The sequence below is a fragment of the Euprymna scolopes genome, chromosome 10, assembly GCF_053919585.1.
Source record: "Euprymna scolopes isolate OS-2025 chromosome 10, ASM5391958v1, whole genome shotgun sequence".
Classification (NCBI taxonomy): Eukaryota; Metazoa; Mollusca; class Cephalopoda; order Sepiida; family Sepiolidae; genus Euprymna; species Euprymna scolopes.
The window spans coordinates 83,229,866-83,301,954 of record NC_136491.1 but is presented as its reverse complement, the minus strand read 5'-3'; positions in this window follow the sequence as shown (position 1 = coordinate 83,301,954).

Sequence of the window (72,089 nt, the reverse complement as noted above, 5' to 3'; positions counted from 1 at the left end):
AACTAGCTCTACCTACGTATTGAGCACTTTTGAAGTAAATACTTAAAGCTTACGCATAAATCTATACTTTCGTATATTAATTTTATGTGAGTAAATTAAGTAGTTATATATATATATATATATATATATATACATATATATATATATAAAGAGTGCTGATAGCGTAAGAATAATCGACAGATAGCTTTAACTGCTGCGGAATTTACCCACATTCATGAGCATAATCAAGACGAAGCGTATATGTGTGTGGTTAAAAATATAAAATATTGATTATAAAAAAAGATAATTGCTTTGTTCAAATCTTTAAAACTCCAGTCTTGGTAAATAATAAAAGCTCCTGAATTAAATCAATATTGTGTTGTTCGCTCCTTTGGCCAAGACGTATGCACACTCAATAGAATCTTACATCAGTATATTTTCCTTTAAGGTTATCTCAGTATTCTACGAAATATAAGTGGTAGTTGGATTTTAAATGAAAAAATGTTGTTTGGTATTTGAATTCTGGCACATGTGTCATAGAATTTTGTAGGACTAGTTTTAAAAATGATTACCCACATAAAAGCCTATGAGAAAATCGATTCGCCTATTTACACTTCATGTTTTCTTTTTTGTAAATTTACACAATAGTTCAAGATTTCTAGCTTAAGAAATTATAGAATAAACGAGAAATGATTATAGCTGTTGTCAAAAACAATGCGGCAAATATAGTATTAACAATAAAAAAACGCACTCGCATCTTTTTTTATAATTCTAATTTTAATGTATGTATAATTTAAACCGCCTCTATTAAGCCTTTTGAAGTTAAACATTATAGTTTTCATTGAACAATGTTGTTTAAGAAAATCACATTTTATGCTATTTTACTGTAACACTTTAATTACTACTGATATAGATAAAACTATTGAAAACCCCTATATATATATATATATATATATATATATATATATATATATATATATATATATATATATATATATATTTATAGCCTGAAGAGTCCTAGAGTGGATGAAACGCGGAATATTCAGTGTAGCTTAATCGCCATATATATTTTATAACTTACTAATATATATATATATATATATATATATATATATATATATATATATATATATATATATATATGCAGTAAAACTCCTTTAATTTGAACTTCCTCTAAAGTTGGACGTCCTCTCATTTGGACTTCCTCACATTTGGACTTCTTCTAAACTTGGACTTTATCGAAACTTGAACTGTCTCGTCATTGAAATTGTATTAGCATATTTGATGCGGAGTTGCAGTAAAACTGTTTACATGGTTTAGTCAAATATTCCGAAGAAATGTTAATATTGGCACTATGTAATTAATGTAGATTAGCTATTGATTATTAATTTACACTAACTGCAAATTTCTTTTTTCAGATTGCTATATTTAAAATAGTGTAAAACAACCCATCACAATTGCGTTCAACTCTAAAAGAAACCAAGTGACACTGACTTTACTCGAAAAACGTCAAACTATGGAAAAATAAGATGCTGGAGTTGAAAACAGCGTTATATTGAGAGATTATAAGATTGGAAGAAGTACACTGTTTTACATCAAAAAGAAAAAGGAGGAAATATTGGAGGCTGCTCCTTTGTCTCCAAATAAAAGACATGTCAAAAAACGGACACTTCGCAGACCAAAGCAAGTTGAATTCGATCGAATATTGCATGAGTGGTTTGTAGCAAAACGGAATGAAGGTGTAGCAATATCTGGGGCCATGTTAATAGCTAAAGCAAAATCTCTTAAGGAAGAGTTAATAGGGCAGAAGATATGAAATTCAGTAAAGGCTGGTTTAGGAACTTTAAGAGTAAACATTGTATAAGACAATCAAAAATGTCAGGCGAACAATGGTCTGCCGATACACACGCCACATCAAATTATTGTGACAAATTCAAGACGATAATTGCCGATTATGGTGTAACACCAGAGGATTTTACAACGCTGATGACAGTAGCGTAAATTGGAAGTGCTTACTTACAAAAACATTATACGGATCCGAGGAGCAGAAATAAATGGATTCAAATTAAATAAAGAAAGACTAACCGTGATGGTATGCGCTAATGTTTCTGGAACTCATAAACTAAAGCATCTTGTTATCGGAAAATCCTAGTGTCACCGGGCATTGAAAGGAGTTTCGACTTTGCCAGTATCCTATTATTCTTCACGAAATGGAATCAACAGTTTTTTAAAAAATGTTTTTTGCAAGAATTTGTGCCAGTTGTCCAGATGCGTTTTCTTGAATTAGGTAAATCTGATTCAAATTGCTTGCTTCCGTTGGACAATTGTAGAGCACATCCTCCTGAGTCAGAACTAGTGTCATCTTGCTGGAATATTTTTGTGTACTACTTACCACCTAATGTGACTTCTCTTATCCAACCTATGGATCAAGTGATGATTTTGGAACTTAAAATATTTCTACAGAAATAATTTCATGATGAATATAATAAATAGTAAAGTGAGTATAAGCGATTTTCAGTGACATTTTACTATCGAAGATGCTATATATTCTCTCGCAAGTGCATGGAATCAAGTTCGATCAAGCACATTAACAAAAGCATGGGGTAAATTATGCCCAGCGGCAAAGGCTCCTGAACTGAAAGAATCAGAGAATACATCTGGTCTAGAAAAAATTCTTGAAACCAAACGGTTACCGACTAACCACGCTGTTCTTAAATCACTCAATGCAAATCATGTTGAAATGTGGGTGCAACAAGATAGGGAAACTACTGATCATAATCCTGAAGGCAGTAATGGTGATGAAAATAGCGACAGCTCCCATTCTCTTGACCCTAACCAAAGGCACTCTGATGAAGTAATATCATGGGATGATGCAGAAAAGTCTATGGAGACGGTTATATAATTTCTAGAAAAAAGTCCTTACTTTAGTGACAACTATATTTTGCAATTAATGTAACTCCGTAGATATATAATCATAAAGAAGCTACAGAACCAAGAAATTGTAGATTTCCTGATCGCTTTCAGAATACAACAGCAGCGCCCGAGAGCTTAATCGATGAAAATAGAAACTGCAATGAGACTCATTCAATGAATAACTAGAAAAAAACGGTATTTTACATAAATGTATGATTTCTGTAGATGAATACTTAGATAATAAATATCTAACAAGTAAGAGTAGATTTAATTTATTTTCAATATTTTTGTTCCTGGTAATAATATTTAACAATTCTTACTTGCAATATATCGTAAACTCAACTTAATATATACTTAAAATATCATATCGCAATGAATTTCTTTTACTATTTCTTAATTCTTAGAAAAGTTAACTGCAGCATATTTTTTATCACAAAACCTGAACAACATCCACTAATTTGAACGAAGCGGATGTTCAAAATATAGGAGTTATACTGTATATATATATATATATATATATATATATATATATATATATATATATATATATATATATATATATATATATATATGGGGGGATACAAAAGGACATTAAAATTACGAATGAAGAACATCATACATTTATTTATCAACTGTAACAAATTAATTCGCTGGTGTATTTTATTTATTTATTACGTTATTTGCTAAGGTTCACTGGTGTTTCATTGTTTTATTTCAATATATATATATATATATATATATATATATATATATATATATATATTGAGACATATTTTATTTAGATCATTTTTTACTAAATATTAATTCAGAAATGCTTTTTACTTGCATCTCGGATAGAGTAAATTTAAATAGAATGTCAATGTTTAAGTGCAGATTACATAAACTAACCATGAATGAACCTACGCCGCATTGAGATAAATTTCAAATCACTCAAGTCTAGAGTAATTGATCATTCAATGATTGAGAATAAAACAGATACTACACTTTGATTTCATAAAAAGGGCCTAGAATTGCTGTTTGTATTTCAATAGTATTATGTTATTTTCGATTTCATATCAGTAAACGTATACGTTCACATATTTCTCATGTGACTCAACTATGTAACTACATATTCAATTATTCAATTACGCATGCAGTTACGGATTTAATAGATGTAATTATCTACTAAAAGTAAGTTGATACTTTCCCAAAAGATGGGACCATTAAATAACCAGCTATGCAATGTAAAATACATTACAAATTGTGATGTTTCTACTGTGTCGAACGTTCAGCTTCGTTTGTTATCCTGCAATCCAGAGAAGATAAAACTTACATCGTGGATTGTTCGTTGGGGACGGGCGTTTATAAAATGAAAATATATCACAAACTTCTACAAGGCTTACCAAAGATAGACCGATATAACTAGAATTATTTTTACAACTACGTCAACAAGAGAACTTGCATGAGGATATTTTCATCTCGAATATATGCCTTCAATAATGTAATTTGTTCCGAGTTCGGGGAGCACATCCATACAATAAACATATTTAAAAGACTGGCAGCTATATGCAACGGATGAAAAATACAGCAGTGGAATTGATGTAGGCTATAATATAAATGCGTGCGTTAGTGTTGATGATCAAAAGAAAAAAGTTCTATAAAAAACAAATATTACGATTTACGTTTTACGTATTCCTACCTTGATCTTATTTAATAACGTCTCACTTTTTATCTTTGTTATCCTTGTTTCCGATTTATATTTGCAATTTCTATTAACTTGTATTAGCAGCAATTTCGATTTTCTATTTTCCGTTTTTCGTCCTTTTAACATTAATTATTCCATCGCATTTACAAACTCACTATGTCTTCGCGCCATTTTTAGCGGTTGCGGGAAGTGATTTTATATAAACGGGCATCTCGACAAATCTACTTTTGTGCAATATTGGGCATGGGAAGTTTTCTGTTCATAACAGATTTTAAACCTGTTTTAATACTTATGCAGAATACGTGTTATATATTAGATAGAGTTTTCAAGTTAGATTCAATTATTTTTCAAATTAAATTTTTAATCGAAAATACAAAATAGTTACAAAACTCCATTCCTCACGAAAAGAATCGGTTTTAAATAATAGCGATGTTATTTCAGCACGGTATATATTTTGCATAAGGGTCAATGCTTTTTACCTGTAGTGAATTCGTTCATTGTGTCTTTTTCGAGAATAACGCATTTCATTTTGTAGAGATTTTAGAATGAAGTATTCGCCGAAAACAGGGACAGCAAATCATTTATTTTTAATATATCGTTTTGCGTTAACTTTTAAAAAATAATAAAAGGACGCTCTTGTGAACCATATAAAGCTTTGTGGGATAAAACAGTTCCCTTGGAGATAATATCATGATTTATAACTAATATTCCCTTCTAATAAAGATGATTGCGTTTTATAAATTACTGGTCGTGTACGTGTATTTCCTTTATCAATGCCCATTATTTAGTTTAGAGAAATCGATATTTCTATTGCGCAATCTATATATGTTGTTCGCAAAAATTTTCCGCGTAAAAAGATATTTAGAGTAATAAGTGTTTGCAAAAATCGGTTGATAATGCCACAAAAATGTAATCAGTTTTTACACAAAATCTGAGTTTTATCAAATCAAATTACCACAAAAACCTGAGGGAGAGTAACGTATAGCATTTTCTACTTTAGCATGCAAACATAACCTGAATTAGTTGTAGAAATTTAGGTAACCTTTAAAAAGGTGCAAAGGTTATGTTGCCCAGTGTAATTTCTACCATTAAAACCACCCGTACTACTGTTATCATCTAAAATGTAATTTTCAAAAAGTTTCCGTCCATGTAAACTTTGAGCTTTTTCAGGTATATCATTTTCAAACCCAGAAATCTGCACCAGGCGTTGAATAGTAGATACTTAGTAGAATTAAGTTGTAATTACTCTTGTTACACGATAAGGGGAGAGCCGTTCTCCTTTAAGAAGGCAGATTAGATAAATGAAAATGATATTAGGAAAAGGCTAGAATCGAACCCTGTGGACAAGTGGAGGATTTATGTAAAAAAAACCCGAATGTTCTTTACAAATAACTGGATATTAAATATGTGAGTTAAAATAATGGGCAACGCGAGTTTATAAATAAAAAATGGGTTAGATATTGAACAATTAAAATGGGAAATGCTTTGTTGTCAAAAGCATTTGGGCCGACATATGTAGAAAACGTGATATAGTCACGTTGGTTTACAGTAAGTCAGAAAGAAAGTAAATTCTCAATATATTGAATCGATGTTCGAGCTAGAGGATGAGAATAATCAGACAATCACAGTGACAATGATAGTCAGATGGAGAATGGGAGGATCATATTAAAGGCGAAAGTTAGAAGAGTAGATCATGTAGATATACAAGTTTGAATTCCTGACTTAATCAATAGGCCGTCAGATTGATAAAAAATTCAATTAATGTTTTGTAACTGTGTTTGTTCGTGTCGTCATAACAACCGAAAAGGTAAATGTGTTTTATCGCCCTCTTTAATGATCTTGGTATAACTTCACCCTCAGGTAATGTGTCCCCTCTTCTGTGTAAACAATAACTGTATAAATGTATCATATTCGAATTAATGTTATGAAGTCCCCAAGAATTGTCACAGTCGTTGTCGTGTGTGTAATAGATATAAATGTCATTATCATCCGTCTTTCTGAAGCCCCGAAATATATGTCCCCGCAACACAACACTTTCTTATGTAGGTCAACATTTATATCTTCAGTTCAGGTGATATGCTACAAGCAATTGCGAATTACTTACGCCCATTGATGCTCGATAAGAAATTAAATTATGTGCAGACTCCTGCATTCGACAAAAAGATTCCAGAGTTCGACAAGAAGCATCTAGAGAATTTCGCAGGTCACATCGACTGAAACGCTGTGAAAATAAAAATTAGCATGAGAACCTCAGTCCAAATAATGTACATAATACAGATGCAGATAATATCGTTTCACCGAAGCACTAATTTGGATTATACGATTATAATTCAAAAGCTATAACTTATTTGTTTTGCTGCCCTAATGGATTAGAGTGGATTGCAATTTTCATTGTTAAGATAATTGAACTCACGTATTAATAAGCTTTGATTTGATTTTCTCTGTTTCAGATATTGACAGTGTAAAATGCTATGAAAGCAACCTGTCATACACGGATGTAATTAAATTCGTGGCAAAAAATTCATTGAAAACTGTAGTGACTATGTACAAAAATGAATTTGGAGTCACAAAAAGATCGTTTGTTTTAATGATACCGTTCCGTTCTTCGTAGTTCTTCAACTTTTCAGTTAAAAATATAAGACGCTTTACTTTGAGAAAAAACAGCGTATGACGAACTGTGCTACGAAAAACTATGCACAGACATTGCCACCAAAAATGTATTGAAAATGGTGGAGATAATGTAGAAATTCTGGAGTCAAAAAAAAAGTAGCTCGTTGTAATGGTTTTACCCCCGTCTTCGTTGCTCATTTTGGAACGATCCTGGTACACCATTTTTTTTTCAAGAGAGATGCAGTATGTAGGTAGTCCGACTGATCTGACGGCCCGTTGTGACTGGGAGCAATAAAAATGCGTTGTTAATTTTTCTATCTACTCCATATAAGAAACACTGTTCAATTTCATATAGAGGGTATACACCGCACATTTCATACGCCATTTTCTGCACTTGTTATTTATGTTTTCTTCTCATCTCCGCAGTGTTTGGCTGTTTTTTGTTTACAGTTTGATTATATCTGCGGTGATTTAGTTTAATGTTTACCTGGAATTTAATTGATTCTACATAATGTTGTTTTCTGTCTTCGAATGCCGTGCAAGACCATTTCTGTTTCACATTTAATAAAATGTAGTTTAGAATCAAATGAACGAGAAAGTTAATGATGCCTAATGTCGTCTTTGCAATTGGTTTTACTGTTTCTGTTCCATCGATCGATGACATGAGAGAGAGAAGAGGGAAGGAGGGAGGCAGAATACAGAGAGAACTGATTGTTAAATACGATACGAGTATGTATTCACCGGAATTACTTCTTCTTCGAGGATATTTTTATCGGAATGCTTATCTGTTGAGGTCGAAACAATACAAATGAGATAAGCCTTGAAAACAGTAAAAAAAAAAAAAAACTTTGTTCATCAAAAATCACCTTAAACCTGTTTCTCTTGTGTTATTTCCCTTATCAGTTGGCTCTTTTTTTTAATCAATCTCAGTATTTGTTTTCTTACTTTCTTCTTTTTTTCGTCGAAACTTTCATTATTTTTACTTTTATTTGTTATTTCATTAAACTGTTTAGTATTTATCTTGTTTTTGCATTTTCTTCTAGTCTTTTGTACCTTTTTTAATAGTTAGCTTTTATTTCCATTCTTCATTTTCTCTTTTGCATTTTATTTACTTTTTTCGTTGTTTTCTTGGTAAACTCTTGTCGGCAACATAAAGGAATGATAGCGTCTAGCGACGGTTTGTTAATCCAAGGTAGTGGTGTGACTTGATTCAAAGTAACCATCATATACTCGCATATTCATTGAGACGATAGTGTCGATTTCAGCATTTGCCAGAAATTCACTTATAATAGATAAAGATTTGACCTGCTTTTTGTATTTTTTGAAAATAAATTATAAAATCTCCTTGGTTAGAATTTGCAAAAACTCTGTTCAGTCGCAAAGACCGCTCGGAAAATGGTGAGATCATTTGATGTATTATAACCTGGGGCCAATCCTCAACTTATAAAAGTGCCAAAGACGTCCTTATGGTGTGTGCCGTTGAAATACTTGGAATTCCATCCCTGCTTTTTTCAGAGTACAATATTGACTTGAAATTATGGGGAAATGTCCTCCTCTCTTGTCAACAGACACTTATTAACATAAGAAATACTGCAAAAATTTCACTGCGCTATTTATTTTTGTATTAATTGCTCAACATAGTCCCGAGGGATGGTGCCCTTCCTGTAATAAAATTCACCGAAGAAAACGCGTCAATTTAAAACACATGTTAATAATATCCTTACTTCTTATGTAACGTAATTGTTGCATGTCAACACTTGGAAGCAACACGTTGTATGCAGACTATTGTAAGAAACAAACAAAAGAAAAACAGGAAATAATTTTATTTGCTTATTTCAGTTGACGCAGCTGACATTTATTTACAGGTACTTCGAGAATAACGCATTGCCTCTTGTTCAAAAGTCATTCGTACTCCATTGTGCTTAACAAGATTCTGCCGTGTCGAACTCGTTGTGCTCTGCTTTTGTCAGCCATGTTAAGGACACGTCTCTGTCTGTCGCTCTCGAGCTACGTGTGTAACACGTCTATCTTTATCTTCCTCTGCCATCGTTTTCTTTTCTGTAATCTGTTTCATTTCTGTCTTCTCGCTGGTACATCACCTCGCAAACGGCTCTATCATTTACACACAGAAGCTGCTGCTGCTGTCATATGCGGCTCCTCGCTTAGTTACACAAATGGTTATTTTAAAATAAACGATTCCTTCATGACCAGAGTTTTTTTTCCTTAAATTTTCCGCAGCTGTTCTCAAGCTGATTGCATAATAGTCGTTTTCAAGTCTAATATAAAGGAATACATGTATGGCCGCCCTCTAAAATAGTAATCTCTATCTAATTTGAATCTTCGTTAAAAACAGCACAATGTTGTCTCACCGCCAACCAGAGAAAGTTATTAACTGTTATCCTCAAGTTGTCTTTCCGTCTTGATAAGTGATTTCTCAAGAGAAAAAATACTCCATCCTGTCCTCGTTCTCAGGCGTAGCTGCAGTAATCACATCAACGTTTGTATCAGCTACAATTTAGCGCAAATGTGTTAGCTCCTCTGTCACCTTGGTTATGTGTGATTGAAATCTCAGTTGCCCTTTATCATTTGTTTTTGCATATTTCCATGGTCTTATGTACGCACGCTGGTCAGAGCTTGACTTCATAGGAAAGTATCAAAGATATGGTAATAAAAACGTAATTGAAATAAGACTGTTACGTTGTATAAGAAACTTGCATTTCAGTACTGCAATTCGGGTGCTTGTCCCCAAAACAGAACCTTTATTTATTTATTTTGCAAGGTATGTTTTTAAAGGCGTCACTGTCTTCCTATATGCAGCACCTGCTAGGCCCAAATTGTTACACCTCTAGCAATGACCAGAGTAAGTATCGCTTAACTTAGTTTAAATAATAGTAACCGATCGTAAATGTTACTTAAGCCGTATAGTATTAACGTGTTACTAATATACATTTAATTAGGGAGATTTCCAAATCTATTATCGATTGTTTCGATTATAGAAATAAAAAAATTACGTAAGCATAATGCCTGCGTGAGATAAACCCAACAGGGAATGCATACAATAGACAATAATCATGTGAACATATGCTGATTCGAAATAAAATGCTAACAAGGAATAATACCCTAGTCTCATGCAAACGTGTTCACATCCTCCTCTTTATTGGAAACAAATATCTTCAAACAATGTGAAATTTTCAAAAGATGAGTAATATATTTAATTAACACACACACACACATATATATATATATATATATATATATATATATATATATATATAAATGGGTATTCCTGTATGTCTGTTTGTTGGTTCACAATTTGATTAATATATACAAAACGTTTATTAATTTAATATTTCGTTTATATATATATATATATATATATATATATATATATATATTATCATTCTTACAAAATATACAATTAAGGGATCAGCTCATTAGACTTTTACATTAAGAAAAATCGATTTTACTAAATAGCATTATCTTAGTCAATGTCTTTAGCGAGAGAATGGTTTGAAGTATTCTATTTAAAATAGTTATTTAATAAAATTTAAACTACAATTTTATTGATAATATATTTAATTTAATTTATTTGGAATTATTATTTCTGAGATCGACTTTTTAAAAACTTTTTTGAAGTCATTTGCCCCTAGACACTTCTACATTTCTTTAGAGAAAAGAACAAACCCTCACGAAATAAAATAATTTGGTAATCTCAATAAATTTCTAGTCGGAAAAATAATTCCGTGTCGATAAAAAATGTTTGGCTTTTATTGTTTTTTTTTTTTAAATATTCCAACATACAAAATCACTTACGAAAAAAAACTGAAGGTTTCATTTGTTTGTTTTTTATTATTCTTTAAACAACTATACAGAAATCGGTAAATTTTTACGATGTGACCCAGCGTCGTTTAACACCTAAAAAAAATAAAGATCTACTGCCCTCGTCTTAATTCCAAAATTTACATTTTTTTTTCTTTTTAAACGTTAATCTCATCGATTACAAACTTAACTTTCTAACTTAAAAAAAGATATTTTACGACGTGACCCAGCGTTGTGTAATCCCTAAAAATGATCTGTCAGGGGGGGGGGCTAATACGTTTAAACAGCCTTCATAAATAATATGAAAGAGGAAAGTTTGAAAAAAATAAGATTTTAGAGTGCGGGATCACTTTTAAATATAAATTTAACGTAAAATTACCACCTACTCTTTGGCCACTAAGCGTTCAACGAGATATGTCACCTCTAGCATTTTTTCCAGTTTAGTGATTGAGGGGAGCGGGGAATAAAACATTACAAATACAATGTGTGTATTTATTTTTTGTGTGGAGGGGAGGAATTACAATTGAAACATAAAATAAGGATAAATTTAATTAATTTCAGTAGACCATTCTGTACATTGGAAATATAAAATAACGATAAATTTCATAAACAAAACAAACCCCAAAATATAACTAATTCTATTTTATTGGGGGATGGAGTTATATTAGAAACATAAAATGACGAAAACTTTAATTTAATTGTTTTTGGAATTAATTTTTGGTAGATCTTCATTTTTCTTGGGGGTTAAACGATGCTGGGTCATGTTGTAAAACATTACTACAGAATCTTTGACTTCTTTGAATTCAGAATATTAAAAACAAATAGGCTCCCCTCTAAAAAAAAAACAAGTAAATCGAAAAAGCCCCGTTTATAAACATTTTTTCTTTTTAGGTTCACAAAATCGTGTGTTTTCTTCGGACAGTGACCATCCCAAGTTACCTTTTTACCTTCATTCGCGTTCCAGGTTCGAGCCTGCCCACTTAACTATGTTTTTTTTTACGATCACACGGGCATCCGCTGCTATTTTTTTTAGGGATGGGGAGTTCTCTTTCCAGTACACAATATCCGGAGAATAGTTTCGTCTCTATGTATGCCGTCCGCCGAAATATCTGGTGGAGAGGGTATCAGGTAATTCTTTTTGGGGGCGATTACATTTACATGCTTTTATCCGTTCTTTTAATTTGGAAATTGCAGTGGGGGTATCCACGTTGCCCATAAAGAAAATGATTAGTATAGCAGGTGTGTTCCAAACGGAACTTTTTTTCAACCCAGGCAACGCCAGTATCTCGTCTAGTATTTTTATACAGTTAGTAGTTTTCTAGATAGTACCAAATATTAATTATTTTTATAGAGAAAAACGAATAGCACGTAGCAAATAATAGTTTATAACAAGACTATTAAGATAGTGCCTATTGTATTCATGCAAATGAGATAAATAAATAAGTACTAATCAATAATCAGAAAGTAATATTGTGCTACATAGTTCAATACGAATAATAAAACCACTTTGTTAGAGACCGGCTTTAAGTAACGTCTGTAATCCAGCAATTCTTGGGAGACAATATTCTTTCTTTTTTTTTGTTTGTTTTCGTGTTTCTTTGTAATCATATTCTTTCCTTTATTTTATTTAACGTTTGATTTGCCCTTTTCTTCGATGTAGAACCTCTGCGCATCAAGACTTTTACGAATGTGTTTCTGACATCATTCTAAGATTAGCATTGGTTATTATTAGTAGTAGTATATTTTAAAACTAGATAACATCAAACGGTGGTTATTCTGATATTCTTGTCCAAGGTAAGAAGATTAGTCTTTTTAAAGCCAGATTTCCCGAATTTAGCTTGTTGTAAAAGAAGTTTGGTTTTCAATAATTGTATTTGACATTTTTTTTTCAAAACATAACGTGCCGACTAGCTAAAGAATAACACAGCGTAATATTATATAGTTTAAAATAAGGTTCATCCTGTAAAATTCTAAAACAATGTCAGTTTCAATGCACCGATATTTTATTAAGTTGTGTTAGTATTAATTAAAAAATTAAGAACATTAATAAATACGAGTAAATCGCTTACAAATGGGATCAGATTGATTTAATTCCCTAGTTATGCCTTTTAAATGTACCTCATGAAAACCGCTTTTATTCAATGTAATTTCGGAACAGTACCGATTGTTAACTTTCAATTGACCGTATCTAATGGGAGAAAAATCAAAACTACATTAGAACGATATTGTATCCTTACACGTATATACACACGTAGACCCAACACGTTGTAGCAGAATACGTCGAAAAAATATCTGACAATAATTCGACTCCTAATAAAGACATTCCCTTCCTAATTCTACGTCACACGTGACTTCTCCTCACAGCCTTGGCGGCACTCACACATGTAACGTGATCTCGAACGTATTCCCAAATATAACCGCAAACATATTCTCTAATTGGCTCTTCTGTCTGTTGTACGCATTCTTTTTATAATCTTTTTCTTTATCCATATAGTTACGTCAGTTCTCATTTCGTATGTTTTTGCACACGCGCGTCCTTACTCTGTTACAGCAATATATGTTTAATAGACTTTACAAAGCTGCACTTACTTAATATAAGCTCAGTTAAATTATTTGATTATAGTCAAGACATAGCTTATTCATGAAGAGTGGCAATCATGTATCTTCCTTTAAGAATATACTTGTGCTGAAATGTTTAATTTACTTCCGCTGACGTCCTCAGAAATCAAGTAGTCTATTTTTAGAGCGTACACTTTATTTCTATATATTATACATGTGTACTTGAATAATCTATAAAATGTCTTCTTACCTCTCAAAGTAACAACAGGAAATAAGTAAAGAACATTAATTTTCTTTTCTTAATTGACCAGTTAAATATACTATAATATATCACATTAGTTCTCTTTTGCTCTTCAGTATATATGATGGATATAATTTGTGTTTCGAATAATATTTTATTTTGAATATTTGGCAGGGAGTTAGTCCGGTTTTTACTAAAATAGGTGAACAATTTAGGAATTCCAGGAACTGTATGTAGGAGGACGTCGACAACTCCTTGCGAGAGTTGCAAAATCTAACGCCGTCGTCTCCCTTAACGGGCATATACATGCGACTGAAGGCCGCTTCTGAATTTCATATTCCCATGAAACTTTCTCCTTTGAAGAAAACCAGTTAAACACGAATAGATTTAGTGCCGACCGATACAAGGGTTTGCTTGTATATTAATTTCTCATGCTGGATTATCATGACAAAACTCTGTATAGAGATCCCCTACAAACTCGAGGATGTGGTCTAGTCGGCATTCAGGTTTCCTCTGTTTAACAATTGCTACGTTCTACTTCAAGTTTAGAAGAAAATGTTACTGAAATACCAGAAATGAATTAAAATGTCCAGTCTTAGGGTGTTTATTACTAGAAATAAATGCCGAAGGCATATTTGGCGGTTTATGCTATTTATTGAGATGTTCAATATGAGAGGGCGACGCTCTGTCGTAGCAGCAGTAAAACCTAAATCGCAAGTCTTCCTCGTAGAGTTTGGGAGAATATGGAAGTGTAAGAGCTATGGTATACGAAAAACTAACCTGATCCACGCAAATATTAATCGACCTCTGGTTAAATTTTCGAGCATAAAAAACAGTGTCAAGGGTGGAGATGGAAATCTATGTAGTGACGGTATCAATTTTTCTTCTGTGTAATTCTCCGACTGATTACACTGATGAGACTTCTTGCGATCACTAGCAAAGTCTTTCTGTTGAACAGGCAATTGCTGGGACACTATCTTCGTCATCGCAATGCAAGAGTAAGACAAGTGCAATAAACAAATACATCAGCGAAAGAATTGTTGGTTAATTATTTAAGTTAAAAATTATTCAGATAAAGTATCCCTTCTCTTGTTCAAACTGTAAACTTTATATTACGATTTCAAAAATTAGACAACTGTAAGCACGATTTTTTGGGTTTTAAACATGCAGATATCGAGAAACATCTACGTGATTAATTTATATTTTGACATACTGAATAAAAATGTATGTTATCGTATGAAACAATGAAAAAATATTCATTATATCATTGAGAAAATAAAGTAAAAGTAAAAAAAATACAATCAAAGATAAAAAGCTATCAATAGTATTTCATCTGATACGAGAAAAAAAAACAGTTAAATATTAATATTTTAAACAAGGACGGCCCATTCTCCGCTTATTGCCAGAGGTGTTGATCGGAATCCCTAAACTGTATTTCAAGATAAATACATAGTTTATCTAGCGCTCTCAGAAGGCAACTATCTACATAGCCCACATATTTAGAAATCAGTATATATTTTTGTTCATTTTTGCGACATGCTTATATAGAAAACTTGAACGCTGATAATTATATAGATATACATATCAACAGAGGGAACAAAGACTCATTATATTCAATGGAAAAGTCGTAAGCTTTCATAACAAAAACTTGTTTCAGCTCAAACTTCTTTGTTTGCTCTAATGGATACGAACAAAAATTGTCGATGAATATAATTAGTTTTGTTTTCTTAAACATATTTTTCTATCACATAAAAGAAAAACTGCTTTGCACTTTCTGATCTTTATTTTCAATTTTCTGTTTTGTGACATGAATAACTTTTCTTTTTAGGTTTCGTATATAATTTCATGTAATATGACTGGAAGGTTTCCGATAGTATTGCATGGCATGTTTTTTTTATTTAACTACTAATACGTATAAAAGCAATTACGAAGTCCTCGATAGGTTCACAGAACCAACTTTGAAAGTCTGCCTGCGTGTGCAATGTGCCTGGAGAGATATTCTAACTAAGCAATCTGTTTGCTGTTTAAACGGGTAGTTCTTTCTTTCGAAACAAACATGGTCGATAGAGGTTTATTGTCGGTCTGCAGCATAAAGAATCGTCCGATTAAGTATCAGTGGTACCTTGTAACTTTGAAGATAATAGCAAGCGCTTCTTTCTCTGTTTATGTATAATGTTTTTCCGCAGGGGGTGCAGATGTCTTGATGCGAATGCAATCTTTTTTCTACTTCCGTCCGGCATTTTATATAAGATACAGGCCCCAATTTCACACGTCTTCAGATCGTTAGCGACTATTTATCAAGTTTTGGATCGTAATGCATTAGGAATTGATCCGACGGCAATTTCTTTTTTTTTTTTTTTGCTGTTTTTTCATTTTATCAAGTGCCGCCTTAAAATCAGGCTCGTTCAGTGGTGCCCATATGTCGTACATATTGGGAATTAATATCTTGTAATATTTCGGAGAATGCCATATGACTTTGAATGTGTGAAAAAATAATTTACTTTTTTCCTGGTAGCGTATTTTTCTTAACGCTCTAAACAATCTACAGCTTGAAGTATAACGAAATAATTACATTTTTCTCTCAAAATAAACTTCACTTTATTCTCTTGCCCGAATAAAAAAATATTGTAACAACATATAGTTTTCAACTTTGATGAGAAAAACTCAAAAAGAAAGCAGGAAACTCGAAAGGTCATGTTTTAGTTTAAAGAAATGAACTTTCGGATACTCAATTATACATTTTTACTAGTTAAGCAATCTCATTTTTAGGTAATACAGTGAAATGAGAGAAGGTGGTTCCTAGAACCAATCCTTCAGAATCTTTTAGAATTCAATGCAAATTTCAGAGTTTCTTACTGGTCTTTAAAACGGGTATAGACGCAAGCCTTTACGCTACCGCCACGCTAAACCTTTCGTTGCTAGTGTTTTTAACACTTTATCCTACCAAGGTCAATGCTATTGAGGTGTGTAGTTTGCAATATCACCTTGTTTGTTTTAATAAATTCATTGCGGAAAACACTGTTTTTTTTGTTTTTTTTTACTTTTCACGTGCGTCCATGAATCTTTATCGCCGTATTTTTTAGAACACAGGAATTTAAAAGTTCAGTTTTTCACTCATGAGTTCAAGAGACTTCCTTGCCTGTTGTAGTCCTAAGAAATAACCATAAATGAAGACGCGATTGTACAAGAAAGTAAAGTACAATGAAACCTTTTGGTACTTACTAGCTGGTTAGTTGAATAGTTGTAGTCTCTTGGTAGATCGCGATATTTTCTGGATGGGAGTGTTAGCCTGGTAGTTTGTATAATGGTAAGCAGTCTATTATGCGTGCATAATTATATCCCCATAACAGTGTTTTTAGAAAGAATATTAATAGTAGATTAATAGATAAAATTTATACGAGCAATAAATTATAATAAACGATCATACCCTACACTTAAATGGTAAAAATATTCATATAAGTTATAGAAGCAGTAAACACTTCTCAGATGGAGCCCCCATTTCTATAAAGTCTAAAGGCATATCAAGAATCGATTAAGATTTAACATAGTTTGAGTCATTCATAAGATTTGGCACTAGGATTCGACAAGAATATATTAAAATACTAGCTGGCCGTTTCCCGGCCATAAAATGTATCTAACTATGATATTTTAATAATTATTATAGAGCCAATAGTCTATTGATCTTTATATTAGCCCAAAATATTATAGTGGCCGCCCCACTTGGTACGGCTGTGAAATACACTACGATATTCTATTATTACTCATGCAGATTTTGTAATTATTATAGAGTCAATACTTTGTTAAATATTATATTTTACTCAGTATCCAGTAGTAATTTCAATAGTAAAACTATTAATTGAGATCTATCGAAACCAAAACATGTAACTCTCCAACCTTATTCTTTATCGTCTAGCCTGTCAACTATTAGAACAATAAATATAAACTAACATTACGTATTAATGTATATTTGCACCTTGTTTACTAGCTCAAAGTCGAATCGAATTTTTTCCACAACTCCGAATTCCATTTATACAAAGTTTCAAGCATGTAGACCAAGTATTTAAAAGTTGGTAGCTGGGGGCGAATTAATTAACTGGGAGAGGTGTACCTCCAGCATTCGTTACGATGAGCATCTTAGAGTATGGAAACTCTGATGTAAAAAAACTGCGGTCTACTGAATACTCTGTTCTATGGCAGTCATTTGCACCGACAAAGATTAGCAGTAATACACACAAAGTGTAATTTGTTTTACACAAAGCCTTTACTACTGTAAACAAACCATCTGTGTGGATTTCCGAGCAACTTAGTTGTTATGACGGAACCTCATATAGCGAAATCGACGGGAGGGTCCATCATATACAGGGAGCGAGAGAGAGAGAGGAAGAGAGAGAGAGAGAAGGGGGAGAAATAAAACTAATGTAGCGGTAAGGTCACATCATGAGATTTACAATAAAGTAACCAGCCATCAAAGCGTTAAGGTATAGGATTTGATTGTGAATCTCCTGGGACGTCACTGAACATTTCCTCGGCCAAATAAAGCAAGATTGCTGGTATCCTATCCACAACTGGTATGAAGTGTGAAAAAACTTTCAAGTTCAAATAAAAACTTTTATCTCAAGTATATCTCAGTGGATTTAGTGATATTTCCGTGTGCATATTCGAATTGTAATGTAAAAGTTCTAGAAGATAAACGTATGCTTCGCAAATATTCTACAGAGAAAACGGTATTGAACCGAATGGTTTATTTTAGAAATAGCACGGCAAGAAAACACACACTGTTACATTTAAACACATTTATTTTTCATACAAATATAGAATTACATTCTGTTTTGCTTAGCTTTTTTGCTCAAAACAAAGTCTATTGTTGACGTTCACGACTCATTACCGTTATTCTGAGACAGTTTAAGACAACTTTTTTTTTTAAAGTACAAAACTAAATGAACGGAGCACAAGAAAAGGTCAAACCTATTGTACGGAATCTCATCATCTTGATTACAACGTATCCCATCCTGAAAACATCGTGTCTGTAACTCGGTTGACCTTTACATAATTTAAAATTAACTTTAGTGAAATTATCTTTTTTAAAAAAGAGTGAAATATAGAGACAGAGAGCACGTTTGATGTTTGGTAGATGGAAAGGGAGAAGAAAATGACGACCTGATGAGAGCGATTGGAAGAAAGCAGGAAAAAAAGAAGCGAAAAGATTAATTGGAGACGATCACATCTCGACTGTCAACGACGTTGATTTTGTGATCATTCAGTGTCTGGAAGAGAAATCAATAGAATTTTGTTCTTGCTTTTAAACGAAACTAAAATATTAAGGAAAATTTAAAAAAAAAAACAATACTTTAAGACTCAAACTATATTTCATTATTTTTTTAAAACTTTATTCTACTTTATTTGAAGATTTTCTAATCATTCATCAAGGCAGCGAAGATAAAGGAAAGAATGAAGTATTTAGAAAGAACTTAATGAAATTATCAGCAAATTAGATTAAATCATAAAACGCTTCATGAAATATTCGAAAATACAAAAAAAATAATAATATCTTGAAAGAAATAATAAAATTCGCATCCAAAGAAAGAAACAACAAAATTTAAACAATTTAATTAAGCTGATTCATATTACCAATTTAAACTCGTTTTAAAGTCGTTTTTAAAAAGTGATACTCGTTTAAACCACGGTTTTCGGAATTTAATTTCATTAAAGCGATTCATATTTTCCATTTAAAAGTATTTTTTCTGTTTTAGAAAATAATTATGTTTGTGTTGAAAGCATCATTTTCTTTAAGCAATTAAGTTAAATCAGGTCATATTTATTACAAAGCAAATGTTATAGCGGTGTAAAACGCATGAGAATTTGGAATTAAATTCTCATTCTCTGCGTTTCATATGCCTATGAAGAATACTCGAAAAAAGGTGTACTCCGGGAGTTTAACTGCATTTGATACATTGGTTGATAAATATCAGGAATAAACACTAGAAGATATTTTGTCCATGTTATTATCTTTAAAATATGAAACCAATCATGTGTGGATTACGATATTTATATTAGTATAATTATTCTTTGCTGGTATTGATCTTGCTGATAACCGATGTACCTACCGGGGAGAATTATGTGAGTGGTTGTCTGCATCACTAATAGAATGTGTGGCATTGAATCGGCATAATGAGGTAGATATAAAAATGTGGAACTATGAAATTCATTTTTCCCAATTATTCATTAACAAAAAGCTGTTGCTGTTTCAATTAGCATATGCTAAGCTTTCGCCCTATTCTCTCAATTTCATATATCCTAAGACGCTGTTGGCATCTAAAAGGTGTTTACCAATGTCAAGGAACACGCCACATACCAAATCTGCACAGTGAGTTTTCTTTTTTTAAAGTGTGACTATCCGCTGTCTTGGTATCACCACTCAGACAAAAGCCGTACAATTGTTTATGGAGAAAAAAATGGATCATTATTGTCACTTTTACAAATAAACAAAAATGATGATCCCTGTTTTCTTATTGTAAAAGTAATATGTTACCACATTGAGTACTAAATGCCAAGCTATATTAAGGGTTAATAAGATTGCTAATTGATAAGTATTTGGCGGCATTATATTTGGAGACAACTATCTACTAGTAAACATAAAACTGTTGTTAGGGTATCGTGTTACAAACACAAGAATTCCATTAAAGGAAATCCGTTCATGAACATTATGCTTGGATTTGAGTCCACAGAGTAAGCTAACGGTTCTAGCGGCCGTATCTATGAGCTTTTGCTGTGATTCCATTTAAAGAGATTAGATTTGAGTCGAGCTTCACCATAAGTATACGAGAACTAATATATTACTATATTATTGATTCTTATTAAATATTCTGAACCCTCAAAGATGTGCTATATATATTTTTACATATTGACTAAAACGTGGTGTGATTAATCGCTTTGAAGCGTATTCCTTATAAAAAATCGTTGCTTTAGGAATAATCTTATAATAATGTGTTGGTCTGAAATTTGGACTGGCAGTCAACATAAAAAGACTGAAATTTTGATTCAAGACACCCACGACGCAAAGATTAACCCCAGAGAAGTAATCCTGAATGGTACTCTACTGGAGGAAGTTGAACAGTTCTCCTACCTGGGTAGTACCATTACGAACACTGGGAAAATCGATGGAGAACTGTCAAAACGGATCCAAGCGACTGCACCAGCCTTCGGAAAATTGAGAGACCGTCTGCGGAATCAGAGAGGAATCAGATTAAAGACCAAGATGAAAGTGTGCAGAGCTATTGTCCTACCATCACTCATGTACAGCTCAAAAACCCGGACTCTCTACAGACGCCACTTCAGGAGATAAAACCTGATACAACAGAGGCGCCTCCGTCATCTAATGGGTGTCTCTTGAAAAGACCATGTGTCGAACTTTTAAATACTAGAAAAAGCTAAAATGCCCAGTGCTGAAGAAATAATCGTAACAAACTAACTGAGATGGACAGGACATGTCACGCGCATGCCAGACAGAAGACTACCAAAAGCAGTTTTCTTTGGTGAGCTCAAAGAAGGTACACGGCCCGTAGTCGCATCGAACCTGCCCTTTAAAGATGTATTCAAGAGACATTTCAAAAACACAAACCAACTCAACGACTGGAGAAGAAAAGCTGAAGATCGGATAGTTTGGAGAAGTGTGGTATCAGGCGCAGCCAATGCCATTAGAGATCAAAGCATTGCTGCTTGGGAAGCAAAAAAGAGCGCGACTACGGGCGCCACTAGGCGGATTTCCTGCCATCAGGTGTCACATCTGTGGCCAAGGTTTCAGAGCTCCGATCGGACTCATATCGCACTTTCCATACGAACACTAACCGATCTCCGCGTCATCGTCGAAGTCGACGGACTTCCTGAGAGTGAGTGAGAGAGAGAGAGAGAGAGAGAGAGAGAGAGAGAACTCTGCTCGGTATTAAAAATACTATGCATGTCAATACAAAAAAGAATTATATGCAGATGTTCTCCCAATGATGAAGTGGTTTCTTTCAACTGGGTCTGTAAACAATGTTGTTGAGGCGTAAAAGTTCCGAGGCACATAGCATGACACCCGACGTGCCCCAAAAATCTTTCTTTGACTCAACTCCCTTTCATATCTTAATACATAAACTTTGCAAATCATATCCTGGGATGGGATCATTCGATGGCCACGAAGGTTTTGTTTCATCGCACACCTGGTAATTATTAACCATTATCATTGAGTTGCCGCTGGGTCTTTATAAGTTCATCTTTATTAATATATATATATATATATATATATATATGCTGAAGACGCCCCTCCATGGGATTAATGGACTATCTCATGACGTCATTTCCTCTGGTGATGCCACTTTCGGTATCGAGTACCGGCGCCCGGCAGTATAGTTTGGCACGCGACCAAAGCAGTCGGGTTCAAACACCCAACCGTTGAGGAAGGGTATTGATCCACCTGTTTGTGCCTGTAAAATATGTGAATACATGCTCGTTCTTAAAAGTCCTGTGTTCCTTCTTTCTTATTACCATTTAACCCCATAACAATATATATATATATATATATATATATATATATATATATTAAGTTTGTCTTTGCATAAGTAATTTGTTGCTACACAGTCATGAGCATGTTTCGGTCTACTAGTATTTACTAACTGGAGACCTCTTCAGGAAACAATCCTTATTTTCGAAAAGGGAATTCTAAATGAAGAGCTAGATTTTACTTTCAGCAAAAGAACGCTTCTTTTTTTAAAAACGGGTCATGAGGGTGAAGATTCAGATATATAATCAACTAGCATGGAGACTGCCTTGCCCGGGATTGAATTTTACTTAACAAATACTTTTAATATAATCGCTATTTTTTTTAAAATAAAATCCCTTAATTGCCAGCTCGAGGTAGGGACTCCTCTTCTAGCATACCAGGTGGAAGTATCATGTCTTTCCTCATTGGCATAGTCCTCAATACATGGTATTTTGCATTGCACTGTTGATTTTAAATACTCATCTTTAAATACTGACATCACTTAAAGTTTAAAATGCTCAAGTAAAATATCATGGTTCAATTGAGCTTTGAACAGAGTAATTTCATTTCAAAGGCACCTTTGTCATAACAAAGAACAAACTGTTTGTTTCATAGTTTTTAAATATTTTCCCCTAAAGTCAAACGTACTAAAGTCCAGTATCATGGTTCAATCGTGTCTTATGATAATACATTCATTTCTCTCGCAAAAATATTTTCAATTGATTTTATAAGATGATGTTCAGGAGCCGTAAGTTAACCCGACAAACCTGACAATTGGCGAAATTCTATTATTCTAGTGCTATGCTCTCTAGATGTTGGATGGCTTTTAAAATCATGTAGCTTCTATTTCATCGAAATGCTAGTCTTCACCATTTTCTTCATACTCAACAGTACCAAGATGCAGAACATGAAATGTAATGTGAAGAAACATCTCGTTGCACAAATTTATGATGGTCTTATGGATGTCCCCTTACTCACAGTAGTTAATTACCTCTACGTTGCAATATATATTTATTTTGAGCGAATTGAGATTTTCTGTTCCTTTTTGTATCCATATCCAAGGTTTTCGTTAGTCTCATGTTTTGTTAACATCTTTTCCCTTGCCTTTTTTCTTTTCTGTCGGGTTGGTTTATTTAAGTGTCTTTTCTTACAAGAATTATTCTTTCGGTGTTCTGTATTATGTATTTTTCTTATTCTTTATTCGTGTCATTTCCAGTCTTTTATAGAAACCGGTCCTCTCCTTCCGTCTTTTCTTATTCACGCACAGTCAGTCAGCATCAGGTTTTGAGTGTAGTGCGTCTGTTCAGTCTGATGAGTTTCTTGGTTTTCTGGTCATGTTGTTTCAGTTCTTTTATGGCCCAGTCTAAAAACGGCCAGAAGTATTTTACTCGTGAAACTGCATATGTATTTACACATTTTATTAGGGTTCTAATTTAATTTGGAAGAAAGGTAATTCTGAGATATTCTTTTTCAATTTTCTCTTTCATATCTGTTGCTTTAACAATGTCTGTTTCAAGGACTCTCAGATATTCGTAGTTAGATGCTCCCCTATGTCTTTATATTCGTTTGGTTGCGTAGTTTCATGTCTTCTTTTGCCTCTTGTTTTTCTTTTTCATAATCAAAAGTGCACACTTTTCCATGGCGAATTCCATTTGGATGTTGTGTCTGAAGCTTCTGTTTGCAGTTATAAACGTCTCTAGTGCCTTTTTCGTTTTTGCAAAGTTTAAGGTCGTCCGTATATATTTTATGTGGTTCATTAGAGAAATTATATTCATCATAGTCTATGTTATTGAGGGGCATCATGGCTATGATGAATAGTAGTGGTGACAGGAAGTCCTCTTGGAAGATACTTCTTCTTATTGTAATCTCAGTTATGTTCCTATTTACAATGCCTTCCCACGGGACACAGTTAGACACCAGAGTCGTTTTTTTAATGTGGAGAAAAGGAACAAAAATTAAAAAATTGTCTCAGTTGTTAAGGATTTCTCCTCCACTAACAGAGAACAAGAAATTGAAGTGTAGCGAGCCGATTAGTTGTTAGTTCGAGCCTCCACATTCTTATTGCGTCCTCATACAAACTGATAATCCTGCTAAAGGATTCTATTATCCAAGTTGAAGGGATCCTGTCGTATGCTTTCTTGCAGTCAATCGATGTACTTTATGTTTCTGGAAGAGTTTTTATATAAGTTTCATGGGTCTTCTAATATCGAACATCGGTAATCGAAAAAATGCGATAAGAGGGATAACAACCGGATTTTATCCAAAGTAACCATCCTTATACAACCTCATATTTCAAATGCATTTGAGAAGTTTTATCAGGGTATCAACTGCTTGCGTTCCCTGCAGTCTGGGTAACAAGTCTTTCTAGACTTCCAGTAATCTCTTCCTTTTTCGGTAACATTTGCAGATGAATTTGAGTTATTGCAACAGTCGCTTGCAATTTATCTCTCGCCGGCAATGACTATGGGTCATCACTGACATTTGGGTGGCAGTAAGCTTCCTCATGATCTCAGTCCTTTTGTACCCAACCAGTGGAGGTATGGTCAGTGGCTTCACCTTCCATCTACGCCTCTCTATTATCCTTTAGCCTGCGACTATTGGGTGTTTCGCCAGTCGATGCCTACTCGCCAGTTATTTGGGGGCTAGGGGCAGTCAATTCATAACTCTTCAGCTTTAGTTTTTTCAGTTGCAGCATTATATTAAATTCAGCAACTGAAAGTGCATCATCTAAACATCCATTTTTCATTGATTTCTCCTTGGCAACGACCGTTAATTTTCATTGAAATTTGAGTTGCAATATGCCTCACCACGGTCATAATCCTCTTTCGCGCTCATCAAATGGGGATCTGGCTAGTACTTTCTTTCCATCCTCCTTGACCTTCCACGATTATTTAGTGTGGTGTCAGTTGGTGCCGAAAGGTGGGGAGTATAAGGGGTTAACTTACAATTATACAGTAACAGTTTTCTGAGTTCCATAGTGTTTCTCTATATTTTTGTTTTACACCAGTTGCATTATACTTAGCTCCGGACAGCGTCGGTAGCTCCTGTGTATTAGTTTTCACATTGAAGGTTTTTCTTTATATTTCAGCCGTTTTTGTAATATTTATCAGTGGAATCTTGTCAGCCTTCCCTCTGATTCCAATCTCTCTCATTTGTATTCAAAGTTTTTCAGAATTGTCCCTAGTTATCCTAATATTTTGGGGTTATCCTGACTTTCTTCATCTTCGATATCTCTTTCTAGGAAGTTCCATGAATTATTATTATTATTATTATTATTATCATTATTATTATTATTATTATTATTATTATTATTATTATTTCTATATTACTATTATTATTACTATTATTATTATTATAATTATTATCATTATAATTATTATTATTAATATCATTATTATCGTTATTATTATTGTTGTTATTATTAGTATTATTATTGTTATTAATATTATTGTTATTATTATTGTTATTATTACTATTATTATTGTTAATATTAGTGGTGTTTGTATTATTATTATTGTTATTATTGCTATTATTATTGTTATTATTATGATTTTATTATTATTGTTGTTATTATTATTATTTTTGTTATTATTATTGATATTATTATTGTTATTATTATTGTTACTATTATTGTGATTATTATTTTTTTTCTTATTATTATTGTAAATATTATTGTTATTATTATAGTTATTGTTATTATTAGTATTATTATTATTGTTACTATTATTGTTATTATTATTGTTATTTTATTATTGTTATTATTAATGTTATTATTATGTTATTATTATGATTGTTATTATTATTGTTATTATTATTGTTATTATTATTGTTGTTGTTATTGTTATTAATAGTGTTATTATTATTATTTGTATTATTGTTATTATTATTGTTATTATTATTATTGTTAATATATTGATTATTGCTATTATTATTATTATTATTATTGTTTTTGTTGTTGTATTTACTTGCTATATTTTTAAACTTAAATAACTATGTTCGTTTTTTTTATCACTATTGCAAGTCACGTAAAACACTGGCAACAAACCCATATTGCTGTGGCTATTTTATAAATATTGAGTGACAATAAGCTTGCTATGGATTTTTATGCTTCCAGTGCATTTATAGATAAGGGATGGATTGTCCTTTCTCTTCTATGTTCTTAATTCTTTCAGACTCTATTCATCCATTACCTGTGATAACAATTGATGCTGTTTTCATAGCGGTATTATCAACTAGCAGTACATGTGGAAATTCCACAGTGGACCCTTTCATGTGTATTGATGTTAGCATCTGTGGATCTTAAGAGAAAATGGAGAGGTTCTGTTTATATTGTAGCTTTTTTTTGTAAAAAATTGCAAAAAGTATTTATCTAAGCTTGAAGGTACGCCCGACGTAGCCCGGTCATAAAATATGTTTAAATATAATATTTTAATTCATGCAGCTATCGTATATATTATGATAGAGTGTATTTTTTATCGATTCTTATATATTATAAAGTTGTGATTTCAAAAATAAAAAACATATCCATATGACTTGCTATCATCAGCTTAAATCGAAACGAAACTTATGAAGAATATATATATATATATATATATATATATATATATATATATATAACAAAAACACTAGAGAATGACCTCCGATCTGTGGTGGAATGGGGACAAATGCTGCTAAGACTAAACTGGTTTCCTTCAATAACTACAAGAAACCTTCTCTACCACTAATAGCAATGGCCAAAGACTCTTTATCTGAAAGTACATTTTTTAAACACCTCGGCCTAATGTTCACAGGAAACATGAGTTGGAAGAATTACATTGAGAGCATTGGCAGAAACGCTGCGAAAAAGATAGGTTCTTACTACTGAGCTAGAAAGCTACTAGCGCCCGAAAGTATCCTGCACCTCTATAAAGCCACCATTCGCCATGTATGGAGTATTGTTGTCCTATTTGGGCTGATGCACCTGCTAATAGTCTCTCACTCCTAGACAGGGTTCAAACAAGAGTCGCCAACCTAATAGGTCCTGAACTGTCATCTAAGCTTAAGCCTCTGTCCCATCGACGTAATGTAGCATCCCTCTGCCTGTTCTACAAGTATTTCAATGATGAATGCTCTGACGAACTGCAAGCACTTCTGCCCCCTCGGCGTAAGTACCCCCGGACAAATCAGACAAGCAGCAAAAGTTTATCCATTCACAGATGTAAGAGAGCCTTCTACTCCAGTAGTTTCTTCCCCAGAACGCTGGAATTTGGAATTCTCTTCCGAGTTCCTGCTTCCCCCACTGTACTGACATGCAGAAGTTCAATGTAACGTTAACCGACATCTTGCTGCCCAACTTCCCACATAGTACCCCTGTAGCTTATGTCCCTGATAGGAGCCCCCTACAGCAAATGGCAATGTGCCTTGTGTGAGGTGAAATTGCAATAATAGATATACATATATATATATATATATATGTATATATATATATATATATATATATATATATATATATATATATATATATATATATATATATACAAACAAGGAGACACGACGTTGCCCGGGATTTGATGATGATCATTTCACACTCCTATATTTTTATTGTCATAAAAATCTGTGAAATCGCCGCGGAGGGAGCTTCCCCAGCCTCCATGCAGTAACTTAGTCTATAATATGATTTTCTACATAGCAATTTAGAGAATCTACTGTTGCTTTTATAAAATTATTTTATATAAACTTCTTTTCAGTTAACGAAAAAAAAATACATTAAGAAATTTACGTGCGGGGTTTGAACCTACAGACCACGTCATGCAAAAAAAAGACACGTAAATTTTCAAGTTTTATAAAATTCTTTAATGTTCATGAAAAAAAATTAAGAAATTTACGTGCGATGATTGAATGTGCAGACCACGTCGTGAAAAAAAACCAAACAAACACGCTATTAATTTACCCGTAGTAGAATGTTCACGGCCCGTTGTTCTATCTTTGCTGTTAATTGACGACATGGAACAAATGGCTTTACCCGTGATAAATTAAAATAACTCTTTCGATTATCGATTATTTATCCTGGAATGTTCTGAGATAAAATTTTACTAAGATCACTCCCAGACTTATCGCTAAAGTTCTGTGAATTTTAAAGAAAATCTGTTCAACTGTTTCGGAGTCTGTACGGAACGAACCCGCATATACACAGACAAAGTTGCATTCATATAATTATATATATATATATATATATATATATATATATATATATATATATATATATATATATTGTTCTTCCATATACATATAATCGAAACCGAGGAATTCTTGATCAAATTATTCATTAAAAGATATGTAAGTCTATAACAATTAAACGACAGTAACTTGGAAGAAAAACGATGTAAGCGTAACTCACAAAACATTGCATATGTTATCGTATAATAATATATAGATATCTGCTATAAAACGGCGCGAAAATGGTTGATTAAGCGTTAAATATCATTACATAACCTATCAAAATAACCAAGCAAACAAGTCATTTTAATTATGAATATATATATATATATATATATATATATATATAAAGATAGATAGATAGATAGATAGATACATACATACATACATACATACATACATACATACATACATATGTGTATATGTATGTGTGTTAAGTTGTTAATAACTGAAACGTTAGAATATTTCTCTGGAACAAAACATGAAAATATATAGAAAAGGTTGATATGCCTAAAAATGAACACCCACACAAAACAAATACCGGAAACGCTATACACGAGCGAATATATCTCTTAACAAACTTCTATCGAATACAGAAAATGGAAAGTAGTGATTAAAGATTTTCTTTTGCGAAGTTAGAAATACATAATTCCTAAAGATGTCACTACAAAAGCAGTGACTAACACTTAAAAACGCTTCTGCTAGCAATAAGAATAGTCCAAGGAAGGCAAATAATGTGCCAAATAGATTTCGAATTGGCTTATCAGGTCGTAATTGTTGGCATAAAGAAAAGGATATCCGCCTGACGTTGCCAAAGATTGGCAAAGTCAGCGAGAAAATGAACGAAGCAGAGCGACAAATAGGAATCGAGCTAAAGAGATAGAACTGCGGGTACCACAATGGCCGAAGCACTGAAGATAAGCAATGGCTGTATGCCGCGAAAAATAGCAAATATAAGAACTTAATAGGATTTTTGCCCGAGGATATTAGGTAAAATGACATCCACAAGAGAAAAAGAGGGATGGTTTGGAGGTGGAGGTATCGAATGTAAGAAAGCAGTGTCCAGGACCGAGAGGATAGTGTTGGGTGCACAAAGTGACGATGTGAATCGAAAGTGTCGGCGGTGAATACTGCGCATCGAAGAAATGATGAGGCGAAGAGATATTTGGAGTAAAAGATTGCTGCGGAAGTAAACAGAATGAACAGAGACGATAAGTAAAGCTGCAGAGTTTGGACGGTAAAAACAAGTCAGACATGCGTCTGAGGAGATTTGAAAGAGCTGCGCCTGGATAAGTACCGTTAAGTAGCAGACACAGGAAAATATGACAAAAAAATGAAAAGGCGCGCCCGAAAAGCATGTTGAAAAAAGGATGATAAAGAATAAAATTTAAAAAAAAAAATCTTCAGAAAAATGCATATAGAGAAACCCATATGAAGCCACACAGACAAACAATAAAACAAAATACACAAACGCGCGCACAACACACACACACACCCACACACACACACACACACACACACATATATATATATATATATATATATATATATATATATATATATATAGGGTGACCAACAAAAAGGGGCCCCAACTTTTATTAGGCCCCGTTTCTTAGTGTTTTGTCCGAATTAAATGAGACTTTAGTGATAACTAGTTTCTTATATTCAAAAGATCACATCAAAACATTAGGGTCTTTGGCCTTTTGTTCTCCAGTGACTTTAAAATGCTCAGAAAAACAATTGAATGTCCTGTTTTTGTGTGTGTCCCCCTGTATATATATATATATATATATATATATATATATATATATATATATATATAACTACTTCATTTAATCATATACATTAATATACGAAAATATAATTTTATGCGTAATTTTTCAGTATTTACTTCAACAGTGATCAATACATATGGAAAGCTAGGTAGTAAGTTATATTATATGCTTAATTGCCATATATATTTTTATAACTTACTACTTTGATATTCCCTCCTGTGTGTTGCTTCCCTGATTTTAAAGAAATTATGCATATATATATATATATATATATATATATATATATATATATATATATATATATATATATATATATATATATATAAGTGCTGGTACAATAAGTCGGAATAGGAAATAATATGAATTTTTGGGTGTATAAGAATCAGTATCGGAAAATGTGTATCTATTATCGGATTCTTAGAACGATTCTTTTAATTGGCTTTTTTTGTTTGATTTTCTTTGAAGCAAAATCTTCTACTGCTATTAGTACTAAAAATGATGTCGAACAATACATATTGTCATTTGGACGTATGACGCTACTATATGAGATCATGTCTACTGGAGACTATGTTAGGAGATTGGCGAGATGTTAGTTTACATTACATTCAATATTCTGCAGGCCAGTACAGTCAGAGAAATAGGAAACAAGGAGGAAATACCAAAGCCTAGAAGAGAAAGAAGCTACATGAACAATTATTATCCAAAAGATAAAACAAATTAACAAAAGGGAAGTTATTACATTCCACTGGGTATAAAACGGAATTGAATAGTTTTGTTTCCATCACATTTTTCTATCCGTTGACATATGCTTTTGATTTAAGTTGTGATACTATCGATGCCCCTTACCCTCCAGGGGAAAGTGTTAGAAATGAAAATAAACTGAAATATATAGATCACCTCCTCACGAGTGTAGTTTTATGTTTCAGAAAATATATGTACATTTAACGTATTTTTTACGGTAATCAGGAAAAAATAACTACTCTATAGTTAAATATTTAGAAATTTATAAAGATTCGGAATCGCTAATTGTATGAGAATCGATAATTTAGTTCAAAAGCGGTAATTGTATCAGAAACGTGAGGAATATTGGAATCGTCTCATCATATATATATATATATATATATATATATATATATATATATATATGTATATATATATATATATATATATATATATATATATATATATATAAACAAATTAGATTAAATTGTGTCGTCTCAGAGTATGACTACTTTTATGTACCAATGTAATATTAGTGAAAGGTATCCTGGTTCGAAACGCGGATATGACCTCCTGGAGGTAGCAGAGATCAATGAGTAGCTGTTAAAGTGTATATTTAGAAATATTTAGACGTGTAAGAAAAGTCTGGTAAGCAATAAAATAAAACATTTTACAGGAATTGCACTACCAGACACATATACACAAACTACAAACGCATTTCTCCCTCGCGTTCTCTCTCTCTCTCTCTCTCTCTCTCTCTCTATATATATATATATATATATATATATATATATATATATATGAAGTCTGTCTTCTATCTTTGGGTATGGTAACTTTCTACGTATGTATATGATACTAGTGTAAGACCAAACAGGTCTGTTAGGTATCGTTGCATATAGCACGACTCCAGGGGAATGTGAACAATTTTTTTTTTTAAATACATGACAAAAATATGCTGATAAAAGACCGAGAAAGGATGAAAATGAAACCATTTAAATGAAATATATACATATGGTCATCCACATACAGTACTGCTACGCTGTATCACAGCATATCTATGCCGCTAGACTAGGAACTACCTCAATCCTAGTTTTTAACTCGATCGCGTCAGCGAAAGTTGACGCTCCTAATTGTTACTGTATTCGCCTGCTGCTGCTGCTGCTGCTATGATGTGTATGTGAATGAAAAATGTTCAAACATTTTCCAAACAAGAAGTCATTCACCAGATATATATATATATATATATATATATATATATATATATATATATATATATATATATATCAGGTCGACAAAAAAGTTTCTGCAGTTTTTAACTTTTAATTCAGATCCACAAAACTCGGCACAAACAAAAATTTATTGATGGAAATAAGCGCCATGAGAATCAACACACTTTTGCCCAATTTTGTTTCTATGTCACTAAGGTAAAAATCTTGCGTTCGGGTGGTTATGAAGTCACTGAAGGCGTTTTTGGCAGCGCTTGGTTTTTGAAGCATTTTTCACGCAGAAATTTGTGGAGATTCTTTTTAAAATGTAATAGTCAGTTGTTTCAGAGGCCTTGAGAGTATGGCTTGTGAGGCAGGGTTATGTAGCTCTATTTGTTCAACTTCTGCATGGTCTGTTTTGCAACGTGCGGTTAGGCATGGTCGTAGAGAGGAATTTGGCTTTTTGTAGAACTCTGGCTTCGGGAAATATCGTGGAGCTTCGTCGGCGTATAAGCACTGAACTGAGCGTCGCCGATTGTCGGAAAGAACACACTTTTGATCGCAAGTCAAACCTCATTTGAGAAACAGATTATTCCTGTTGGATAAAAGAGGGGAAAATTACACTTCATAACGCCTTTTCTTTTGGGTTTCGTTTAATTCGTGAGGCATCCATTTATGAAGTTTTTCTTTTTTATCTTTCTAGTCTTTCTGAAATAGATGAAAACTGTCGTATACGTTACGTCTAATTAAGAATAAAGCATCTCGAACAGTTGGATGTGAATTGGCCTAAATTAAGGCTCTTCATATATCTTTGTCTACATCTGATGTCTGACCACTACGTTAATCATCTTAAAAACTTTCGTAGCCGACACTAAATTTCTTAAGTCACAATTGTGCTGTGTGATCAGTGGTAGTTCATGGGTAAAACGCATTGTTTTAATCGCGATAGGTTTCAGAAGCTTTTCGGCCTAGTTTGAATTGTAAGAACGAAATTGTTGAATTTGCTATTTTTCTGTTTTGTATTCGACGTTCTGAAAATGAGATATAATTGTGTTAAAATGATTGTAAATTAAACGATTATATCGAGTGAATTACGCACTTTTAGATGATATATAAAGTAAAGTTAACAAAATTTATCTAGTAATAGGATTTTTTTTAAATTTTAATAGTAATACTTCTAGATTTCAAGTTGTAATTTTAATAAATAAATAAATAAAATAATTAACCAATAAGAAAAATATAAAATAATTAACCAATGAGAAAAATATAAAATAATCAACCAATGAGGGAAAAAGACAAAAAGAAAACTATGTAAATTGTTCCAAACCAGTTCGATTAATCTTTCTCTGACGATGAATCTTAAAGAATTAGAAAGTACTCGGATTATGATAAATATGTTGATTACAACAGCAAATTTCGGTCAAAAGTGAAGATAGTTATTTAGAGGTAAGAAAATATAGAAACTGTGTAGAGATGACTGTTATGTCCGCTTCTAGAAGTCAGTTACGCCCTTTTTGCCTAAGCCGGATGTACGCTGGGATTGTCTTCCCTTTTATCTATAAAAGAGGCAGGAGGCTGACAGGTGTCAGTCTGGAAACTCCTACACGCACAACAGCAAAAAGTGCTGTTGCTCGAGAGCCTCTCCAGATCTGTCAGCTCATCTAGTGCTACTACGAATGTGGCTGGATTATACCTTAACAAGTCTATAGTATAAACCATTTGTTCCTAGATTCGTGATAGGAAAAGGTTAAAAAAAGCTATCAGAGTCCGGGTGTGGGAAGATACTTTATGATTGAGACCAGAAGTTGACGATTCGTTCAATAGCTAAAAAATTTGGAAGATCTTCGAGGGCAGTTCATTCATTCCTGAACAACCCAAATGATTATAGCAAGACAGATTGTATCGGTCGTCCCAAAAATATAAGCTCAACAATTGGTAGAAGAATTTCAGGGATCGTGCAAGCTAATAAAGTGATGCTGTTCAAAAATAAAGCTGAAAATGAATGCACCGCTTTAGCAAGAACGATTACAAGAACGATTACAGACTTTTTAATAGAAGTGGAATGAAAAAATGAAGAGAAAACAAAAACCAAGACTGTTTAAACGCCACAAAGAAACCAAGAGGCAGTAAACGTGGGATAATGAATGGAGCACTGTTTTGTTTTCATATGAAAACAAAATAACTTAGACGGTCCAGACAGACTTCAATATTATTGGCATGATCCAAAAAATATCTGAAAGTTGTTTTCCACCAGAGCTAGTGGATGTTGAAAAGTAATGGTTTGGGGAGCGATGTCACCAGGTGGTCAATGGTAGAATTAGTTCTTCTAGATACGTTAACATGATGCGCAGTGCATCTCTTGAAGATGAAGTAAGAAGATTGTGTTGAGATAATGTCGTGTTGGCAAGTACTTGGAGGATGAGGAGGTCCTAGTTCTACTTTGTCCAGCGTTCTCATCTGATTTGAATGCCATCGAACATTTTTTGGAATACCTAGTCTAAATTGTTTACGAAAATGGAAAACAATACGATTCCATCAATGATTTAACTAATGCAACACTTGATGCATGGAGTAACGTGCCCACGGATTACCTTGCACGTCTGGTTTTCGGTATGAAAGACAGTATTGCTTAAGTTCTAATTTACAAGGGGAAAGCAACACATTATTAGGGTAAATTTGTGTCGATAATATTGTATTAAAAACGTTTTTTAATTAGTTTCTAAAGTTTTGTACAGCCCTTTCTTGTTCAATTTTACATAATCGTTATGTGAATGTAACAGGTTCTCACTTCTATCGGTCTCGTGCGTTTAATAAATGAATAAGCATTTCGTTGTTTCAAATATCCCTTTATTAAACAGAAAGAAATGCATCTGATAAAAGTGTATTTTTAAAGTTTTGTCCAGCACTATATATATATATATATATATATGTATATATATATATATATATATATATATATATATATATATATATATATATATATATATGATGCTGGATTGAGTGTTGCTATATTTTTCTTAACATGATTACTAGGGAAAACTATCGTGAATCTTTCTATTAAGCAATCTTAGCGGAAAGAATAATGCACACCCATAAAAATAAAGAAACCACAATGCCCAGTGAAAAGGGGCCTATAAAATTGGCTTCGACCACAGCGTCTCCGTGTCTTATTCAAACGTCGACAATAGACAATACTAAGACAAATCAATTACCAATAAACCTTTACGTTGGCCTCCGAAAACGTCACTCGATCGATTACCAATTGTTTACATCGGAGATCGATCTTGATTTGAATTTTTCTTTTCTTTTTTGTTTTGTTTCCAGGCCCAACCTTATAGAGCGCCAGATATATTCTGGAGACTTTCCAAGCGTCGTTAAGTTGAAAAAGAAGCATAATTGACTGGGAGAGATGTGTAAATTTGGCACGATTCTCGGTAAATAGTCCATCTTTCATTGCTTCTTCACAGGCCCTAAAAAATGACAGAAATCGAATAGTGAGGACAAGAAGATAATTTCTAAAGACGCGTCCATACAATCTGTGAATCTATTAATGAAATCATCTAGCGTGACAGACAGAGCAACATCTGCAAAGGCAAGAAACTAATAATGATGCTATAAACATGAGAAATACCAACATTCCTATGCGATATTTTATCGTGACTGAAGGAAATGGAAATGCGCAAACACAAACCGTGTAATCTGTGTCCATTTAATACTGGTATCTATAATATAAATCTCACCTGTCTGTTTAAATGTATGTGCGGATGTTTGGGTGTCTACCTAAAACTATCGACAGAAGCGACAGTTTTTCACACGATAGGCATCTGCTGTAAGCTCAACCCCTCAGATAAAAATATCGAAGACATCCTTTTGGGTTCGCCAATTACAACAAGTGTGGCTATGCATTTTCTGAAGCGAGTTCCATAAAAATACAAGACTAGGAGATTGGACATTCTGAAACTGTACTATATCTCATGCGGATAGCAATAAAGTCAATGTTGGACTGATTTCAATGACACTTACTCAACTGGTACGAAAAGAAATAAGTAGGTTAACAGACCTCGTGTCTTATCTAAACGTTATTTGAAATTAATGCTATACATTGCCAGGTGTTATGTTTTAATTTGCTGATGCATTCATAAAATATTGTTATCACGTTTAGTCATGAAGAACCTAGGTTCTTGCTTATCTATAGATATGAAACTACTTGGAGACTAATGTTGGTTTAGAGAAAAATAGTGAACTACAGTCAGAAAAACAAACAAGAGACACAGTTTAATTTTATATGCGTGAGAAAATATATATACAGTTTACTGAAAATATATATACAGTTTACTGAAAATATATACAGTTTACTGAAAATATATATGCAGTTTAGTTTTATACGTGTCACAGTTTACTTTTATACGCGTGAGAAAATATATATACAGTTTACTGAAAATATATATACAGTTTACTGAAAATATATATACAGTTTACTTTTATACGCGTGAGAAAAACGGAAAGACATAAATATATGTATATATATGGCTTTCCGTTTTTCTCACGCGTATAAAAGTAAACTGTATATATATTTTCAGTAAACTGTATATATATTTTCAGTAAACTGTATATATAAGACATATATATATGTATTTCCGTTTTTCTCACGCGTATAAAAGTAAACTATATATATATATATATATATATATATATATATATATAGAGAGAGAGAGAGAGAGGGATGAGCAGAGAGTTAGTTTCATTGTATCCCACTACAACTTGTTCGCTGTCTCCCACCGTGCATCGCACCCTAGATATATATTTTCTCCTTAGAATTCCCCCCCTTCCCCAAAAAAAGACAAAGTAAGTTTTCGATTTCACTGAATTCTATCCAGTGGTCACCTCTGACCTTTTTACTGTCATTTAAACTTCGTCGATGTAAACATGACACGTGTCATATAACAACAAGCTAGACAGAATGACTTATAGACTTTCCAAACATATTTGTTCATGATTGTCGTGAAGGTAGTCACATAAGAATTCTCAAAGATTCTTCTCGTAGAAAAAGATGAATAGATAACAGGAAAGCAGGAAATGCTTCATTTTCATAACCTTCAAGATTAAATTTATCGCATTTGTAATATAATATATTATAAAAAAATCTGAAATGTTCCCCTTAGTTTGCAATGTTTCCCACTAATGTATGAACTTCAAGATTGATACAGCCGATCTAATAGGATACACTTTAAATGCTACTTCGATGTAAATAGCGACAAAAAAACGAAGCTGCGATTTTTAATTTGAACGTGATAGACTTATCCTATCACTTAAATACATGGATATTCTATTAAATACATGGACATTCTATTAAAAAAACGTGATAGATCAAGGAAAATACTATATCAAGCGTTATCATAGAAGTTTGACGAATTGCTATTTTAAATAAAAAAAAGTCAAATGTTGTCAGACTGACGAAAATGCTATTTCAAATATAAGGTGATTATTCGATGAAAATGATATTTGAACAACTGCGTTTTAAAAACAAAAGTGCCAGACTGGCGAGAATGTGCAGAAAGGTGACTGCTTAACAATAATAATATGAAGTTAACAGGCGTAAAAATATTCAAACAAATATAGAAGACATGGGAAAATGCTATTTAATCAAATGTAAAAAAAAAGGATCATACTGTTTCAAATTTAAAAATGAAAAAAAATGTTATTTCAAAAATTGCACACAAAGGCATAAACACTATTTGAAACAAAGATGAAGACGAACATAAATGTTATCTAAAAAAAAAATAGCAGAGGGAGGAAAACGCTATTTCAAGCAAATGTTACAGATAAAGAAAAATGTGATTTCGAATAACAATTAAAATGCTATTTCAAATATGGGGTTTCGAACCGACGCAAATGCCATTCAACACAGGGATTACAACCGAAGAAAATCAATTTCAAACAAAAGTTACTAAATCTTAATTCAGTTTTGACGGTGAGAAAAAAGCCTGCAGTATAGAATGCAAATGCAATTTAAATAACATGCAAATGCTCACTTAAGGGATTTAGCGAAAGAATTGCAAGTTAAACATTAACTTGATAAAAAAAGTCATATTTTTTATCTTGACAATAACAGTGTTTAAGTATCACATATCGACTGAGAGACATATACTAATTGTGATGCAATGCGTTAGTTAATTTTAGGAACATTTCTGCATGTAACGATCGGAATGCTTTCTTAAACTTAAGCGTAATCGGCACTACTTTTCTGTGAGCTTTAGGTAACTTTTAACGTACAAATAAACCTTGGTTCAGAAACGCTTAGAATGTCATACATGGTAAATTCAAAATATTTCCTCGAACCTGCGTAACAAAGCAATTGTAAACTGTGCGGTATGAAATATGGTTGTATAAAAACTATTCGTGGAATTGTGAGATGTTCTTCTCTCAAACAAAAGAGCTTTACTATCTGAAAGCGGCGTAAAGATGTATTTTATTTAATTCATACAGCAAATTCATCATTTCCTTAGTCATCGTTGTTTCTCATTAAAAGAACCAAATGAGGAAATTAAAAATTTCAACAGAATAATCACTTTGTGTATAATGTAAATTAGCGATTTTATACTAAAGTTTATTATGCCGTAATTATATAAACGGGAAAGTTCATTTCCTACACTTAATTAACAATGGATTTCAAAAACGATCATGGACTTCGGGAAATGTCGAGGAACGATAGTTATTCAGTTCATATCCGGACGATTACAACAATAATACAATGAGAAAACAATCTACTAGAGTAAATCATTAAATTTAGATATATTTTCACACACACACAGTCACACACAGGCACACACAGGCGCACACACACGCACACACACTCACACATACACGCACACACGCACACACACACACACACACATATATATATATATATATATATATATATATATATATTCCTGTCAGTGGCCTACAGTATGTATAGGTTATTGAATCCTACACCTACAGAAGTCATATTAATATATATATATATATATATATATATATATATATATATATATATATATATATATATATATGAGGTTATTGTAGTTTGATTTATAAAATGTGTATGTAAACGAAAACTAGATTTATAAGGACCAATACAATGCAATGATGTAATAGATAGACACAATCTGAAGGAAATTAAGATATAGTAGTGGAGGAATCTTATCAGTTTCATCTATACTCATTCAATATATTCGTGTGTGTATATTCATTTATACACATATATATATACATATATGTATATATATATATATATATATATATATGTGTGTGTGTGTGGGTGTAATGTTATAGCGTCTGACTTCCTGTTTCGGCAATATTTGAATATTGTTAATTTGCATATACAACTTAGCAGCAGTTTACTAGGGTGTAAGGGCATTATTGTTATGTAGGTTGTGTGTTGTTAGTTGCGCCGCATCGTTGACCCAGAGTGTACAGTATGTATTTGCTGTATAACAAAACACTGGAATTACCATCTTATTAAATTACGGCAGATTCCGAGAGCGGGTGTTGGAGAGTGGTTCGTGTCCGTTTTCAGTGTTTACCGAGGTTTCCATTAGTGTATACAAGGTATCTCTTAGTCTCAAGTGTCTGGCGAAAATTATTGCTGCAGGTAGTCTTGTCAGATTCTCTGCTCCATTTATTGCGAATGCGCGTCAACTCAGTCTCTGCATATTCTATTTTAGCCTTGCGAGGAACGAACGATGAGAATTATATTAGCGGAATTTTAGCGGAATTCGCTGCTTACAATAGATATATTAAGCACCTCTAATAGTCGAACGCACGTCTGGCGAAGGGTGAAATTTCCGGAAATGTTAGCAACAAAGTTATGCTACCTGACTACCTGACGCATGTAAAAACATATTACGTGTAAAATATTATAATATATATATATATATATATATATATATATATATATATATATATATATATATATATATATATATATATACCTGCATACCAGCAGTAACTATCTTAGTTGTATAGGACGCGTTGCTTGTTACATCGTAGAATGTAGAACTGGATAAAAATATAAGAATTTAACAATTGAGGCATAGCCAATAGATTGCGCGGTAACACATATGGTTAGGTCGTCAGTATTGCACACTTCATGAGTGCGACAACCTGGGTTCGCGCCTATGTCGGAGCACGTCAATGATGAGATGCAGAACATCGAACCCCACTTTGGGTCTGGCGTTGTCCGTTATCGATGCAATTGATCGATCCTATCTAATTCTGGGTTCTAGCGTTAGCGTGAAAGGTGTATGTGAACGGATATTTATATATACAATTATATATATATATATATATATACATATATATATAATTGCAAATATGGGAATTTTAGAAAGAGAATATAACCAATTCTTTAAACGGAAAATGTATGTATAATTGTATATATACACAAGTGTATAATAAATCAACATAGGTAAAATTTCTTAGATTATTCTTCTATTACATCTGAAGTACTCTAAGGTTATGTCTATCTAATGCATCACTGCATTGACTTGTCACATATATATATATATATACATATATATATATATACATATATATATATATATATATATATATATATATATATATATATATATATATATATATATATATAAAGATGACGGACCGAAGAAAGTCGTAATTCAGTTTTGACAGTGAGAAAAACGCCTGTGGTACAGACGATAATAAATCAACAAAAATAAAATAATATAGAAATGTTAAATAAATACAGACAAGTACAAATAAAAATGGTCGCATACATATTGCATAAATAATAAATCAATAATAAAATACACTAAATATACTAATGCATTAAATACAATAAATAAAATGATATATAAAATATAAAAAGTATACGTGCACAAATAAAATAAAACTTATACAAAAAATCCAAGCTAGATCAACTTCGTCAAAAAGCCTAGTAAGAAATAAAATAAAAACTCAGTGATTTTAACAGGACCGCCGTAAATTAACAGAAGATAAGCAAATAATGTGTGCTATATATGTACGAGGTTATATATATATATATATATATATATATATATATATATATATATATATATATATATATATTGATAAAGTCTGAAGAAATGCCGGTTTTGAAAATTTCCAAACGACATAATGCTGTAAATTGTCGAACTGGACATGAAAACAATTGTAACGTAAATTGAAATACACTTTTTGTTGCCATCAACACCTTGTTTTTAAGTCTTGTTTTTGCTTACACAGTATATGAATGCTCAATTATAAAATTTGATAATTTTATAGCTTACTCTTTAAGTCAATAATTTTTGGCTTAAAACTCATTGTTATATAAAAATTTACTGAATTTCACGAACTCAGTATAATTACATATAAGTCTATATATATATATATGTATATATATATATATATATATATATTGATTACCAACACATCTATATATCTAGAAAAGTGAATGTGTATATGTGTGTCCGTGTGTGTGTATGTGTACATTTCCCTACGCAATAACTCTGTCAATTTTTAGTCTGCAGATTCGAAATTTGATATACATGGTACTGAGATTTGGGAAAATCTATGTGATCGGGATTCGGCCCGTAATTTGGCTGTTAAGAGGTCAAATATCCGCGATTTGTCCTTTGAGAACTCTACCAAACTCCAACAATTTTTGGTCGAAACACTTGAAATTTTAGATATTGATTCCTTCGACATGGATTTAACTTGATAACTTGATTTAAGCACAAAACAATAAATATTAAGGGGTCATAATAAGGGCCAAAGTTTTAAAAAAATTACATTTTTTTGTTTTTTTTTGTTTTTTTTTCTCAGCATACGTCTCGAAACACCCGGTCAACGCCGGCCACCCATTGCTAGTTTTTAAATAAATATAAATTCTTCGTCTATTTTTCACTTACTTATCCGTTCTGCCCTGCTCTAACAATCTTTTCTGACCTCTTTCAGATATTCCCACATTACATCATGAAAAATTCCGAGAAAACAGTGCAAGATTAAACCCAGCACAAAAATTCCAATGTAGATCCCCACTATCAAATTTTCTTGTTCCAACTTCAGAGGTCTATATTCCAAACTTCCAGAGGTTGAGGTTCTATTAGAGGAGACTTAAGTAGGCCCATTGTTCTTTTACGAAACTGGCATATGACCGAATATTGCTCTAGATTATTTTGAGATCAAAAGATAACGTATATTCACATCAAAATATGTCTCATAAGTTTGCTATAATCATGGAATAGTACAGATGACTTTCTATATGGTAAGAACATCTCAAGGAAAGACAAAAATTTTCCTTATATGTGCATTTAAGTAGAACTTTACCATATCACCGCGTAAATGTTTACCCTCTATCGCCCTCACAACAGCAGACTTTCTATTTTAAGAGCATCTCTAAGAAAATTGACTACATCATCTGCACATCCTTCGACTAATATTCACGTACATGGTAACTTCAAAGGTTAAAATGTTGAATGGCTAGCCAACTCTAAGCAAACTTATTAGGGGATATTCATTCATGATTTCTCCATCGCCTATAATTGAACTCAGATTGTTGACAAACCAACCCGTGTGAACGAGACTGAGAGACAATATGCAAATCTTTTAGATTTTTTTTACAACTTGGCCAGAGATAGGTGCATCCTCCATTCTATACCCGATTGTTTCAGTTAAAATAAAAACTAAATGTAATAAATCCTCATGTACGTTTCAATCGTATTGTATATACATGCACTATGGCTGATTGCAATTGCTTTTGTATAATTATATCAGATGTTTTTCTGTGCTCCATCTTAAAAATGAACGCGTGGTTTATAATATTAGACCTGACTGAATGATTGATTGTCGATATAGACCGATTCATATCCTCCTAGAAATTCCAACAAAAAACTTACAGCCAGCTGAGGTCCCCTCCAGAATGTGTCGCTGCTATTACGCACAGAAGCCACTTATTCCACTGCTTTATACGAAATAGATGTACTGAAAATAAAGCTTCCTTTAGGAGTTCCAGTAACGACTGTAAAAAACACGAGAGAGTTGTATGGTCAGTCCGTCAAGTCCAAAGAAGCTGAGCAACAGCTTGATTCTCATTAGTAGTGTTGAATAACACGCAGGGTGCTGGACCGAAACGCGTCCTCCATCCCAACAATCATCAATAGACCTGAGGTAATTTCATCAGCACCAAAATCAGACAACGCAAAACTCCTTGCCAGGATCTTTGCAGCAAATTCAACCCATGTGACTAGGGCTGTCTTCCCGGTATGTATGTGTCTGAAAACACACTATGCGGCATACAAATAACTGTGCATCATGTTGCCAAGCTTGTCAAAAGTCACGATATCAGTAAAGTAACTGGTCTCGATATTATAATGCTACAAAAGCTTCAACCTGAACTATCCCCCGTATTTACAAAGCTGTCTAAACGTTTTCTTAAGGAGAAATGCATCTAATCGCCATGGAAAACCTCATCACTGCCCCGTATTCAAAAATTCAGGCGATTGGTCATCTTATTCTTAGCACAGACTAATCAGTCTCATGTGTGTCATGAAACGTTTAACATGTTATACTTGGTAAATTCAAAATATTTTATCGAACCTGTGTTACAAAGCAAATGCAAACTCTGCAAGAGGAAATGCGGGTTTATTGAAACAAAACTTTTTATCGAATAATGAGATGTCCTTGTTTCAAACAAAAGAGCTTGAATATCTGGAAGCGGTGTAAAGACACGTGATATTTTTTTATTCATTCTGCAAATTCATCATTCAATTAGTCATCGCCGTTTCTCATTGAAATAACAAAATCAGGAAATTAACAATTTCAATGGAATAATCCCTTTGTGTATAAGATAAATTAGCGATTTTATACTAAAGTTTATTATGCCGTAATTATAGAAACGGGAAAGCTCATTACAGTTGATTTCCTGCACTTAATTAACTATGGACTTCAAAAAACGATCATGAACCTCAGGAGATATCGGTCCCTAGGCAGATCTTCAGTTCATCTTCGAATGATTACAAGAATACGTGCAAGAAGAAAATAATCTACTAGAGTAAATCATTAAATTTAGATATATTGTATGTGTAAAACGGAGAAATAGTAAACCACCTCAGCAAAACCAACTTAATCAATAACATGCAATATGGTTTCGGTTCTACTAGATGTACAACTAATCTGCTAACAGTAATATCTCACAGGATTAGTTAATCCCACAACGCAGGCTTTGTTTCTAGGGCAATTACTATTTACATATTAAAGTCTTTTGATACAGTGCGTCATAAAGTGCTACTACACAAGATCTCCAGCTACAGATTAGCTGGAAATGCTTTCTCAATTTTTTTCTTTTACATGGTGGTCACCACTTATCAAGGCCCGGAAGCCACTCAGGGGTAAGGGTTATTGCAAGTACAGTACGTTAGTTTGGAGATTTGATGAAGTGTTTACTTAAGGGGGCGGTTCATTAGGAATTTGTTAACGTTGGACTTGAAGATATCCAAGTTGTAGTCAGGTGGGAAGCAGGCAGATGGAACAGAGTTCCACAAGCGTGCAATTATTAAATAATAACTCTTTGATAGGTTTAGAAGAGTAGTAGGTCATGGGCAGGAACCAGAAGCTCACAGTATTAATGCTTGCGTTCCTCAGGACTCCATCCTGCACCCGACTATCTTCTTGATCTTCATCAACGATCTCCCAAATAATATTATATGGATCAAACGACCGAAAAATGCCAAGATCTGTCTGATTCTCTCTCTTCTTTGATCTTGGGCACGTGTTGCAATCGGGGAAAAAGGTAGCTGATTCATTTTTTTATGCATCTAAAACCAAGCTTCTCTCGTTTAATCAATGTTTTGGCCCATATCTGGCCCTATTAAAATGAATGGCTCGTGACTCAGGGACGCGCGATGTTTAGACAAGATCTTGATCTTACCTTTAGCCTAATCTGAAATGGAGTATATACATAAAAGTGAGTACATACATCCGCTTTATTAATATAATTGTTTGAAAAGTATACTAAAGAATAACATCGATAGATTTAAAAAATAAATAAATAAAAGAACGTGTGAGCAGACATTTGATTCACAGTTGGAGAATGCGTTTTGAGAAAAAATAGGAAGCAAATTATAAATCGCAAATTAAGAACAACAAATTCTAATAATTAATTTTAACAGTAGTATTGTACATTTAATAAAACGCCATCAAATAAAAAAATATAAAATAAAAACTGAAATAAAAATAATCACTATAAACATTTGTATCTGATAAAAAAATATCAAAAATTCAAGAATTATCTGCTAAAAGCGTCCAAATACTCTGCAGAATTATTAATGGGTGTTTTGGGCCGGAAAACACTGTGAAGTTTTATATATTTTTGTAAATTTTCTTCTTTTAATAATTATTATTTTTACTTCATTATATAGGAAGTAAATTCAATATTTTTCGGTGTTCAATGCAGTGAAAAACATTTTCTAGTTTGTTCTTTTTTTTTTTTTGTTCTCATACATTACAACAATCTGAGAGCTTCACAGGTCTTGCTTTATCGTACCTTGCGCATTATATCTTTCAGTGGCGAAACCTGCTTTACGGTAGCCCTGCTATTACGGCCTTTTGGAAAACGTTGATAAAGATACGCCGAAAGCCTAAAATATAAGCATGCTATCAGCTATGATTGTGAACCTCCTTTCATGAATGCGACATCTGATGCTATCAAACGGAACATATTAGTTACAATAATAATGCTATTTTAAATTGGTATGGTGGATAAAAGAGAAGAAAAAAGTGTGATAAACAAAGAGACTGGAAAGGATGGAATTAAAAAGGAATTATAGAGATGACTGTTTGAAAGTTGGTGTTATCTATAATATAAATCTCAATAATCGTTTTTGTGTATGTATGTATGTATGTATGTCAGATCACGTCATATGCTACTGGTACCATATAACCCAGTACTACCTGCTTCATGGTCGGGTCACCGGCGCCTAAACAGGTTCCCTCCACCTTACTTGGTTAGTGAGGGGGGCGGCTAGTCTCCCTGAAGGATTAAAACAAGCCCTTTCAAAGGGCAAATGCCCCCTTTATCGAGGTCAACGGCCAACTACCACCGTGTATATTTGTGTGTATGTATAAATGTGTTGGGTGGAGAGGGCTCCCGTAAGCCGTGGTGAAGGAAACCTTTCTAGGAGAAGCAAATCTCTGATTTAAAAAACCATAAAGCGGGAAACCAGTACCCGCATACAGCGGGTCTGCAGTTTAACTTGTTGATGGCTATCTTGCTCTTGCTTGTTGCTGGATCTCAACATTTTGAACAGAGAGAGAGATTTAGCTGTCGTACAAAGCTAAGACTCTGTAACATCATCTTTGTATAGATACTCTCTCAGGCATTTGGGCTCATGGACTTTAAGTGTCCGAGGGAGTGACACTCGTTTGGCAAGACGTTGCAATCATCATCATCATCATCATCATCATCATCATCACTATGTATGTATGTATGCATGTGTGTATGTATGCATGTATGTATCGATGTATGAATGGATGAATGGAAGTAAATATGTCTGCCAAAAACTTTCGACAGACCCAACGAATCCTGACGAGATCTGTATCGTTTTGTAGCTCGACGTCTCGGACGACAAATATAAAAAAAAACATACGCCCAAAACATTAATTCCATTTACCCTTAACTTACCAGTTTTCTGCAAGAAGAGGTCGGGTTTTGCAAGTCATCGTATCGGTTGGATTGACTACGCTTAATTTCAACGTTCGGAACTTACGGTCGGGCGATGGAGACATCGACTAAGACGTCACTTTTTAAACTTTTTTCTCCTTCGTTTTACGGTTTTGAGCCTGTCTTCCTACTGCCACATTTTCACCATCTCTGTCTATTGTTGTTTTGATTGGACTCCCCCCCCCGGTACTACCACTGTTTTTATACCACCCCCAGGGTCCCTTACTATACCACCTACACACACCCAGATACCTCGCTACTGTTGTTTTTACTCCTCCCCCGAAATCCTTACTACACCACATAAACACCCGGGCAATGCCGGCTACCCCCGCTGGTTTATTATATGAGAGATAGAGCTCTTTATATCAAAGTAGGATCTTGCTGAAATATGGATCAGTTCTGCGCCGTAACGCATTGGTCATAGCTCTATTGCACTGTTAATATTGATTACTTTACACCGTTATTTCTTCTAATATAAACCAAAATTAGCTAAAGCGTAACATATTAACTGCATTAAAACAAAACCCATAGCTCCGTTCACTTTCCCTTATTTATCTCTAGACAATACTAATATAATATTTATCGATTGTCCCAATGTGTCTAAATGATGAAGTGTTGAGTTTTCTCCGCCGTTGTCCCCCTACATTAAGACGGAGTTGAATGGCTCGGTTTTAATATAATAGAATCATGATTGGAAATAAATCTACAAATGGCAAAATAAATCATCTCACTTGACAACTTTGCAATCCAAATTTAGGATGGAAATAATACACTTTCTCTATGATAGATTGACATAAGAGTTCACTGTGACCTTTCGCATTCAACCGTGCTCGAAATTGTGACGGCTACTTCTTTCAAAGTATCAATAAAGATATATTGCTGAACAACGCCGTGTATAAATAGTATCATTAGAAAGAAGTCGCCAAAGTAGATAGTAAATTTCATTGGAAATAAGAGTTGATTATTAGTGGTCTGGCAAGGCCACAGGGGAGACAACCAAGCAAAAAATCCTAAGCAAAATTCATCCCAAAGCGACAAAACTAAAGATGGCCTGCCAAGAAACTACAAATATTTTTTAGCGAAAATTATCTTTACTTTCATCATTGCTTAGGGTAAAATTTCTGAGTATCAAAACCTATCTCTTTACAACCCCATTCTTTTCATAACATATCACACTTTCATCAATCACAGTCCATTTTCTGTAGGCTGTTTTTGAACCCAGTCCACGACGGGTACTTTTGCTAGTATAATATAAAGCTGAACGTCTGTGTGTGTGCGTCTGGTCACGAATAGGCTCCGATATGGTTGACTATTATAGAAAACTGATCACATATAATGATAGAAGATGTATCGAGACACAGGAATAGGTATGTTTGATCTGGCATAATGATGATTCATTAAAATTGTGGGGTCTGCATGCGCGCCTTGTCCACAAAGTATGGAAATAAAAAAATTTAAAATAAAAAAAAAAACGTTTACAAGTGTTTTTTATATAGATGTACATAATAATACTTTGATAAGTATGTTTTAACTTAAATAGGGATGGTATAATAAAATTGTGGGGTCTGCGTTCTCACCTGGCCTCCATAGAATGAAAATAGTCGCAAACTTTAATAAAGACTTTTCATATCTATCTGCGTAAGTATATTTGGATAATTATGTTTCAGTTTGAAGAAATATGGTATAATAGAATTATGGGGTGTTCGTTCGCGCCTCACCTCCATAGAATGTAAGTATGTCACAAAGTTTAACAAGTTTTTTTTTAATATGGATCCACAGAATATTGTGATAAGTGTTTCAGTGTGAACAGGTATGGTATAATAAATAATGTGTTTTATCTACCTTATTTTTACTTTCACCATATTTTGCTTTGGTTTTGATACCCCCAAATTCGAAACTATCTCTTTACAACCCTTCCTTTTCATAACCTATCATACTTTCATAAATCAGAGTCCATTTTCTGTAGGCTGTGTTTGAAGCCAGTCAACGACAGGTCCTTTTGCTAGTATATATATATATATATATATATATATATATATATATATATATATATATATATATATTAGAAGAAATACTCGACGTTACCCGGGATTGAGTAAGGGTCCCAAAAGTTTTGCACTTCTAATACTTTTATAGTCATCGAAATCAGTTAATTCGTCCATTTTTACATAAAATTACGTGTTCTGTGTCGACGATCACGTGGGTAAACTTTTATATGGCTCCCCGCAGAAACTTAATCCACAATCCATTGTTGTCTAGATTGTTCTATAGAGAACCTCCTGATGAAATTATCTACTATAATTACCTGAATAGAAGTCAAAAAATCAAAAATAAAGTATCATGGTCAGCAGAAATATTTGTTTCAAACGATCCCCCGTTTTACCAAATAACCTACTGTTGCTTTGAAAAGCAGGGTTTCTGTGCTTTTTCGGGGGTAAAACTTTCACATGCACGTGTGATGTTAGGCTATATAAAAGTGTTAACTTTGGTCAAAATCGGACTGTCCATTGCTGGATCGTATTTTATCGACAAAAATCAGTTTCAGATACAATTCGTAGGCATTACTTTGTAAACCCTATTTAAAAGAGTTTCCAGAAACATAAAGGGTATTTGTATAAAACTAAAAAAAAAAAAAAAATCTGCTATACGTTTCGGAGTTCATAGGGAACGAACAAACACACAGCCACCGACACGCACACAGACACATACACAAAAATCGTTGTATATATATATATATATATATATATATATATATATATATATATATATATATATATATATTCCGATACATATACATGTATCTATCTATCTATCTATCTATCTATCTATCTATCTCTCTCTATATATATATATATATATATTATATATATATATATATAATGGTTCTTTGAGGGTACAAAATTTATATAATGCAATCCTGAAAGAAAGGCAAAAATTCATAATTAAAACGTTAAAAAACAGTCAACGTTTAAAGTAAACGCGGTAAAGAGAATAAAAGGAGAAAAAAAATGGCTAACCGGTTTCGCCCTTGCTTTATCAAAGCTGTATCGAGGGATGTGAAAGAAAAAAAACACGAATGGGAATCGAAATTATGTACAAACAAAAATAACGTTGCGTTACGTTATGTTTGGGAAAAAAATTAAGGAAAGCAATTGAAATACAGCAACGTTATATTACTCAAAGATCCTAGAGACTAGTCACGCCCAAACCTAAGAGGCATTCCTTCTTCTTGCAGAGGGTAAGCCATCTTAATCGAACATGAATAGTCTACAAGATATTTAAAGGAAATTCTGAGTGAGGACGACTCAAGATTGTGAAAGAATTCGTGCTAAAGTTCGCTGTACAAGACGGTTATTTTTATAAGGTGATCGGTAATTGAAGACCCGTATGTATTGGTAATTACCTACTGTTTTTCCCCATACATAACGTAACGCAACGTTATTTTTATCTATACGTGATTTCGATTCCCATTCGTGTTTTTCTCTCTCTCAGATCCCTTAATAGAGCCTTGATAAAACGAGGGCGAAACCGGTCAGCTTACTCCCCCATTTGTCTCCTCCTTTTATTTTCTTCACCTCGTTTACTTTATTTTAAACGTTGACATTTTTTAACGTTTTAATCATGAATTTTCGCCTTCTTTTCATGATTGCATTATATATATGTGCACACACACACACACACACACACACACACACACACACACATATATATATATATATATATATATATATATATATATATATATATATATATATATATAGTTCCACGCAAAATATTAGATACATTACGTTTTTGTTCACAACTGTAATTAAGGTTCAAGATTTTTCCTATAATTTGGTCAGTATATTCCTATTACTATTTAATCGTATATTAAGGTAGTAATTATTAAATTCAGGTTTAGAAAGTTTATATGTAAGAAAAAATATAGATTAACAAACGCAAAAGTATTGATTACATTTATTTAATATTTGGTTACATAGCCTTTGCCGCGTTAACAGCTTTCAATCGCTTTCAATAGTTTCATATGTGTGTTTTTGCAAAGATGTTCAGGTATTTTGCGCAATTTATCTTTGCAGTTGTTGGTTATATTGTTGATTCCTCTTGTGAACATTTATCTTCAATATTTTTCACAAATTTTCAATTGTGTCGAGGTCTGGAGACTAACCGGGCCCCTTTATTTTTAAGCTATTTTTGCTTAGTTTGGCAGTATGTTCGGATCGATGGCGTACTGATACAAAAAACTGTCCCAACAATCCAGAAATTTTCATGAGGTTTTTCTCCAGAATATCCCTATATATACGCTCATTCATTCTAAAATTGATCATTTTTTATTCGCCAGTATTGTAGGAGTAAAAACAAATTCACAACATAATCGAATCCTCGCTGAACTTTACTATAGAAATGGTATTATTTTGTTGTAGGCGATGCCATTTTTCCGCCATACACGTGTTGCTATGTTTCTCCTAACGGTTTTGATTTTCGTTTCGGCTGACCAGATTTCCTTGTTCCAAAATTCTTGTGGTTTATTCCCATTTATATAAACATGTCTTAAACGTGATCTGACATGCTGGCGCGTCAACAATGGAACTGCTCTTGGAGATCTGTAAACAACACATTAGCTCTACTCATTGTAGCCGTGCTAACATAAATCCCAGCTTCTCTGATGTTGGTTTTAATTACATCACTAGTAACAAAGTGTTACTTTGTTCTTTTCTGCTTCCCACCTTGCTTTTTTTCGTTTAATTTCCTTGTCAACCAACTTGGAAGATGTGCAACAGGTTTACCAGGGTTTTAAAACTTTCTAATAACGTTTCCAACTGTACAAGTGGAATATTAAGTTCCCTTGATATTATTCGATACCATTTTCCTTCTTTATCCTTATCAACGATTTTTTTTACTAGTATGTATTGATAAAACTTTAGTTTTGGGATTTTGTATAAATGAACTGGTTGATTTTGAAGCAGGTGAACGCAATATCGAATAATTTTATAAAAAATATTTTTCAATACAAAGCTCTCTTATAGGTCAGTGATAACTCGCTTGCATTATTGCAACACAGAAAAAATCCTCGAAAAGATATTTTAAAGTGTTCAATATTTTTACGTTTGTTAATTTATATTTTTACTTAAATATACATTTTCTAAACTTTGATTGGGTTATTACCACCGCAAATATAAGTTAGAGTATTAATAGAAATATACTCACAAAATTTTTGGTAAAATCTTGAAACCTAATTAGAGTTATAAAGAAATGTGTAATGCACCCAATACTTTTGCGTGGCACTGTATATATATATATATATATATATATATATATATATATATATATATATATATATATATATATATTTATATATAATGCTGAATTACCGTGGCTGCTGATTGTTTATGATTAGTTATCTTTTCAATTCGTGATGATACGGACACTTCGTGAGGATACGTTTATGGTGTAAAATTCTCGATCCAGAATTGAAATAGAATATTCGAAAATTTTTGACACTCATGTCTTTGTATCAAAAGGACGGAGCAAATGATGTACCAAACTCGTTTCTATTTCATTAGAGGAAATTTAGCATTCACTGTTGGGGTTTCTTATACCTAGAAAAGTTTACCAGGGGTATTTTATACATTTTTCCAGCGTGTAATTCGATATAACCTCTAAACATTGTCAGGCATATTTTGTCAAAGTTGGTAATCCGCACGGAATTTCGAAATAAACTTTTTTTTATATCTAATGCATGGGAGTAGCACGCTTTTCTTTCATCAGTCATGACCGCGTAAAACTAAGAAGTAAGCAATTGTTTTCTGAGTGTTGCCTTCATAGGTGATTGGGTCTTCATAAAAAATGTGGCGTAATAGATAAAGTACTAAATAAGGTTCAATTACAAGTGGCACTCTTCTGGCGATTGAAAGTAAGCGTAGTATTAATACACACACACACACACACACACACACACATATATATATATATATACTTGCAGATCGTTATATAATGATAAGATCACTCTGACTGACGCTAAAAGCATTTAATAAGAATAAATGTTTACTTTAAACTTGTATCTGTTTACTTTCAACTTGTATCTTGTAATCTCTTGACAAAGGCTTCCTTTCTAGGGCAATTGCTCTTGACATATAAAAGGCCTTTGACAAAGTATGGCATAAGGGTCTACTTCACAAGATTTCCAGCTACGGTATAACTGGAAATGTTTTCTCAATCATTAAATCATTTCTCTCCGATAGGCTCATAAGAGTAGTGGTAGATGGACAAAAATCGGAGGCCTGCAATATAAATGCTGGAGTCCCTCAGGGGTCAATCCTGGGCCCAACTCTCTTCCTGATCTACATCAATGACCTCCCTAAACACATACTTAAATCATTCGTTGACATCTATGCTGATGACACGACCATCTACGGCAACACATCAAAGGCTGTAAATGACGAAATTCTCGCGGATTCTCTCTCCTCTGATCTCGAGCGCGTGGTTCAGTGGGGGAAGATGTGGCTAGTTACCTTTAATGCATCTAAAACCAAACTCCTATCCTTACATCATCAACGCTCTGATCCCCAGCTGGCATCAATTGTGATGGATGGCTCTCGTCTGGGTGAGGCCCCGTGTTTTGACAAGCTTCTGGGTTTGACCTTTACTCCTGATCTGAAATGGAACACGTACATCAAGTCTGTTGCCAAGGTCGCAGCAAAGATGGTGGGATCCTTCTACCGCTCCAGAAGATATCTCACTACTGATGCAATTCTCTATCTATATAAAAGCCAAGTACGGCCAAGGATGGAATACTGTTGCCATATCTGGGCAGGAGCTGCCAAAAACAGCCTATCATGCCTTGACAGAGTACAAAATAGACTTCGTGGTTTAGTGGGGGATGCCCTTTTCTCTACCCTGCAACCCCTCTCCCACAGAAGAGACGTTGCGAGCCTATCCTTGTTTTATCGTTATTTTCATGGCAGGTGCTCGTCTGAACTCCAATCCCTGGTCCCCCCTCGCCAAACTTTCACGAAAAACACCCGTCTAGCTGAATCCACTGTGAAAAATTTCCCCCACTCTATATCTGTGCCTAAATCAAAACGCGGATTTCATGAGCAAAGCTTCTTTCTTAGAACTGCACGCCTGTGGAACTCTGTTCCGTCTGTCTGCTTCCAACCGGACTACAACTTGGATGTCTTCAAATCTAATGTTAACAAATTCCTAATGAACCGCCCCCCTAATTAAACACTTCATAAAATCTCCTCACTAACGTGATGTACTTGCAATAACCCTTATCCCTGAGTGGCTTCCGGGCCTTGATAAGTGGTGATCACTGTGTAAAAAAAAAAAAAAAAAAAAATCTCCTGCGGTTTACGGTAGCCTACTAGTTAGGGTTCTTTCTAATGAAGCCAGACACGACTTCTGTTGCCGGGTTTTAAATCTCTCGACTGGCGTTAATCGGGAAACCCTGCACTGATGATTCCGAAAAGGATGAAACTATAGTGTCTGTAAGTATTTAACAATTATTAGAGTAAATAATATATATATACATATATATATATATATATATATATATATATATATATACTTCATTTACTCACATAAAATTTATATACAAAAGTATAAATGTATGCTCAACACGAATGTAGGGCTAGTTAGTAATTTATGAAATATATGTGGCGATTAAGCTACACTGAATATTCCGCGACCAAACAGAGCTAAGAGACCCTTGGTAATTCGATTATTATTCCTCCTTTGAGCATCTGGAAATGAGTCAGGACACGTTTTTCGTGTAAATGATTATAAAGCGGATTTAATAAAACATAAATCTTCATTTTTTTTACGAAGCGCAAAGGATCGACTATAGTTATTCTCGTCTGCTTCGAAGAACTACAGCATTCTCTGCAACTGTCTTATTCATGGAGTAGTTTATAAAAGACATATCTATTCTATTCAAGTTTAAATATCTATTCTATTCAAGTTTTAAGCCGTTTTAGACAAATATTAAATGTTATGTTTAGTCAACATATTTCAATTGTTTTTTACATGGCATATGACAGTGGAAATATAATTTTGCCAAGAAATGTGAACGATGTGATTAATAATAATTTACATATTTCACAGAAATTATCATTTGAATCTACAACCTTTTTCACCCCTAGACTAATGTCAGATAGTATTATCAAATATTCATTTATATGATTACTGGTCAAATTTATTGTAACATAAATTCAGTGATTTGATGTTTCAATGTGTAGAAGTCGTAAGAGCTTTTTCCTTACTTTAGAAATAGGATTTTTGTTGAAAGAATTTTTGATAGAGTATTGCTGTTAAACGAAATTAACGAGCGGATTTGTAAGGATTTTTATAAACGCTATTGCATTAATGATAGATACAGACAACGCGACAGCGTATGGGGTCACACAAATAGTAGTTTATTTGAGAAGGATTAAATCTATACTAATACGAAGCAGTACAGATTGGTTGTGAATAGGTTTATCGATATAATTTAAGAATTCTTTGTACGCCGAAATATATAGCACAAATAAAGTTACGGACAAAAAGAATACAGGGCTCCCTCAGTCTTTGACAGGCTATGGTTACCCACGAATTGGTGCTTGTGCAGAAGATCTTATTCGCAGGAGGTGCGCAATCTCCAACCACACCTATCCTGAATCGGCCGTTACTTAATTTCGGTGATCTGATGAGAATCGGTGTGTCAACGCGATTAAGAATGAGACTAAAACAGAAAAAGGGGTTATATTATGCATAAAGTATGGCGTCATCGAGAAATCATGTGTTGATTTAAACCGGAAATAATGCGATTGACTTGAGAGTTATAATATTGAAATAATTATTTCAAGTCAGTTGACTTGAAATAATTCGATTGAATCGATATTAAGAAGTACAAAGATTATCTGTGCATATACCTGTTTGTATGCCTGTACGACTTTTTCGCTTAAGATTATGAGAGATTGATAGGAATTAGTCACCACAATATTACACCTACTCTAGAATCATTCTTATAAATTATTGGACGGTTAAGTTGAAATTTTGTATGGACATTTGCTATTATAAGGAGCAGTGAGATAAGTATTATTGCATCCGTCCGATGCCCAGATAGAGATTAATAGATATCAAGAGGAATTAGTAGTTTTATAATGTTATCATCGTTATTAATAATATAAATAATAATATTGATAATAATAATAATAATAATAATAATAATAATATCAATAATAATGTGAAAAGGTATGTAATCATAGTATCATAGTAAAGCCTACACAAATATTTATGTGTACATTGATATTAGCATACATATATATGCACATATGTACACATACAAGCATACATAAACGCATATAAACAAAAGTACACACACACACACACACACACACACACATATATATATATATATATATATATATATATATAATTGCAACAATTCAAATAACCACCCAACATTGCAGCCATACACACATAAGCATATATATATATATGTGTGTGTGTGTGTGTGTGTGTGTGTGTGTGTATGGCTGGAATGTTGGGTGGTTAATTGATTGGTTGCAATTATATATATATATATGTGTGTGTGTGTGTGTATATGCATATATGCGTTTATGTATGGGTGTATATGTACATATGTACATATATGTGCATGCTAATATCAGTGTACACACATAAATTTATGTGTAGGCTTTACCATGAGACTATGGTTAAAATACTTATTATTATGAGACTATGGTTAAAATACATATTAATATTATTATTAATAATATTGGTATCTATATATTAACACGATAGCGTGTGTGTTCTTTTATGTGTCACGATTATATCCGGGTCGTTTAATTGTTATATATTCTATTTCTTGTCATCAATAATTTTACCAAGAATTCGGCCCTCTTGCATGTTAAAGAAAACTAAAACAGGAAGAAAAAAAGGGAACAGCAGTCGCCTAACACCGGTTGAAAGAATGCCATTGATTGGATAGCGAAACTATTACGTCATGTTCTAAATAAAATGGAATAATGAAATTGACAATATTAGAGAACAGAAAATGATTTTCATGAATGCAGGGATTTTTAAAACCATATTTAAACAGTATTTTAAATGTTATTTTATAAATAGAATAATTAGAAATGATAAAAAGAAATAATATTGCAATTGACAATATTAGAAAACAGATGTAAAAGAGTATTTAATAATTAATAAAATAAAAATAATATGGTAAAAGAATTTTTAATTATTTTTTTTAAGTTAAGATAGAATTTAAGTATTTAATAATTGTATAAAAATAATTAATGTAAAAGAATTTTAAAGAGTTAAAGTCATTTAAGTAACAATTCGATCGCCTATTTATAGTGAACCATTTTATTTCAATTAAAAAGTTAATTAGATCTCCTGTCATTACTATAAAATATTGAGAGAATTATAACAGTTGAAATTATTGTAAGAAAAGTTTAATTACTAAGTATTTTATAATTATTGGTATATAAAATAATATTGTAAAATAATGTTTTAAAAGTTAGTCACATTTAAGTTACACAATTCGATTACCCAAGTGAACCAGTTTTCTTTATTATAAACATTAAAGAAAAAAGGAAATTAGCGCAAATATTTCCGCGTATGATATGTATCAGAGAACAATATCAGTTCTCATTAGTTTTGTTTGTTTGTTTTTTTTGTAAAAAAATAAAAATAAAATACTTCACGGGAAACGTAGACCCTACGTAAACAATTTTCTTTTAAGAGCTACTCCCTAAAATGTGCAAACAGTTTTTTTCACTTTCTTCGTCTATATCTCATAAACCTTTCTTTTTTTAATCATGTGTATTTATTTATTTATAAACAAACGAAAACCTTTTGTGCATGCGCTTTCAGGGAGCATCCATAACAAAAACGTATATGCAGACTCCACGTTTCCCGTGAAGTACAAAAAACTGTTTTCTAATATTGTCAATTGCAATATCATTTCTTTTTATCATTCCTAATTATTCTATTTCTAAAATTACGTTTAAAAAATTGTTTAAAAAGTGTTTTAAGAATACCTGCATTCATAAAAAATAATTTATTAAAAACAATTCTGTTTCTAATATTGTCAATTTCATTACTCAATTTTACATATAATATGACGTCATAATTTCGCTATCGAATCAATGGCATTCTTTCAACCGATGTAAGACGAATGGTGTTCCTTTTTCTTCCTATTATAGTTTTCTTAAAGTGCAAGAGGGCCAAGAATTCTTCATAAGTTTTTGTTTCAACTATAGCTGATGGCACTTAAATCATCAATTTTTTTTATAAATGATTTATCAAGAATTCTTCATAAGTTTTGGTTTCGGTTTCTAATTATAGCTGAAGGAACTTAGTTTTTATTTCAGTTTCGATTCCAGCTAATGCACCCAAGTCATATGGATATATATATATATTTTTTTATTTTTGAATATAAAAAATCTTCAAAAATTAAAATGTCATATTTAAGCGTACTTTACAATCGGGCTATACTGGGCGTTCGTTAGATAAATACTTTTGCAGTTTTAATACAAGAGCTACAATAATATCAGAGCATCTTTATGTACACTGCACATCTACAGAATGCAGACATCAATATATTACATATTAATAAGTCCGCTGTGGAACTTCCACAGATCCCGCTAGCTATTATTAATATTATTATTTATATCATACACAGGTATACATATGCACATCTATATACATACATATATACATACTCATATATATATATATAGATACATATACACATATAATAAAATAAATATATAAATCCATATTCATACACATGCATAAAATAAAATGAGCGGACAAGGAGGGGTATGAAGTTAAAGATGTATGAATAAATATCAACATCGATAAATGGATGTGCTTAATATGAGTAATGATTGATGATTACATAATAATAAAAATAGTTTAAGTACAATGAAAACAATAATAATAATAATAATAATAATAATAATAATAATAATAACGATGATGATTATGATGATGAAGAAAACAGCTGAAACATGAAGTCAAACCCTTGAATGCGGTGGCTAATACACATGAGCCACATGGACGGCCCAGATAAACTGCTGCAGAAGCAAAACATGAAGAATCGTTACTTGGAGCCGAGAACATTAAAGCTGCATATCTATGAGTTCTTTATCCCCTCTCCACTCCCGCTCCTTGCCCCATCACCCCCTACCCCCAAAAGAGATAGCAAATGGGTGAGAAGGGGTAAGGAGAATGGAAAGACCTAGTAGAGAGGGCTGACTAGACCTCTGCTGGACAAGTACGAAGGAACCTTGGGGGACTTATTGCCACCCAAATTCCAATGGAGACCAATGACCGCTGCCAGCGAGAAATCAATCGTAAGCGACTGTTGTGATAATGCAAATTTGTTATCGAAGGAGGTGGAGAGTACTGAAAATCTGGGGGAAAGTTGTTATCACTCAGCTTCCAGGGAAAACCACAGGTTGTTTTCAAAGAGAGATCTTTGATGACCTGTGTGAAAGCTCCTTGTGGGTCATTAATAATAATAATAATAATAATAATAATAATAATAATAATAATAATAATAATAATAATAATAATACTCATTTATGTAATTACTGGCAAGATTTGTCGTTACTAAAATACAGTGATAATACTTACGTCCTTCATGGGAAAATAATGCATTGGAGAACAAGAGACGTGGAAACAGCTGAGCAGAGATTATATCCAGACAACGAAAAGTGACAATCAGTGATTGGCTAAGAAAGGGTTATTTGAAGAAAGAGACTGAAATTACAATAACAGCAGCTCAATATCAAGCCTTGTGCACAAGGAAAAGAGTATGTGGTGAATATATTGACCTAAGTTGTAGAGTATGTGGTGCTGCAGAGGAAACAGTGTTCCACATTGTGTCAGAATGCCCGAAATTAGCGGTCCTGGACATGACCTTCAATTATATCCGATAGTGAGGCCCCAGCTTTCGGACATTGGGGAGTGTAGAGTCACACTTTAATTGGCATTGCTCCCATGTCCATTCTGACCCGGAGAGGTAGTGCCTGTTAGGGTGCCAAGTATTCTATTAAAAAATTATTCTTCAAAATCACTGGATTTGGCATTAAATCACCTGAAAAGTGTTGATATGCCGTAAAACAAAAGCAAGCAACCAATCAATCCGAAATTAGCACAGAAGGAATATAAAGAAATAAAGCACGACAATGTGGCAAAAGTGTTCCATTATTAATGGGAAAAAATGGGGATTCTAAAGATCTGACAAATCGTACACACACAAGCCTGAAAAAGTGCTGAAGTTCGGGGAATGTAAGATTATATGGGATTTCCCCATACAAACATACAAAACACTGGTGAATAATAGCCCGGCACCACTGTAGTTGAGAAGAGAAAGAAAAGGTGCCCTCTGATTGACCGGCCTTGACCCTTTGACACTCACATCGGGAAGAAGGAAGAGGAAAAGTGCACCAATTATTCAGACTTAAAATATGAGATTGTTAGCATTTGGAAATTGAAAGAAGTTGATGTAATCCCTGTTGTAGTGGGAGCATCGAAACCGGTGACGCAAGTTTTTGACAAATGGATACAAAAGTTGGATTTGGGAATAACAGCATACATGTTACAAAAGAATAGTCAGAATCATTCAGAAAGTGTTGGACATAGAATAGAGAAAATATGGTAGCTGCAATACCTAAGGCCACTGGGTGAAGTCCGCTATTGCATCTCAACTCCCGAGATAAAACATCAATCTTGTGAACAGAAATAATAATAATAATAATAATAATAATAATAATAATAATAATCCCGAAAAACTTTGAAAACAGAATGAGAGAAATTGGAATCAGCGAAATGACTGGGAAAATACAATGAAGAACAATAATGAAAACAACTGAAGTATTAAGGAATACCTTTGAATATGGAGACTCACATGGGCGACGAGCGTGGACAAGACAAACTGTTGCAGAGGCAAAATATGAAACGCCACGTGGAACCAAGCACACTGAAGCCGCATTAATAGAAGTTCACTACCCCAGATTACCATATAACTGACCCCCCAAAAAGAAAAGAAGTGAGAATAAACAGCCAAGTAAAGTCAAGGAGGAAAGAAAGACCGAGGAGAGAGTACTGACCAGATCTCCGCTGGATAAGTGCGAAGAGAACTGGGACCTTGGGGATACTTATTGCCATCCAAATTCCAGTGAAGACCAATATCCGCTGCCAACGAGAAATCAATGGCAAGCAGATGTTGCAATAATGAAAACATATTTGCAAATACTATCGAAAACGGTGGAGAGTACTGAAAATCTGGGGAGATTTGTAGTCACTCAGCTTCCAGGGAACACCACAGGCTGTTTTCAAGGAGAGATCACTGATAACCTGGATGAAAGCTCCTTGTGAGCCAATAATAATTTCAAAATCAAAAGAAAATCATGTATGTGTTTGCTGAGGAAAGGCAAAGATGAAATATACATACTGATGTCGATATGAATGGGTCAGTTTATACATACATATATACATATACGTAGGTGTAGCTGGTCATGCAAATGTACATAATGCCGAGGTATGTATTGAGACTTATATTCTGGGTGATGATTCTGAAAAACCGTTGGATTTGTTTTAGTTTGTTTACTTTTGTTGAGTAAAATTAGAATCTATCAGGAGGCATTTATTATTGTCTAGTGTGTGTCAGATAAATTGAAGTGGTCTGCTATATATAATTACTAGCAGGCCGCTCGGCGTTACCTGGTCGTAAAATACACATAAATATTCTATTTTAATTCATACAGAAACTGAGACATGTGCATGCGAGTATTATGTTCCTTCTAAACAGTTCACTACTTGTAAGTATAAAAAAGCTCCCCCACGTACCTATTTTTTTCGAATGAAAACCGCTGAAAGTTTTTCACCTCCCTCAATATCCTGTACACCAAGTTTCAAGTCATATGAGACAATAGGAGTGGAAAATGAATTCAGAAATACTATATATTGGAAAATATAGACTGATTCATTAATTTAATAAGGATATAATACGTTTAGTTGGGGGATAAAGAGGGCTCTTTATACCAGGGTATTTCGAAGCCTAGTGCTTCTCATCAGAAGAGTAGAGAAGGTGCTAGGTAACATAATGAGGATGTGACGTCTAGCGAAGGAATCTTCAGGAACGAAATAAATAAATAAAATTATTGATATTGTTAGGGGGTACTATATTGAATTCTTTGATAAAGTATGAGCGTACTATATAAAGTGCAGTGTAAAAAGGAGTATAGGGTTTCTATCATAGTTTTAAATAATGTAAAAAGGTTATGTATTTAAGATTAAGGGGGAGCTACAGGTGTTGTTGGGTTGTGGGTCTATTTTATCTGTATGTAAGATGTATAGGGGATTTATGTTAAAGGTTTTTATCGACAGCGGTAACCGAGGCAACAACAGTAATTAGAGACGGTGTATGTTTTCAGTCGTAATATTATGATGAAGAATTAAGGCGATGGTGTATATATTAAGCAGGATTAATCAAAGTAACGTATACCACAACATTACTTATAAGGGGAATATAGCTGTATCGTGATGTTATGAGATTTATGAGCCAGTTTGATTGTGGATTACATGTGCAGTGTACTAGGGTTTTAATTTAGTAGGGTCGGGGAAGGTCCGAACGTGAATTAAAGGGATACATTATGAGGTGCGTATGGGTGCGAGTTTGTAAGAGTATAATAATAATTTTCAGAAGATGATATATGGTGGATAATATGTAATGATAATCCTAAGGATGCCTTGTTGTTAGGTGTAGAGGGGGGAGTCAAATATAAGGCAAGGCATAAAGATAGGTGAGTAAAGTTGGTAGAAGTGGATAAAGGGACAAATAAATAATTGGGGTTTGGGCGAATGGCGTGGTGTGATGATAGGGGAAGGATATACTAATGAAAATAATAATTATAAATCGACAAAGAAAACTAAATTTTGTTAATTGGGGGCAATAGGTGAGGCGGTAGGGTACATCTATACAAAAGTGAGGCATAAAGATGTAAGTTATATATATATGTATATATATATATATATATATATATATATATATATATATATATATATATATATATATAGGTTTAGCAAGCAAAGCCTAGAGTTCGGTAAACGAGATATTATCTCTTTAAATACAAAGCTCTAGGTCAGGAAAATGTTTGCATATGTACATATTATAATCTGGAATTTTCTTGAATGCATGGGCCAGCGGCATATGTCCTTTATGAAGAAGTAACATATGAACTACAAATTACATTTAGGCTCGTGTTTGACGAGGGTGATTTTTCCCTGTATGGAGATTCGATGACGTAAATTATTAATGGTAGTGGGAAAGATTTGCAAATTCAAATTGCAAAATGAAAGTTCATCTTATCAGGAGATATGGACGAAGATGACATTACTTCTGTCTTAAAATAAGGATGATGACGATTGGGTAGTCGGTATTTCCAAAGGCTGGAGTTATAGTGTCTGTGTTTGTCGTATAGTTCGTTATTATATAATGCCGTAAGATCCTTGGTGTAATGCTGTTATATTAGCTTCTTTGTTCCTCCTTGGCACACGAGGGATGCGAAATTATTGACGTAGTAGTTACAAGCCGGATTTATGAGCAGGTAACTGGGTTAGAATCGGCTTGAACTCATTCTCTTTTTCCTTGTGAATTTGTGAATTATTCCACGAATTTCTGCCTTTTGTATTACTTTGGACCATCTTCGAATAGATTTTACTTGTAGAAATGGAAATTTAATCAGCTTTTTTGGATTTTACTGTTATTGAACAGTTTTCCCTTCATCAGACTATCCATTCACGTGGGATAATCTTTTTCTCACACCTATTCCCTCTGCTTCACTATTTGTCACCAATAAGATCTATGACTTGTAGTTTCATTAAATACTTTTGCAAGTAAAACCTGATCCCACATTTTGCTAAATACTACCCTCTGATGAGTAGGAAATTATTTCTTCGAAACTCCGCGGATTAAGGACTATCCACTTATTTTGTGCTTCCTTTTATAAAATTAAATATGTTTTTAACTCTTTTTCAAAGTGGTTTTATAACTACTTGTTCTTATATATATATATATATATATATATATAAGAGTGTGTATGTGTGTGTTTGTGTGTATGTGTGTTTATAACGCCCGTATGGTGGTTATATACAAAGACGGAGCCATATGCGAAATGACGTCACCGTAAATAAAAACCAAAGGACTATAAAAGGAGAACGATGACGTTAGAGCAGACGAGGACGTTCGAGAGGCCAGAGGTCAGTGTACAGGAGCAAGATTATCGGAGACCCTGGTGACGTCACAGCCGTAACAAGAAGTCACGTGTGGTGCTAGAATGAGGAATAAAGCTATTTTATTAAAACTATGAATCAAATGTTGAAGTCCTTTCCCTCTTTCATATTCTTTTTTTCCTTTGCGACTTAGTTGTAAACGTGTTGGTCCCAAATGTCTATATGTTAATGCGTGTGTTAATGTATGTACCGGTACACACACACGGACACACCCACACACACACATATATATATATATATATATATATATATATATATATATATATATATATATACATATATATATATATATATTTCACGTTGACATTTTTCTTTAGAATCGAATGCGCAAACTTAATCACTGTCCCATTATCCTTGAATAGATAAATAATGCCATGAATAGTAGTTTTCTATCCTTTATTTTGAACTTATTAAGCATTTATCTGTGTTTTGTTGCGACTGTTTCCTGTAATTACCACATCATCTAAAAGCATACTAGAGCGAGAGTGCAATACCTCGTGATTTCCCTTTTTTACGCACACTGTATCTCATGTTAAAGAAGAACTCATTTAAAATATGTCCGCAAGTGACGAACAATGATCAGAAGTAATGTTAATGTACTTTACTTGAAATTCGCGTCTTTTATTTCGCTAGATTTATTTGTTTCAATTTTACTTTAATTTTATTTGCTTACTTGCATTGTTTATCCTCGATAACCTCTCCTTTCTAAATCGATTATCTCCCCATTCGCTCTCCTTCGTTTCCGTTTAAATTGATGATTTTTTTGAAACTCCAGCATGTTGCCATTAAATAATGAATTTTCCTTGAACAGCCTTTTATTTTCAACATTCCAAGTGATCGCGGAGGAAATTACAAAGAAACATATTATCCGTTTCAAGTTCGATATACGTTTGAATACATTCAATTTTCTAAATGATCGATTTGTATTAACTGACACAATCTCACCAAACGTTGATAAATAAGATAACTATCCAATGCCAAACGTTTACTTCGATTTCTAAAAATGTGATTTTTTATATAAGCATTGTATTTTACTATATATAACGATTGTATTTTACTAGCATGGAAATTAGTTTATATAAGGTTCTAATGATTCTAAATACCTCTGTCAGGATTTCTCGAAATACGAAACACTTAAATGATAGTTAGTGCAGACATGTAAAGCAAACAGTTTTTATTTACGTTTAAATTTAGTAAAACTGCCAAAATCTCATTATCAAACGTTATTTCATGTGATTTTTGCAAGCATTAAATATGTTATACCTAATATAGAATAATGGGTTAAATATGTTATTCCTAATATACAATAATGCGTTAAAGTAGTCCATGTTTGTACACACATCATCAATTTCCAAACCTATTTATTCTATTAATTTATTTCTTGTCCACTATCATTCTCATCTTTCTTAATTGTTGTTTTACAACGTTTCGACCAACTATTCATTTGACATTCGTCAGGTGGTAACTGCGAACCTCTTAACTTCCCGGCAATTACTGCCACGCATAGTTGTTGTCGGTTCACTACATTTTGGCCAAGTAAGCCTCTGGCTGGTTTTGAGTAGGATTGAAACCGTTATCTGCAGACAATTCTCACCTGGAACCGTTGAGATTCAGCGTCTCTATCACTGCACCAGGGGCCCCTAAGGGCGATAAATGTTGAATTCCTTGGTGTTATAAATTCACGTTCATTCATTATCCGATCTTCCATTGTTGGGTTCGTACCGAATGACATATTTATTATTTAATTGGAATTCTTTATTGAGATAGGTATTATTTATCAATTCATTCATTGCGGACTATTATCCTCATCTTTTTTAGTTGTTGTTTCACGACGTTTCGGTAACTATTCCTCTGGCCTTCGTCAGGTGGTAACCGCGACGGGTGGGTAACCGAAACGCATGAAACAACACCTAAGAATAATGAGGATAATAGTCCGCAATAAATTACTAATAAAAACTCATCTCAATAAATAATTCTAATTAAATGATATATGTATATACTATTTATTTTACTTAGATCATTCGTTGGCCAATACCAAATGCAATGCAAAAGAATAATTTATAATATGATGGTGTTTAAAGTAAAACTCCAACATTTTAATTTTTAAATGAATTGTTAAAAAATCGAAATCTCTAATCGCTTTTAAATATTAAAAAACTATTTCCCATCCATTTGAATGGAAGTCTATTTTAATAAAACTTCAAATATTCCAAATGTATAAAAAACAATGAACAGAAAATACGCGTTTTATTTGGGTTATATTTTATCTGACAACGGTAATAGTTTTTACGGAAAAATGTGAGATCAGATATTTGTCTGTATTCGATTTGACTTTAAGTACATCGATATATTCAAGACATCTACATATTAATACCATTGCGTTTGTGTTTTATTGTGTGACACGCTTGCATATTTTTTCTTCCAAGTGACTGTCGTTTAACTGTTATGATCTTTCATCTCTTGTAATAAATAATTTTATTAAGAATTCCTCATAAGCTTTGGTTTCAGTTCTGATTATAGCTGATGGCACTAAAGTCATCAATGTTTTTACGAATAATTGTATCAGGAATTCTTCATAAGTTTGGTTTCGGTTTCGGTTTTGATTATATCTGAAATAACTCAAGCTGCATATACATGTACATATGTTTTCTTTTTTTCATGAGTTTTGGTTTCGGTTTCGATTGAAGTTTATGTACCGGAGTCATATGGATATATTTTTATTTTTTAAATCACAACTTTATCATATATATAAGAATCGATCGGAAATTGATTCTATAATAATATATATGAAATCTGCATAAATTAAAATATATTATTCAAGCGTATTTTACAACAGGGATACGTTGGGCGTTCCTGCTTGATTAGATAAGTAATTTGCAGTTTTAACAAAAGAGTTACAATACTATCAAGGCGTTTCCATTTACACTGAATATGCACAGAATACCAGCATCAATAGATTACATATGAAAGAGTTCGCTGTGTAATTTTTACAAGTTCCGCTTGCATATAAGGATTAACAGTGGAATATTAGCAATACAAGGAAAGTTGCGGAAGGATAATGATTACCGACGAGGACTAACGGCCTGGTTATGCGAAAATCGAATCCAGTTGGCTTAATAACATTTATTTCAGTTCTGGATGTTGGCGACTATAAAGCCATTCTGAAATATAGGGATCGGCAAAACGAATGCCAACAACAAAACCGGAAATGACAGTTGCAGAATGTTGATCTACATGCATTTATTTCATACAGTTGGATAAAACAACAATAGTGAAATATTTACTTATTATATGATGTTAAATAAAGATAATTATCACAAACACAAGAGATGGTTCTGAAAAAAAAGCTATATTTAGTAGGATACAATTAGCAGAGGAGTTTTACAAGGCTTCGGTTCTTGAAGAAAAAGCTAATGGAAACAGAAGCACTGTTACAATGAGGTATACAACTTGGTAAAGCTGAACAAACCAATGAGTCAAACTAGTTGGAACAATGAAAGCAGCGAAGAGATAGAAACAATTCTGAAGAACGCATGCTATGATAGCATTAAACTTAGAAGACCGAAGCTAGTCAGATTACGTATGTGAGAGAAAGACTTTAAAGAAAAAGAAAGAGTGGCGCTGATTAAATGACAGATACGCTTCAGCGCGTTATCAAGAACCCTTAAAAATAAAAAAGGGATTCGGCAACCGAAATGTGATAACAATACTTCATACATTGTCAGATTGCGGATTTGTAGAAATATCGTCTAGCCTCAGGTGTGAGAAAGTCTTGAAAGCAATAAAAAAAGATAACCGAACTTACGAAACGCAGAAACAGAATAAACCTTATACATGAAATCACAAATAAGATGCAAAGTGCAATAAAGCTCAAGAAGTGTCACACAATATTTCTGCTCACGAACAGATTTATCCATGTGAATCCTCAGAAGAAAGAAAATATACATATAATTGGCAGACACGAGCGTTTTCATAATAGGTATAATTATATGTGATAGTTATCATTTGCATTCAATATATGTACCTACAAACGATGTCAAGTGTATTGCTGGTTCTACATCTAAATTCTGTATTACCGCAAATATTTCTATTAATATGAAACGATAACTTTCAATTTTGATAACAATATAAAATTAAGTTAAAAGTGATGTTTGCCATATATAGATGGGCATTGTATCATTGTAATACAATTTAAATTCAAGCTAATATAAATCCAATATTGCCAGATCATCGACTACTGGAGAATATTCGCTAAGAATCGCAACAAACGGCGCAGCAAAGCAGCATTTTACAAATAACACGTAATATATTGACACTTTTGTAAGTAGCAAAGTGTAGTATATGTTTTGGTGCAACACAAAATGTGTGTGTCTTTCGTTAGTGAGGAACTTTCCTTTTTAATAAAGGTTAGTTTTATGTTTGTTCTACTCCAGAGTGCCACTTTTCCGAGGGAGGTGTATTTTACCCACATTAACAACAGACCGAGCGTCAAATACTGCTCTTGTTGATGGGGAGTAACTAGAAACACGTGAAATTTCAAAATCGTCACTTTATTAAGTTCAAGCCAGACTCAACCGCACTTAACTTTACTGGTCGGACGATTAGCGATGCGTCAGTGTGGTGATAGCTTTTTCATAAAAGTAGTCTAGACACATTGAATTTAATTTCAGTAAAGAGATTTTTGCACCACAAGTTTAACATAAAGACAGCAAATATTGTGCATAGATATATCTATCTATCTATATATATATATATATATATATATATATATATATATATATGTATATATATATATAAGTGAAAGTGTCTGTGTGTGTATGTGTGTCTGTGTACATTTTCATACGCAATAACGCTGTCAATTTTTTGTCTACAGATTCGAAATTGGATATACAGGGTACAGAGATTTAGGAAAATCGATGTGATCGGTTTTCGGACAGGAATTTTGAGATTAAGGGGTCAAAGTTGAACGTTTTTACCTTTAGGAACTCTACCAAACTCCTCCTACAATTTTGGGCATACACACGTGAAATTTTAGATATAGATTCCTTGGACATGGATCTAACTTAATCACCTTATTTTCGCGTTAAACAATAAATGTTAAGGGGTCATAATAGGGGTCAAAGTTTAAAAAATTGACTGTTTTTTTGTTTTGCTCAGCATACACCTCAAAACACCCGGGCAACGCCGGGCACGCATGCTAGTCACGAATAAATTACTTTTTTTCAATGGAGGTTTTACACCATCAAAGTTTGGGCTGAATGTTTTATTAGTATTATATCTACGCTGTTTATTAAATCGGAATATTGCTAGGTATAGTACATTAATTGATGTCATTAAATACAATTATTTTAAATTTGAAACTAAGGAGATGTTGATTAGATAAACGGTTTATATATTAGATAGGTTATTTCTAGGTGATTTATATATAAACAGAATATTAAAAAAATAATTCGAGTATTGTGAGGTAGTTTCTGTTGCAGACGTACACAGCATCTGTGTCATATTAAGATATGTATTTATATGTAATGTTTTATCTGTTTGTTGTAGGATCAATCGTTAAACACACTCCACGAAAATCCTAATCCAACTAAATACATTTGTAAATGTGAGTATTATTTTGGCAAGTTCGCATATTCACAAAAAAACGTTGTGGTTGCTGTTGTTGTTTTCTAAATGACATGCACATCGCAAAGATTACACAATAAATTGGACAAACATCAATTAATGTAACGTAAGCACTTCTAACAGAGTAGGAGTTTCAAGTAGATGTAAACATGTTTCTTATTAAAATATTTGATGAGAGAAAAAACGATGTAAACATCTTAACATTCGTAAATGTAATCTCAGCCTTCAGCAGAAGAAATGTTAATTTAATTGTGATAGAACGATGGAATTTGCTAATTTGAACTTAAATGTGATGAAGCGATGAAAACGCTATCTAAAATATTCCCAGGCCGCTTAAAACGCGTAATCAGTGTAAACACGCGAACACTCTATTGTAAGCTTTATTTGTGTCTTTCTTTGTTTCCGCTTCTGTACTTATCATTTTTTCTAGCAAGGGATGAGGCATTCTACCGTATCTCAAATGTTCAGTCGCTATCTCATACACCTTAACCGAGAGAACTTTTAAAGATTCTCACCACCACTTTAAGCGCTTGTATCGAGTTTTCATTTGGTATATTTGCAAAACTGTTTTTGAAATACATTTTCATGAATCTGTTTGTTTCTATCATTAATCGAATGATAAATATCTTCCAAAAATTTTAGTGTCTTTTTCATGTCGTACTTAAGACCTTAATATTTTGTGTATTTTTGTCTTTTTCCGTCCTGTTAAGCACAATACCAGAATGTCTACTAAGTTTCGTAACGTTTATAATGATATTCATATATAACGTTTATAATGATATTCATATATTACGTTTATAATGATATACATATATAACGTTTATAATGATATTCGTATATAACGTTTATAACGATATTCATATATAACGTTTATAATGATATTCGTATATAACGTTTTAATGATATTCGTATATAACGTTTATAATGATATTCATATATAACGTTTATAATGATATTCGTATATAGCGTTTATAATGATATTCATATATAACCTTTATAATGATATTCATATATAATGATATTCAAATAAAATTGGGACTGAACAACGAAATAGCGTTTTAAAATTAAGTATGACAGGCAGAAAAAATAAAAACAGACCAACAGAAACGCTTCTTTATCATTTATTTATTAAAACATAAACATGATGACCTGGGAAAAAGACATTTCAATACAAGAGTACCAGACTGTCCAAAATGTGTTTTCCAAATTTAATTTTGGCAGCAATATAAAGTAAAAGCTTAATCTCTAACGTCCCAAATTCAAATTCGTATTTTCGTTTCTGCGCAAATTTCTCTACGTATAGACTAGCTTACATTAATAAAAATTAGAAATATTTATAGCTAAGAGGTGGGTGTAGTTTGCTTGAAGCATAGTATAATATGTAGTTAAATAGAATTGTAGAAGGTGGTACAATGCAGAAGTAACGGAAAGACACAAGCTGAAGCAGATGAGAAAATTATTAATACAACTTATAAATACATGTGTACATATTCATATTTCATATACGCAGTATATTTATATTTGCACAGTGGTCACCTGGGAAAGTCGGTCTGGTCGTATGTCCGTGTAATATAATATTTCGAGAAAGATCTCTTCGTCGGATATTGACTTGACTTTGACAAACGTGCTGTTGTAAGCAGTAACTATACCGCAGCAAATCATCGCTCGTGACTTGTGGGTAGTATATGGTTAGGGTTTTTTTTTCTCAATTCTTATTTTATATTTCTAAATTATTTATTTTATATTATATTTAATTTTATTTATTTGTTTTTTTTTTAATAATAGTTTATCTTTGGTCCAAACGTGTTGTTGTAAACAGTAAATAGTAAGAGTATCGGGCTAAATAATTATCCGGACCTTGTTGGTGGCTTTTTAATTTAATATGATTGAGTGGGTTTGTTTTTCTTTTACTTATTTTTATTTCAATTTATTTATTTATTTTACTTATTTATTTTTTATAGTAGTTTATGTTTATATTGAAGAGATTATTAACTAATTTATTTGTTGTTTGTGTTTCTGCGTTCTGTTTAAGGTGATGGGGTCGTAGACTTAGAATAAATCGGTTGATCAAGGGAGACTACTTGATGGGTTGTTGTAAGGGGGATAATCGTTACCGATATTTCTTCTCAGTTAGATGTATAATGTTGCATTACTTTTTGTGTATTTATTTGTTTGCTTATTTATTTTATTTTAGTGATATTATTCTCATTCTGGGGGTATTTTATTTAATTCGTT